The sequence below is a fragment of the Pelecanus crispus genome, chromosome 16 (genome assembly GCF_030463565.1).
Source record: "Pelecanus crispus isolate bPelCri1 chromosome 16, bPelCri1.pri, whole genome shotgun sequence".
Lineage (NCBI taxonomy): Eukaryota > Metazoa > Chordata > Aves > Pelecaniformes > Pelecanidae > Pelecanus > Pelecanus crispus.
In genome coordinates this window covers 1529739-1600061 of record NC_134658.1, presented here as the reverse complement: position 1 = coordinate 1600061, position 70323 = coordinate 1529739, and the positions used below count along the sequence as shown (strand labels likewise).

At 41.9% G+C, this 70323-nt stretch overlaps 3 protein-coding genes and 1 long non-coding RNA gene across 6 annotated transcripts in view; 3 read left to right on the top strand and 1 right to left on the bottom strand.

Annotated features, from left to right (window-relative positions):
- Positions 1 to 6818, bottom strand: part of DNAJC8 (DnaJ heat shock protein family (Hsp40) member C8) — a 13058-nt gene extending 6240 nt beyond the window's left edge. Inside the window, exons 1-6 of one of the 2 annotated variants that reach the window (XR_012831680.1) lie at positions 6744 to 6812; positions 5463 to 5564; positions 3972 to 4028; positions 2142 to 2208; positions 1390 to 1484; positions 450 to 521 (exon numbers count right to left, since the gene is read on the bottom strand). Coding sequence is in view for 1 of the 2 variants with exons in the window: in XM_075722092.1 (XP_075578207.1) it covers positions 450 to 521; positions 1390 to 1484; positions 2142 to 2208; positions 3972 to 4028; positions 5463 to 5564; positions 6744 to 6812 (462 nt within the window). In the remaining variant the exon portion in view is untranslated. Of the gene's footprint in view, positions 1 to 449; positions 522 to 1389; positions 1485 to 2141; positions 2209 to 3971; positions 4029 to 5462; positions 5565 to 6743 lie in introns of both variants that reach the window. The other variant, XM_075722092.1, reaches the window with a different exon arrangement.
- Positions 6819 to 7173: 355 nt separating this feature from the next.
- Positions 7174 to 7963, top strand: ATP5IF1 (ATP synthase inhibitory factor subunit 1). Its single transcript, XM_075722094.1, has 3 exons — positions 7174 to 7269; positions 7358 to 7470; positions 7677 to 7963. Exons 1-3 carry the CDS (start codon positions 7174 to 7176, stop codon positions 7816 to 7818), a joined length of 351 nt encoding a protein of 116 aa, XP_075578209.1. The 3' UTR covers positions 7819 to 7963.
- Positions 7964 to 16143: 8180 nt separating this feature from the next.
- On the top strand, positions 16144 to 56549 carry HNRNPR (heterogeneous nuclear ribonucleoprotein R). 2 transcript variants are annotated; one of them, XM_075722089.1, is made up of 13 exons: positions 16144 to 16231; positions 22703 to 22868; positions 25167 to 25285; positions 25712 to 25819; positions 26494 to 26607; positions 33785 to 33961; positions 35982 to 36117; positions 37238 to 37443; positions 38172 to 38321; positions 40477 to 40598; positions 40786 to 45750; positions 46396 to 46701; positions 56404 to 56549. In XM_075722089.1, exons 1-11 carry the CDS (start codon positions 16157 to 16159, stop codon positions 41396 to 41398), a joined length of 1986 nt encoding a protein of 661 aa, XP_075578204.1. In that variant the 5' UTR covers positions 16144 to 16156; the 3' UTR covers positions 41399 to 45750; positions 46396 to 46701; positions 56404 to 56549. The 2 variants fall into 2 exon arrangements, with proteins under 2 accessions (XP_075578204.1, XP_075578203.1); XM_075722088.1 differs by having other exon boundaries at positions 22700 to 22868.
- Positions 56550 to 61750: 5201 nt separating this feature from the next.
- On the top strand, positions 61751 to 64246 carry LOC142595023 (uncharacterized). The gene is made up of 3 exons (XR_012831679.1): positions 61751 to 62516; positions 62650 to 63655; positions 63851 to 64246. It is a non-coding gene; the product is annotated as an uncharacterized LOC142595023 (long non-coding RNA).
- The last annotated feature ends 6077 nt before the right edge of the window (positions 64247 to 70323 follow it).

Genomic DNA, 70323 nt, shown 5'->3' with positions numbered 1-70323 from the left:
TATCCTCAAGTGCTACAGGAAAGAAACAGCTGAAACAGCTCCTACTACAAAATGACACTAAGAGCACATTTTAGACATGCTGCAGTGGGTTCTATGCATGCTTCTGCTGACAGCAAGAACACCACAGTTCCAGCATTCAGAATACAAGAAATCCAATCAAAAAAGACTGCACGATGCGCAAGCAATGAAGACTTGCTCCAAGAAAAGAACTGGGTATTTTGATCTACATAATCTCATGATATATTTACAGTTAAACTGTTTTCTAAAATACACAGGTATTACCCAACGCATGGTACTCTACAGTGGCTTATCAGAATTTGTTCTTCTGTAAGTGCAAGGATTTATAACAGTCTAGCAAGTCTAATAAATACTTCCCTACTGGTTTTGACTCTTAATTCCTTGCAACACATTTTGTACTCCCCAGTTTCTCTGAACAGTATATAACTTACAACTTCAGGATCATCCTCTTCTACAGTGGGAGGTTTTCCATCCTTCTTCAACTGCTTCTTTTTTTCTTTCACCTAAAGATTAAGAACAAAAATAAGAGCCTAAAAAGTTTTATACGGCTTACATAATTGTATCCAAGTAGTTCTGCATTCCTACTCCAGTGTGGGGGAAGAACTCTGGGTGACAGTAAGTTCTTGATTTGGATCAACGTTTTATCTTAGACCAAAACCTCCTGGTCCTAAGTCCAGATAAACACATACAAGATCACTCTCACATGAACTGTAGTAATTAAAAATACTATGTTAGATCCTATTCATTCAACACAATCCCTTTGTTGGTTTTTTTTTCATTTAAGATACATTCATATCCAATATACACCATCCAACACAGCTGGAAGTTTACTTTGCTTTGTAATATTCAAAAGACTAACAACAACAAGCAGAACATAAAGTGTTCCTTAGTTTAGAGTATCTGAGTTCTCCCATATCATCTGTTTTCTCAAGCTTGTTGTGTTTTAGTCCACCCACATCAGTCAACTAACTTCCTGACCAATGCAATCCAAGCTGATCTTATAGGTCATTTTCCCCCAAACTTCCCAGTCTCCTGCTGTCACCACCTAGTTTCCTCCACCTACACACATTTGACCTGCATCATTCATTAACAGACTTGAAAAAAAAATATTTAGGTCAGATCACATGGCCTGACCTAATTATTTCAAGTACTGAATTTCACTGAATTATCTTGCACTGAGCTCAACAGCAGTCTTGGAGAAAGCATATTTGTTCATGCCTTGAGGGGCTCAGAGCCCACCTGCACTCATTACCAGGTTTGCTCAGCTCACTTTTTAATGACCTAAACATGCAGCAGGTGTACCAAAAGGCAAATTATGAAGGACTGATTAGCACTCACCCCCATCCCTGTATGTTCCTATGGCGTACTTACAGTGTGTTCCACATATTCTTTTCCTGCCTGTATCACATCCAAGGCCCTCTTCTTTTGCTCCTGATCTAGCAGCAATTTGTATGCTTTATCTACAGCTAACAAAAAGCATCAACATTAATAGCACCAGTAGTCACATTCACAAGGCATCACAAGGTTGCTACTTGTTGACCATACAAATGTTGCTTTGTAGAATTTGGGGTGTTTTGTGTGGTTGGTTTTTGTTTGGTTTTTTTTTTAATACATCTAGGTAAGTGATATCATGATTAGTCAAATGAGACTTGGGGTACGGTAATGGCAGAAACTGTCGTACACCTTTTGGAGTTAGCCTGGTGAAAGTGACAGTCCCACCAAGCGATTTAGTTATAGGGCATGAGGTAAGTTTAAGGTGCATAACGCCTCACTGTAATGCAAAGCGTACACCTAAAACCATCACATTACTTCTGTCGTATGGTCTTTGAATAAAATCTAATGCACAGATTAAACAGTTTTTCTTAAACGATCTCGAAACCCCACAGACTTGTTTATTCCCGTTGCAAGCTGGCAATGTGAACACTGCCACCTAGTGAAATTCCCTGCTGAAATGCCACCCCACACCTCTCCCTCAGCTAAAGCACCTCCTTTCATCTACAGAGAGGCAATTCTTCTGCCTCTCAGTGGGGCCTCCACCCCTAATAAACATTTAAACCAGTTACAGAAAAATAGCAGCCCAAGTACTGTCATACACCAGCCCAAGGAAAGGGCGAGAGCATTACCTTCAAATGCCTTCTGGGCTCTATCTGCATCATCTTGATTTTTGTCTGGATGCACCAATATTGACAACTGCAAGAGAAAGGATCTTGCTATCAAGATAATTGTAAAAGACAAAGAATATTTCAGAGATTTTTGTGAGAGGAGGGAAATGGCTCAGAGAGAAGGAATCACATTCCTTTCTATATGGACAAATCAGCTGACAACATGCAGAAGTATGCATCAGTAAATGTTTGTAAATCAAATACAATTCCTGTAATAAACAGGCTGTCTGAGAAAAGCTGCAGCTTGGGATGTACAGAACAATATAAACACCCTTCACCCACAGTGCCTGGGGCTGATATGAAGCTTGGTCATCCAAGTTCTGTATCCTCGGTCTTAAGAGGAAACAAACCTACAAAGATCATCCTCAACCAAAGTTTACCTTCTACTGAACAGTGTGTCCCAAGTTCTCCAGTATCCCTAAGGCTGTTCATATATTAAACTATTTAAGAGAGTGGGGAAGTTTTTCCTTGGGCTCCTTTACTGAAAGTTAAGAAAACTCCCTCATGTACTCTTTACCCAGCAGAGACAGGACATTGATTGCTACCGTCTGTAGGGCAACCTTAAATGGGCTGGAAAGCACATGTTCTCCAACCTGCCTATTCCAGAGAAAGAGAAAGTTCTTTCAAGCTCTCCCCAAAAGGCATTCTTTTTTTCAGAACTCTTATTTTTGCTGTTGCTGTATGGGCTCTCTAGCTTATCTGCATCTTTCCTAGGATAATGTTCAAAACCAGCCACAGTGCGGCAACTGAAATTGCTTCAGTGACGAAGAATGCAAAGTAATTACTTCCTGAACTCTACACATGGCACTGGCTAGTTCACAGGAAAAAGGTTTGCCTCCGGTCCTAAAACAGCAGCATGCTGCTGTTTTACTCTGTGATTTGCTACAGCCAATGTCTTTTTTCCTTGTGTTGGCCATTCCACATTCTGTATTTAGGTGTTCAAGTTCTTCAATACACAATTCCATGCACTTTTTTTCATTTCATCACCTTGACTTCAAAACTTTTCCCTGTGATATTCTATCAGCCTAAAGCTAAGACAGACCCAGTTTATCGATTCGCAGAACTGAGAAGTCAGCAACAGACTAAAAGGTTATCCTCCCACTTCCCACATATAGAAGCAGCCCATACCCCATCACCAACTTGGCAGGCATGTTCCTCTATCAGCCAGCACAGTTTCCTGTCTAAAGACATCTCTTGATGCTAATTCAGGTGGGAGGCTACAGCCCTCCAAATACTGTGTTTCTTTGCTGCATGCACTGATTTAAATTCAAATTTCTCCTGCAGATCTGTCAGCAGAGTAAGTCTGGGGTAATGTTTCCTGTGTTGCATGGGGCAATGCAGATGGGTCAGTGAGCAGGGATGCTGCTGCTGCTGTTCCAGGTAACCCAGTTACCAAAAATGACCACTGAAATTCCTACAGAAACCTCACAGAAAATACACTTCTAGAGCCAAGTCCATATATTTGAGAAAAATACCTTTTCTCAGTTCTTAATTTCTGACCTTCTCTCTGAACTAAAGTTCAGTAAGCTGATTATACACAGGCATATCAGTTTACAATAGCCTCATCACACACTTTACAGGGAAAGAAGCATACCATGCATGGACCAGGGACACTTCTGCAGCTCTCCTCTTGTTGATACAAAGATTGTTCTATGCATTTCTTCCCAAAATGGCTACTCCTCTACCCAGATACAGCTTTACCACCATTTTTCTTGTTCCCAAGCACAGCTGCACAATCTCTACAGAGCTTCTAGTTTCCTTCCAGAGGCTTCAAGTGCAAAAGCCAAATACCTGCCGGAATCTTTTCTTTATCTCTTCATCTGTGGCTTCAGGATCCATCTGCAGTACCTAAAAGAGAGCATGAGAGCAGAGCAAGTTCAATGATACTTCCAATGTTTCAGGCTCCTGGCAGCAAGCTCTAAACACTTGGTTCACTGGCATACAGGGACACAACCAGAAAGCTCCACCCATCAGAGAGCTGCTTCAGGACCCGAATTTTCACCTAGTGAAACAGAAACGTTTTAAGAGACACCATGTTTGGGACATTCTGCTTTTAGCAATGCTAGACTCCTCTGAGTACGCCAGTGTCCCTTCCACACTCAAGTCTCATGTAGACAGCTGCCATCCTCAAATAGTCACAACTGGTCTAAACCTTCAACCAGTCCTGTAGCAATGCTTAACTTTGGCAGAAACGGAAGCACACAGTGGCTTTGGGACACTGTTGGATCACTCATAACTGGGAACTTTGGGCAGGAAACACAGTACTTCGTAAGAATTTATTCATTTTATCATTCTGAAAGATGACAGAAGAGTTTTACTGTTTGATTTCCATGAACTAGCCCACTTGCCTACGTAATGATCTTTAGGAACGTGGCAGAGCTTAGGAGCTCTTTTGTGAGTTAATTTACTGAAGTCCTAAGGCAACAAATGAGCCTACTCAATGCAGATGCATGCTGGTCTGACACTAAGAATCCGTAAATAAAACCCACTCTCTCACAGGAAAGCCGCCGTCTACTTCTAAATGGCTTTCTTAATTCACTCTCCAAGTCAAGTACTAAGATCTACACAGAACTGAACGCTGTCAAGGTGAATCTGCTGACTGATCTGGCTGACCGGCCCTAAATGGAGACTACAAAAAGCACCCAAGGCTTTAAAAAGGCAGATGAAGATGATCTCGGGAAGGAATACACACAGGAAACACCAGCTCCAGAGGGACACCAGACTGTTTCATGTACTGTCTTCCTCAGGCTTTCATACTCATTAAGACTTTATAACTGACTGTAACTGGAATCAAACTATATAATGTGCAAGGGAATGATCCATTTTCCAGTGACTCCTCAAAGACTGCTCACTCGTGTAAGCAGTGAGAGTCCTTCTCTCATTCTATGCACTACGCAAGTTCGGTGGGATGAACATCCGAAATAAAAGACACAACAAGAAATGCCGAGTCAAGAGTGCTCAGAACAGAATCTGACAAGCATGCCACTGGTAGCTGTTACATTCTTATTCAGAAAGTACCTAGCATTAATACACCAAATCTAATGCTGTTGCACAAGGGAAACATGTCAAAATAATACAGTTTGCGCTTGCCATAAAACAGTGAAAAAGAGAGCGAGCACATATACACCATGCTTCTGTCTTCTGTAAACCTTCTGCACAGTAATCTATACCTACAGAATTTTTTTCTTCCTTGATGTTTGGTCTTTTTACTGAAATGAATACCCAGTAAATCTGGAAGCTGGTATACCAAATCAGAAGGCAGGATAAAACATTCAAACTAACCTCAAAAGGGTTCAAGTTGAAATAGGAAGATCCAGGTCGGGTCAGCCTGTCAATTTGGTTTTTTGATGTTAAAACAGAGTCTCGTTTTTCAATTTGCTTTACCTGAAGAACAAGAGACACCTATATTAGCTGACCATCACAATTTGCTTACCTGTTTTCCCATGTGATTACTACACCAGTCATCATCATCCCGTACTACAATTCACAATATCTCTTGCTCATCCCAGTCCTGTAGTGATTTTATTCAAGCGCTAGCAGAGCACCTTTTTTAGCCTTTTCTACAGCATGACAATATTTTAAACATTACATTTTAACTATAAAAAGCCCTAGAAAGCACTTCTGCCTCTCTCTTGTATAGCCTGCTCAACAGCTGTGGCTTTTCCCCTCACTTTGCTCCTACACCAGCACCGTCATCACGATTCCTTGGAAACCTACCACGCTATTGCTTTTAACCCACTGCTGGCAGGATAGCCCATTAAACACATGAGGTGACGCCAGTGCAAGTATACAAGTCCACTCCATCCTGACCACAGGTTATTCAGTTCAGTTTACTCGTTGTTCTTTACAGTATTAACCCAAACCAAACCATGCATTTACATTTAACCTTCACCGTTATTTAAAGAAATAAACATCCACCAAAACCGGCAGTACCTTTCTGTGGGCAGGCTCGGGTAATCACACCCGAGCCGTGCACTGAGTAACAGACTAGCACAGGCTGAGGGAAAAGGGCCCCACGCACCTTCCCAAATGGCAGTGTGTCCACAAAAAGGCCAAGCAGCGGAGCACGGCGGAGGGTTACGCTCAGAGACTGGGGAGCGCACGACTCCCAGCGGGTTTATCCGAGGGAGCGAGGCGGGGGCTGAACGCTTGGCTCCTTCCCCCCGCCACAACCGGGGCTCTGCAGAGAGCGGCAGACACCGCGGGGCCGGCGGCAGCGAGCCCGGGGAAGGCCCGGTCTCCCCGGGCCGCGCACGGACCCGCCGGCACCTGCCGCTCGCCCACCCCGGCCATTCGCTCGCCCACCTGGCCCAGCACCGCCATCGACTTCGCCCGCCCCGCCCTCCCGCCCCACAGCGGCCCGGGTCAGCCCCGGGGCCTGCCACGGCCGGCCTCGGGGCCCGGCGGGTTCCCCTCAGGGCGGCAGGGCCGGGGCAGGCGCCGCGCGGCCCGCCAGGCCCCGGCGCCGGGAGAGGAGGCCGCCGGCCGCCGGCCGCGGGCGGGCAGGGCCCGGGGCGCGGGGCGGAGCCGCCCGCCCCCTCGGCGGCGCCGGGGCGCCGGTACCTCGTTGTAGAAGGTGAGGAACGCCTCCTCGGCGGCGCCGCCCGCCCCGGGCTCCCCCGCCGCCGCCATCGCCAGCACCACGTGACGCCGCGCGCGCACACGTGAGCACAGCGCCGAAGCCGGCGGGGCGGGCGGCGCCCTCGCCACGTGACCGCCGCGCGCGCCATAGCAACAGGCCCCGCCCCCCCGTCCAGCCCTGCCCGCGGCCCGGCCCCGGGGGCTCCTCCGCGGCGGACGGCGCGGCCCCGCCCGGCCCGGCCCGGCCCGGCCCTCCCGGGGCAGCCCCCGCGGGGCGGAGGGGCGCAGCGGCCCCAGCTCCCACCGCCGGCCGGGCGGGAGGAGGCGGGGGGAGGGGGCTGGGCATGCGCGGGCCGTGACGCGCCGGGGGCGGGGCTCCTCCGCCCGCGCTCCAAGGACGGGCGGGCGGGCGATGGCGGCCGTGGCAGCGGCGGCGGCGCGGGGCGGCCTGCGCGGGGCCCTCCTGGCGCAGCAGCAGCGCTGGAGCTCGGGCTCGGGCGCCGACCAGGTGGGCGCGGGGGGCCGGGCCGCGCGTCCCCGTCCGTGAGTCCCCCCGCGCGTCCCCCCTCCCCGCTCACCGCCGTCTCTCCCCACAGCTGGGCGAGCTGGGCAAAGGCGCCGGGAAGGGCGGCGGCGGCGGCGGCGCCATCCGCGAGGCCGGGGGCGCCTTCGGGAAGAAGCAGGCGGCCGAGGAGGAGCGCTACTTCAGGTGAGCGGCCGCGGCGCGGCCCGCGGTCCTCGCTGCGGCCTCCCCCGCCGCCGGGCCCGGCCGGGCGGCCTGGAGCTGGGCCCCTGCCAGCCTCGCCGGCCGCCGCCCCCTCCCGTGGCCGAGCCCTGGGCTCCGCGGCGGCTCCCGGGCCCCGCGGCCGCCGCCGGGCGTGCGGGGGCTGCAGCCCGTGCCGTGCTCTCTTGCAGGGAGAAGGAGAGGGAGCAGCTCTCCGCCTTACGGAAACACCATGAGGAGGAGATTGACCACCACAAGAAAGAGATAGAGCGTCTGCAGAAAGAAATTGAGCGTCACAAGTATAAGATCAAGAAGCTTAAAGACGATGACTAAGCAGATGCCGTTGTTGAATGTACGTGGCCAATACCGATTGTGGTGTAAAAGAGCACTGAAGACCCTGTGCTTTGGCCGGCATAATCCAAACTTGTGCAATTACGCTGTGGTCTGCAACAATGTCAAATAAACTACTCGGTCTCTCTTTTCTGCTCAGTAACTGTTTAATGAAAAAAAGAAAATCCACTGCTTGGTTTTAAACTTCACTGTTCCTCCGAAATAAGGATATACTCTCGAGTAGGCAGTCCTGTACAGAACTTCACTATTTTCTTTAGATTTATTTGAAAGAAATGACCATTTGTACTTAGTGTGCTAACTTTACAGTTAAAGCTGCAAGAAAAGTTGGGGACAAAATGATACCTGTGTAGAGACCCATCCATGCAGAAATAACTTTGACTGTCACTGTGGTGTAGCGGGGAGATGGCTCTCCACTGAAGTAGCAAGTATCCATAAAAAAAATAAGGTTCTTTTGTTGCACTTGGTGTTTAGTGCCATAAACTCAGAGACAAATTCTAAGTCATGGTGATTTCACCTGTGGTGGTGCAAGCTCCTGGAGCAAGACAGCTGAGATCCTGGCTTCCACATCAATGCCCTTTTCCACAAAGACTTTAATTGCCCAGCGGTGGGTTTTTTTTCTGTCTCTAGTTCTCGATGTTCCTTGTCTACATCCCTTTCCAAGGAAGGATAGACTAAGATTTATTTTACGCAGGCTCAGTCACTTCAGTGATTTAATACAACAAATCCATCGTAAAACATACAGTAAGTGACCTACTGAAATAGCATGCCTTAATGCACTAAGCCCTGACAAGATTTTATGTAATAAGAATGGGCAGGTAAGAAAACCACCTTTCTTTCCACACCTGTGCTGTCGTGTCCGTAAATCTGCCTGAACGGGCTCCATTTCTACCACTGGTGAAAGCCACCCTACATTACAGTATGTGACATTACACTGCAAAGTTGTGCAGTGAAGCTGGACTGGGGGGAGAAGTGCCTGGAACTGCCCGGTTCCAGCAGCAGGAGGCAAATCGGAGCCTTTGATGTAGAAAGCGCTTTGACGAGGGTGTGTCTGCCTGGCTGAAGGTGTCCCAGTTTCTCCTGCGTTAACCTGAACATCCCCAAACTGCTGCTTCCCTTGGGCCACTCTTCCACCTGAGGAACACTGCAGCTCGTGGTACGTCTTGTCTGCAGCGCAGACGACAGTGCTATCGCTCTAATGAAGAGTCCATGCCCTTAAAAACTTGTTTAATGAAAATGGCATCTGTGTGATCAGCCGTGGAAGAGGGAGGTTGCGCTGGGAAGCATGTCGTTGCCTGGCTTTGCTCAGTCTGTGGGAGATGGTGCTGCAGCGAGTTGTGCAGGGGCTGTACGTAGAGCTGTCTGTGGGGTTCGTTCTTTTCAGTCGGGGTGATTAACCTGACCCAAAAATATTAGTATCTCCCCCTCGCCACCTCCCTGGGAATGTGAAACCCAGTGGGAAGAACTGCATCGTGAAAAGCAAGATACTATTGACCTGTTTAGTTTTTACCCATTTAAAAATGTTTTTCCTATTGTATCTGTCAGCTGGTTGGCTTCCCCCAAAAGCCGTGGAGTTACTAGTGAGATGTCCCCACTGAAGACCAATTTCTTGGCATCGCAGCTACAGCGGACTATGGAATAGCTGAAATAAATATTAGGACAACTTTTTATTCTGAAGGGAACAGCTGAGAGCTTAGATTCATGGCTTTGTGATTTACTCTGCATTTTTGTGCACCACTGAAATCTTAACTATGCCGGGTAAGCTCAGCCACAGAGCCTCTGCCCAAGAGCCTGTAAGGGAGAGGGGATTTGCTGTGAGTCTCTGAGAGTGTTGTGATTTGGACTGCTATCACCTACCGTGCCGCCGGGAGAGGTGTTGCAAACTCTCTGAAGTCCCCTGGAGTTCAGGTGTGCCGTACAGTATCCTGCTACACAGCTGAGAGCTTTCTTGCCTGCCAGCGCTCTCTGAAACACGTCTCTCTTTCCTCATGTTTCAACTTTGCACAAGTTTCAGGGGGGCTCCTACACTAGTAGGTGTGCTGGGTCCCTTACTACGTGTTCATAAACCCATCCCATTTTCTGGGAAGTCTAGTTAATTCACTACTTTGCCGTCACTCTGAACTTCTATCAGGTTATGGCAATGGAACAGGGAGGGGCAGGCAGCTGTAGATCTTGACCAAGCAAGCGGGCTGGGGAGAGAAGTCCCTTCCAGCAGCGGTTTGACTGGATGATGACAAAGCCATGCCCACAGACTATGGCTGCTGGAGAAGCTGAACGGATTAATGGTGCTGCTGCGTAAAGCAGACGGTCTCCCTCCTGCTTCCACCACTTCTCCCTTTCACTGTCTCGGGTGTGTTGGACCCGTGGGGGAGTCATTCAGCCTGTTATCTCACCAGCCTGTATTTTTGTTCTGAGCCCAACGAATCTTCTGCTAGGTTAGCAAGTTGAATGGCTTGTGGAGTCCCAAAGTGCCAAAATCACCACCAAGCAAATGTGAGAAGTACTGAGGAAGGAGGGGTGTGTGTGGTGGGAGCAGTCTTCTCTCATCTCTTGAAATTACCTTTGCTAAATTAGAAAGGTCTCTATTTTTATCCAACTGGCATGATAATTGATTTTGCAGCCATCCTCCTACGAGGGATTCCACTTGGCTGTGAATCTTAATGCCTTGGGTAGCATCTGTTCAATTTGTCCTCGTGATGAGGTTTCCCTACTGTATTATACCCACTGACCTCTTCTTCCAGGGAGTCCCAATAACCTAAATCTCCCTGAAACCAGTTTGCTTTAGTTTAATGCCGGTGACACTCTGGCCATTCCTAGTTAACAGGCACTGTTTTATTCCCTTGGCGGTGCAAATACCTCTGCCTAGCAAAAGACCCCTCTCCTGAACTTGTCTCTAGAAATCACAAGCACCTCACCCACCCCACCTCCTGTACCAACTCTTTACCAGGGGCAATTCTGTGAGCAACTGAGCTCCTACAAGAGCTCCCAGCACCCCGGTCCTGGCAACAGCACCCCGTCCCTTTTCTTGCGCTGGTTCTGGTGCTCATTAAAACCTTTTATACACACATTCAATTGCAGAAATGTCTTTCCCTCTTCCCTGGGGTTAGGAAGAAGAATGAGTTTGTGTAGTGTCTGATCAGTAGCAAAGGTGGTTCAAGGTAAACGTTCAAGGGGGACCTCTGCCTTTTAGCAAGGGAGATGTTAAATCATCTTGTTTTGTGTAGTTTCATCATCTGTGCATCTCTTCAGAAGTGGTTTTTTCTTCTATTGAAGTTTGAACTGTCAGTCGCTACAGTAAGTTACAAAATGACATAGATGGATGTTGCTTGTTACTGATTCTTATGATACAGCAGTAACCCATCACAGGTGAGTGTACTGGATCTAGGGTGCTTCAAAAAGGTTTTTCTTCCAGATGAAGTGCAATATGGCAATAGCAGCAGTTTGAAGGCTTGTAACGTGTTTTTTCCTGCAGCTCCTTTGACAGTGCTTGCAATGAAAAACATGAGACAGGTAAATGTGAAAGATGTCCTAGTTTGAGTTACAGACAGACCTCTTACCAGAAACTGCAAACTGCCAGCTGGTTTTGGTGCAGAGCAACGAAACCCCGAAGCTGATGTCTGAGGCTGGTAAGGCTGCAAGGATGGCGCTTAACTGGGATAACAGGCCACAGAGGGGCTTACTGTTCTGTGTTCCCTCAGTTGCTCTGGAATGGCTGATGGCATGCACAGATCCCCCCTGCCCTGTGGGCACGGGTACACAAAGGAAGGGATTCTTCTCTCTTCCCTGCCAGCACTGGTGCATCCTGGTCACTCAATTGTTTCTCGGGGTTGGACTGACCCCGTTCACAACACCCTAACCCTCAACAGCCACCTACAGCACAGATTCATGAAGAAAAACCTTAACTTTTTGGAGTGGTCTTTACGTTTCAATGAGATATGGACAGATCCTCTGTCTCTATCTTGCCCCTAAAGATAATGACCCAACACCGCTTGGCCACTGCAGAAGTGGGAAAAGTGCACTTTTTTCAGCTAAAACCAAGCTGGTGATTATTGCTGCAGCAAACAGAAGCTTCTTCCCAAGGCGCTTAGTTTATGCTGCATCCTACACAAATATGATGGAAATTGCCACGAATCTTTGGCTGAGGGGTGGGGACAGAAGTGACAAGAGGAGAAAGTGATATAGCTAAGATCTTTAGCAAGCTGGTTTTAGTGCAAGATACCCAGGTTGCCCAGTCTGGTTTCTTTGGGCCTTTTTGTCACGCTAGTCCTCCCCCCTCCAGAGCAGACAAGGGGGATGAGGTAGGGCAAAGACAAAGCATATATTTATGTTTTCCCCAAAATCAAACAAACCGGCTCTGTGCAAGGCAAAATAAATGAATGTGCAAAAAATAACATGGTAATAACAGCAGCATGACCTCTGTAGGCAGAAATTTTCCTGAGCATTTCCTTGCTTTAGGGGGGTGAAACACTGCAGGCTGTCAGAAAGTTCCTCACTGATAAATAAAGCCTGTAGATTTTTTTTTAAGACAAAACTTCTCTCACTGGAAGCCTGGACTTTGGCGAACGCATGAGAAGAGCTGCATGCAGAGCACCAGAGAACGAGATGTTTGCTGGAGGCAGGCACATCTACGACACATTATTCATAATAGCTACACTGATAACTGGTCAGAATAAAAAGTCTAAAGCACCAGAAAATGTCACATTCCATATATATGCTAACAGCTCACACACAAGCTACAGCAGAATCAACTCTGTCGTCTTGCCACTGATGTGGAAACAAAGGAATTTCAGTGCAAGCTTGGCAGAGCAGTGGCAGGCTGATGAGAACAGGCCGAGCCGCAGCAAAACTCAACCTCTGGCCATTAAGACAGTAGGAAAATGTCAACAGGTTGCAGGGTAAATACATACAGCTGCTGAAAAGCCTGATCCCTTCACCTCCTTTGCTCTGTCTGCTAATGGATGTGCTCACCTTTCCCCCTGGCAGCATCCAGGGCCTCCGGTGTGCTGAAGGAATCAGAAAAGCAAAGGCAGCCTCACTGCCAGGAGCCGCTGTCTCACCTCCCCACTTCGTCACCAGCTGGCAACTGCAGGGACACCACAACCTTCTGCATGTCCAGGAGGCAGCAAGACTTGTTGCCTGCCCTCCCAGGCTGATGCAAGCCGGCTCTCTGCAGCAGAGATTAACCTTGTCCTTGGTTTTGTTCTGCCTTGCCCCAGGACTAAATCAGGTCTTGTATGCATCTGTTTAGTTCCAGCCAGAGAGAGATGTAACTAGTATCATTCCAGGATTTTCTAGCAAAAATTAAAATTGAAAAATCTAGCAAAAATTTAAAATTACTCTTTGTCCCAGAGCATCTAGGACCCACTTTCAGGCTCAGCTTGCTCTCTGGCACTGGACTAACCCTCCTACCTGCAGGCCATAGCTTGTTCTTGGCTAGAGGTGTTCAATGTTCAGATCATTTTGGGCTGAGGCTATTGTACGGAGCACAAGACCAAAGGGCAGAGTGGCTGCCGAAGCACACACAGAAGCTAGGGTGGCAGTAGCTGCAGATATTCTGGAATGATATAACAGAATGTGGTCTGTCAGCCAGCCTGGAGCTCTGGCACCTTTACACTAAATGGCAATACAATAGAAGATACCTTCTTCTGATGTCCTGCTGCCTTTAACAGTCAAGCACCCAGAGAGTAACAGCAGGGCAGAGCTTACTAATAGAAAGAAAGGGTGGTAAACCCCCCAAACATGGACAGCAAGAACATCCAAAAGTAAAAATGGAAGGAAAGGACCACCTTCAACGGGGTACAAAGAGCAGCATGATTCACTCAAAACTAACAACCTGTGCCCAGGTGGCATAGGCAGACAGCTGCAAATGTGCTGAAGGATGCAGATGTGCCTTCATGTCAGAATTCGGTCAGGCCTGTTACAGACCACGTATGTGCAGCCTGCAGCACACAGCAGAGGATTTTCAAACTATTTTTCTCAGTGTAACAAGGGTTCTATTGTCATGAGAATCAAAGCTTATGGACCTCACCACAGAAAAAAAAAAAAAAAAAAAAACTAGACTGCTCAACGGAACCAGTATTATAAGGGAAATAATTTCAGTCTAGGTATAATATTCCAGTGAAAAAGTAATAGCGCTAGATCCTCTTAAAGAACGTGGGGTGGAAGAGTGGCAGCTTAGAGTTAATCCATGTTTAATTACAAATTCTATCTTACGAACACCAATTGCTTGAATTATTAATCTCTTAGCAGAAAAATAACATGCTAAAGTCTTGTACTGACAAAAACATGTCAGGTGTAACACAAAATCAATATTGATTTTGGGTAGAAAATGAGAACTACCAGAAAAAGCCCCACCCCCAAACTCCACAGCCTGCTAATGCTCACAACTATCTGCATATAATTAATTACCTGCAAGGGGCTTGGGAAATGCTGGTGCAGAACAGATAAGAAAGTGTCAGCAATGCCATCAAGGCTTTTATTTTGGTAATTAGTACATCACGAATCTTCCTGCTGTAAGATCTGGTAGTGCTCCACAGCTGAAATTATTACACTGCCAGAAGCATACATACCTCAATATACATTTCGCTATAGTCTCATCCTGTTCAGTTGTCAGCCGACAGGAGATATCTCAGTATACTCCACATTTCACTCCTGGATACTAGATTATAAAATATTTAAGATACGTCCTTTGTAGGACATTTGTTAAGCACCATCTGACAGATGTTCAGATCCCTCAATTTCTCTCGTGTGCTGCGAGAACTCCTTAAACCTATCATTCTTAACTCCCAGTAAAATAAACCACTGCAGTGAACTCGAATGGATAAGGCCATGAACAATTCTGTCACCTTCCATCTTTATGCCACAGTAGACCCTACATTCAGCAAAGAGGAGCCGTCACTACTGACAGATCTGGAGAGGGAAGTCACAGAGGCAGCACAAATTTCACAAGAGAAGCAGCGCGTCTGCCACCAGACAGGTTCAGCGAGATGGACTGAACACCTCCAATACCTGCACGAGTTTGTCTCCGATTTCTGGATCAAAAAGCTTCTTTTATTTACATCAGGTAACACATACAAGTTTTACCCATGCTCCACATTAACAGTGAGGGACATACACATACTTAATACACTGTGTAGATGCACGCAGGTCTTCAGGAGAGTCATTTTGCGGTGAGACTCCTGGAAGGACCTTCTCTGAGAGTATGAGAGCTACTGCTTTTATTTCTTTACCAGACCCGAGGCACAGTTCCATGACCATATACATACATATGCGTACACACATAGATTCTCTGGATTCACTGACACACTGCTCTGGGACTCGGCTTGACCCAGCCAAGCGCACGCTTACTTTCATGTTACGCAATGGCAGGATAAGGAGACGAACGCAGTGCAACACCATCGGTGCCAACAAACTGATTCCCCCCAGACTTATGTCTTTATTGCATCAAGTCTGCACTCATCAAGAGCCTGATCAAGCAAATCAGGTAAGCAGGCCAGTTACATTTATTCACAGATTAATTACAGAACATCAGGCCCAGACATCAGAGTCCCTCACGCCGACCTCCCGGGAAGGGCCTGAACCGCAGGGGTCCGGCTGCCTCGACACCCCCCCCCCCCCCCCGCTCCAGGCCCGGAGGCCAGCCGTGACCGGCCCCGGCCAGCTAAGGCAGGACACGGCTCCGACGGAGCCCGCGGGGCCCAGACGGCTTCGCCCGGCAGCAGGGCCGGCCCCGCGGGCGGAGCGCGGCGCGCCAGGGCCCAGGCCCGGGCCCCCGCCCGCAGCTGCCGCGGCGCCGCCGCAGGACGGGAGCGTTCGCGCGGGTGGCAGCGCCCGGGGAGGCCGGGCCGGGCCGGGCCCGCACAGCGGCTGCTCCACCCGCCCCAGGGTCAACCCCGCCGGGCAATGCCCCGCACCAGCGGCCCCGCCGGGAGCCGCAGCCGGGCCCCCTCCGGCCGCGCTCCCCTCAGGCGCAGGCTCCGCCCGGCCGCAGAGGCGGTGCCCGGCTCGCGCCGCACGGGAGGGGCGGAGCAGGGCGGCCTCGCGCGCTACCCGCGCTCCCTTTGTTCGGAGGCCACGGGCGGCGCTGCCTCTTTAAATCCCCCCAGCGCCGGCCCTACCGGCGCGCCGGGTTGAAGGCGCTGCGCGATTGGTTACAGCGCCTCCCGCTCATTGGTCTCCGGGAGGAACGGCGCGTCCCGCCTCCCGCGTCTCATAGGCGCCGCCGGCCGCTCGTCCGGAGCGTGAGATTCTGAGTGGGTGAAGCAGTGGTCCCTGGAAACAGTTCCGGGAAACCCCGCGTGTTGCCGGGGTCGCGCCGCCGTCCATGAGGAGAAGGAGGAGCGCGCGCCATTTGCCGTCGCTGCTTGGGCCCGAGCTGCGCCGCGCAGGCCCCGCTCCGGTGAGTCCCCGGGGGGCGCCGGGGGCGCGGGGGGGCCGCCTCGCGCGGGGGGGGCGCGCGCCGCGGGCGCGGGCGGGGGCTCCCGTGTTAGGCCCCCGCGGCGGGGCGGGCGGCCGTGGGCTGCGGGTAGGCCCGGCGCTGGCGGAGGCGGGCTCGGAGCGCTCGGGCCGCGCAGAGGAGCGGGGCGGGGGCGTCGCCGGGTGCCGGCCGCGCCGTGTCCGCCCCGCGGGCCGTGGCGGGGCGGGCCGGCCGCGCGCGGGAGCTGGCGCCGGGGAGCGGCCCGGGGGCGGGCCCTGCGGCCCGGCGGGGGCGGGGGGCGGGGGGGGGGGGGGGGCTCGGCCCGGCGCGGACGCTGCGTGGGGAGGGCGGCGCGGCCGCGGCTGCCCCCGCTCCGCCCGGCCGGGCGGATTAGGCCTGCATGCGGCGCCGAGCCGGGGCGCGCTCCTCTCGCGGGGCCGCTGCCAGCGCTGGTGGCGCTGCGGCCGGGAGCCGGGTCCCTCCCCGCTGCCCTCCCGGCGCTGCGGAGCGGTGACAACCGCCCCGGTTCAGGCGCCCCGGCAGGCAGCGTCCGCGGCGGCTGCCCGCCCCGCGCCGCCTGCGCCCGCGGGGGCCGGAGAAGGCTTTCGGCAGAAAACGCACCGCTGTTGCAGAGCTCGCTGAGATCTTGCGTAGCGTATATCGCGATAGAGCCGGCTGTAGGGAGGGAAAACTGCCCTGCACCTACTCGCAGCTCTCGGGTTCGCGCTTAATACTTTGGTTGAGAGAGTACCACTTGTCAAATGCTCCGAAGGAGAAGTTCTCCAGAATTTTGTCGCGAAGGCATTGATTTTCTTAAACGATTTTTTACCACAGGCCTTTACTAGATCTCCAAAAGTTTTGCTTAAATACATCATTACTGCTGTCGTTTTTAAGATGAGGCTCTGGCTACTGGGTCTTAGCGGCCTTGTTACCTGTCAGTTTTTGAACGTGGCTAATTACATACTCAAGCTGTGCTGGACTACTCTTTTGGAAAAAGTTGGATTCCCTTTCCTTTTCCTTTACTGCTCTGATGGATCCCGCCAGCAGCGATGCGTTTGTGCTGCAAAGGATGTTAATGATCATGAAACTGTTTTGTTTTTTTCTTTTTTTTTTTTCTTTTCCTTTGACATCACACTTTGTATCACTGAATTTTTTTATATGCCTTCTAAAAGTAAGGGGAATCCAAGCAGAATTCTGCATCTTGCAATGTAATTTTTCTTTTATCTATGCAAACTGGTGTTTGCAAACTAGCAGGGTCTACTTGATAATTTTCTATCCCAGAAACTGTATTTCCCATGAGTCCTTAATATTCTTATCTCTCAGTTTTTCTGTCTAGATGTGAACACTGTTGGAATAATATTTGAGCCTCCTGCTAAGACTCAACTTACTAGTTTTGTCAAAAAAAAGCAATATTTCCTGCTTTCTTAGGCAAAGATCTGAAAAATTCTTTGAGGATAAATTCGTCAGAACAAAGCTCATTTTTGTTGAAGTGTTGCTTTGAACTGGAGTGCCACAAATGTTGTTCTGTACAACCCAAACAACCAGATGAGCTATGAATGGCCAATTCCAGTTAGAAACGAGTATGTACAGACTTTATAGTTCAGGGTAGCAAAATGTAGTAGCTGCTGAAGCAGTCAGTGCTATATTTTAATGGCACTGATGTGCACCGTGCTAAGCTGTTGTGGTGAAGTCATCTCCGGATGATACTTGTGTAGACACCGAAGCATAGTTTCTGTACGGGCTGTGCTAGTCTCTTGCTTAGCATCACGATGGAGATTCTCAGATTTTTTCATTCCATGGTGTTTTGGAGTGGGAAAGGCTGCGAACTCTATGCTGAAGGGGTGAGGGTGCTGACTACGCTCTGCCGTAAAGATAGTCTGCCACTGAAATGCTGGCATGGAAGCCTGGCTAATGTATAAAGGTCTTCAGGGTATGATAACTTCAGAACAAGTCTTCTTGTAATTCATGCCAATAAACACCTAGTATATCATAATTAAGCTATTAAAATGTACTTTCTGTGATTGAATAAGCTATGGTACAAAAGAAATGGTTAGAGTGCCTTCATGTAAGAAATAGAGAGAAGTGCCGGTACTGTTTGTGAACAAGTGAGGCTTTCATAAACCCCCAGTTCAGCCTTTTAATGTGAGTTCTTATCTTCCCCTCACTCATGTGTTTCTTACCTTCCTGTTTTGACAAGACCCTTCTTGAAGTGTAAGGCATAACTATAGGGACTACACTTTTTTCCTTGTGGTTCACTAACAAAACAAAACAAAACCAAACAAAAATCCCATTAAACTTCCCCTCAATGCTGTTTTTAATGTGCTATAACCTAAATGCTTGACACAGATAATACATATATTGGATAGAAGGAATAGTAACATAAGCAAGATGAATGACTTTGGTGCAGAGTTTTTAATGTATGAATTAGTTGTGCTTCCTGTGCACCTGAGCTAAGTAAGTTATAGTTCCTCCATGAAATCAAAAGTTACATAGCAGAAGGCTGAAAACAGTATTGATGATGTATAATGACTGTGAAGTTGGTTATGGTAGTTTGAGATATTGTCCCTTTGCCAGAAATTGCCATTCCTGCTCACTTGAGCTGTTACTAAGCATATTTTGAGTTAACTAGACTGTGATTTTATAATTATTCGGATGGAGTTATACTTAGATAGTCTGTGGGTGGCAACCTCTGTTACAGGCATGGTATAAAATACAGGGAATAGTAACATCATGGCTGTTTAACCAGAGATTGTCGGATTGAGGCTGAGGTCCAGTTTCTGTTTTCAAAATGCCATACACTTTCAGGCTCAGGTGTGTGTTAACTTTTTTTTTTTCCTAGGAAAATTACTATTTCAGCCATTTGAGTTATTAAACGTGAAAAAGAAGGTTGTTTCTGGGTAATTTAGAAGCATCTAGTTTTAATGTCCTATTTGTCATATGATTAGGGCTTAAAAAAAGGGACTAGTCTTTGCAAATTACTCTTTTTGAGATGCAGGAATTCTAGGTGAAAGATAGTGGATGGCTAAAAACATGCTTTATATCATGAAGTATTCATTGTCTTCAGAAAAACATTGTTGGCAACAACAGTGTGAAGTTTGAAAGAAGACAATCCTCCCCTTCCCTGTACACACAGTTCGGAGGTGGTGAAGCTAGGTAACCTCTCGGGCACCAGTGGAAATTCTCCTTGCCTGTGTAAAGTTGCCCCTAATGTGTATTTATTACTTCTGCTCATTTGGTAAGCACATTTTTGTGTACACTGTTTTAAATTCATCCATTTCTGCATGTTTTAAAAACAAATACGTATCCCACACATACTAATATACATAATACTTGTAATCCACACTTAAAATCTTTCCAATTCAACTAGTCTCCCTCTTTTCATGAGTTAACGCAGATGAAAAACTCTTGCGTGTGTGCGGGTGCTCTTCTGGGTGGCCTGGCCTGTCATAGGCTGAGTCACATGGATACACGGCGCATGCAAACACAGATATCACTCCTCTTTTTCTTTAATATGCTTTTAATATTTTTTATATGAGAACAAAAATGTTAATAAAATCATAGGGTGTTTTCCTTACTGGTAAAATTCAGTTAAAAATATTTTTCTTGATAGCTACATCTGGCTGATGTTATCTAGAGGGAGAGCTAAAAGATCTTTTTCAGCTGTGACTTTCACCCACGTATCTCTGCTGAATTTGGAGTGCAGATTCTGTATTGTAAGAGATGTAATTTTGCTTGTTGGTGATCGTTCAGAAGGAAAAGTCAGTCTAATCTCAGATCTCAGGCCAAGTTTGCAAAGCCAGCAGGCAATCTATTACTATAGCTGTGAAAAGACATGCTTTTCTTCCGGATGCTGTTGGGACCGGAATATTTTGACAGCTATGTCACTTCAAATTTTTCCAGAGTAAATGTATTTAAGAAAGTCTTTTAAAGTAAGGTTATGTGACAGGAAATAGCTAAAATTTGAACACCCAAACTGAATTTTTCTGGCTGGTGAACGTGCACTGCATTTGTCTTAAGTTCTTTATGAGGATGCTAATTCTTAAGCAAAAATAAACCATGCAGCTAGTGAATTAAAATGCTGAGACTTGATTTACATTGTCTAAAAGTCTACTTAAAAAGCATGTGATCAGCTGTGGTGCCGTGTGGTAATCTGATACTTAGGGGTTAGATATTGCTCCACACACTGGTGTGTGTTTGTGAGGAAGGCAGGTATCTTTTCATGATGGTAGGCTGCAAATCTTGCCTGTCAGAAGTTTGAGTTACTGAATTGCAGATGAGGTGTTTTTACCTGGACACAGAATAGCTGTCAACCTTTTGTTCAGTTATAGGCAACACTGAGAACAGTGCTAAACTTTTGGGTATGTGACACTTGAAAGTTAACCTGGGTTCACAAAAAACAATGTCTGGGAGCATCACCATAAGCCACTGAAGTTTAGAAGATGCTTGTAGTTGTTTCAAATAACTTTTCTGTGTATACGTATTGGCTTAGCCTCACAGTTCTTGGTGGTGGTTTTTTGTGTACAGAGAAGACAATATATGTATGTGTAAGTAACTCATTTTATAAGGCAGTAAAAAGGTGAAAACAAACAAACAAACCCCTCTGTAGATCTTTTTTGTGTATATCATCCTATGCATTTTTGAGAAGAGGGATTTAGAGTGATACTGTACACAAAGCATTTTCAGCTTAACTAAACCCCCTCCGCCCTGCACTGTTTCAAATTTGAGATCTCGCAGAGGCTATCTAGCAAGCAGACATCTAGCTGATTTTTGTTTTCCATGATTTTTATAACCTATAGAAACTTCATGTTCAGTTAGTGTTTTGAGAATTCAGTTAATACTTGTAATGATAGGTAAGCATTATTGTAGTCTTCAGGTAGCATTTTTTTCTTCTGTAATTAGGCTATAGTTATGGTTGCTTTTAAGTAAACTGAATTGGTTAGAAAGCAATTTCTTTTTGTCAAGTAGCAGAATGTGTGTGTATATATATGTGCTATGTAGCTATGAAAACCTTCCTTTCTTTTCCTCGCTAACTGCATAAAGAAGTGGCATCTGACAGAAACAATGTGAGGCTGTATTACATCGCTCTAAAACTGCCCTTCAGGTCAAGACAGCTTAGTAAAATCACTACTTTTCCGTCTGAAGAATTTTTTTTTTTTTTTCCCTTGCTCAAGCTTGCAAAATCTTCATAGGATATCTTCCAGAAAGTTCATGAGCTGTAGGCTAGAAGGGGTGGGTACACAAGTGACTGTTAGAGGTGTGGTTATGTTTGGAGACTTGTTTTGCAGCATAGTAAATAGCTTGAGGCTTCAGCGTTTTTAAAAAAAAAAAAAACAAAAACCAAACTGTTCTTGAATCATCTTCATACCTGTATTCCAGTACTTAATTGCATTGCTCTGACCATGCTGCATATGTCTATCTGGTTATCATTTCACTGCTGATCATCAACTTCTTCCCTATCTTTTAAAGCCCAAGGCTCATTTAATTTCTGAACTTAACAGCTGATCATCCTGATGTTCTCTGCTGGGTAGTTGAATTGTCTTTTGTCAGCCTTTTTATTTGAGAGTACTAAATATCAGCTGGCTGGCTAATTGAGAAATTGAAACTATTTTTAATGAATTGGGCAAAGCCCACTGGAATTGTCTGAGAAGATAGTTGTGCATTTTTCAGTGCACATACTTGGAATCAGTTTGTTAATTCTGAAAGCAAGTATTTTTATTGAGAACTGAAGATGCTGCAGTCATGGCTTCCTTTTAAACCAATAAGTTACATATTATAAAAAAAGTAGCTGTCATTTGTAGAGCTCCTACTTGAGTAAAACTGAAAGCATGGAAACAGTTCAGTTGCAGCTTCAAATTATAATGTGCATTAGAGTGCGATTTTTCTATCCTTACTGAGTTCTGACAGTGTTGTGAGAAAGCGTTTGGCTAGTCTTGTGCAGCACGTTGGGTTTGAAGGAAGACATGGCAACAAGCCAAGAAAGTGAAAATTAGCAAACGAGTATTGACATTTTTATACATTAAGCTACCCTGCAGGGTTATGTGTTCACTAAATTTTAAACGATTGTTTTAAAAGTAGAAGAATGGGAAATGAAAATAGCACTAGCTCTTCTGATTCTTCGTTGAAGGATGTTGTTATCGTATCCCAGTACATTCTAGCTGCTATGGTAACCAGTTAACTTACTGACAATCAGCAGATAAAGTTTAGACATCGTTATGTACATGAAGTACCTTTTTTAAAAAATTATGTAAATTCTTCCATGTACATTTTCCACAGTATTAAGGGTTGTACTTTCTTTTGAAACTTAGATCAGCTGCATCCAAAAAGTATTAAATAAAACTTTGATACAGGTCATTTGCAGCATGTATACAAATTAGTTTAGATAAATCATGCATTGTCCTACAAACTAGTTATTTCTGGCTTATTGTAATATAGCTCCTGAATTTTTTCCAGCAGCATAATAAAATGGCTAATCAGGTGAATGGTAATGCGGTACAGTTAAAAGAAGAGGAAGAACCAATGGATACTTCCAGTGTAACTCACACAGAACACTACAAGACACTGATAGAGGCAGGCCTCCCACAGAAGGTGGCAGAGAGACTTGATGAAATATTTCAGACAGGTATAATATGCATTTCTTGTTTCTGACTGGTTATGAAAGTGAGGGCATACCATTTTCAAATTTTTATAGATTAAGGTTTAAAAATTCATTGTTTTTGATCTGTGTAGCTCTGAATGTTTTGCTACTTTGACTTCCCTAAAGGCAAATTGGGTTTGACATTGACTAATTACTTGACACATCCTTAGTGTTGTATGTGATCTCGTAGTTGCTTTAGGGCACAGAGCACTAGTTTCTTAGACGTTGTCAAATAAAGATGTATGTTTGAGCATACTAAACTGTACATTTTTTTTTTTCTTCAATCCGAATCATCATTTTGCTTTTACTTTTCTACTGTCAACTCCTCACAGTGGTTCTTAAACACTCAAAGGCTGGATAGGTGACTTAGTGAGGGAAGCAACTAGCTTGTCTTGCCTGGGACTACATTTGAATTGAGTCTGCCTGTGGATTTTTTGTTCTCTCTAGTTCTGAGTGGACAGTTTAATCCATGTTGGTTATTACACTGAAATGTTCAGTTTGACACTAACTGCTTTTCAACAAAGTTGAGGACTAAGCTATCTAGCAAACCGAGTAATACCTTGCTGGTAGCAAGTGCTCTCTGCAACTTCTAGAGAGGTTTCTTTATATACACAGGTTTTTCTATTTTGTTTTTGTAACCCCCTTATTATTTTGTCCTATAGACAGAGGCTTCCTTTTCCTCTTTAGAGTGTGTTCTGTGAACAGATTTACAAGAAGCAGTAGAAATGCTCTATGCGCAGATCTTGAATGCCTTGGTGGCAAGATGACAGTTTTTGTTGAAAAGAGTCAAAATTCCACTGATCAAGTGAAGGCAGTTCAAAACCAATACCTTACCAATCTTCAGTATGATACTCTAGCTCACATGGATGATGTCTTTTGGAAGTCATTCACAGTGAGCTTTCATCAAGCCTTTACCAGCTCTTATTGGCTTTAGACATGCACTTTCTAACTGTGGGTCACGATGATGTGCACTTGATGGTTTGAGAGAAGGTGTAAATGCCTGGGCAGAGGAACTTGTGGGGCTCTATCACGTGTTGCAGTTAGGTTGTGTTGTGAGGAGTTCTCAAGGGATCTAAAAGCTTTTCAGCCCAGAACCTGACTACCTAGTGTAATTCCACTGCATGAGTAATCTGAAAACATTTATTCACACTTCCTTAATGCCACTGAAGATGTTCACATTGTGCAGGGGTTTGTCAGTGAAGCAAACTACTTTTGACACCTGAGCTAAATTTGGGGTTGAACTTTGGGATTTTTAATCTGCTGAGGTCTTCTATAAAAGATACAGGTGCCTTCCAATATGCAGGATCACTTCTGAAATGTAGTCCTTGGGCTTGGCACTACTGTGCATTTTTGAAATCAAGTAGCAGTTAAATAATCTGTGTATTTTGGAGATCAAGCTGTTGCAAAGCGTGTGGAGTTCTTGGTATCTGTCCTAAATTTCGCTGTGTAGTTTTAAAAAGTGCAAATCTTAATTTGTACTTCTCATGCTCCACAGCTTATGCAAGTGCATTACAAAAGGAAAGAAATAACCTATAAAGATCCTTAAACAGAAAAAGTGCTTCAGAACTGGTCCAATGTTTCTTGGGGGAGTCTGTACCTGTAAAATTAACATTAGGCTTTTCGGGTACATAGCAGGGCTTGAAATGATACCTTTTTGAATTCTGGCTCTTGAACTGCATAGAGCAACAAAATGAGTAAAAAAGAAAAAAAATATTTTAGACATACAGGAAGTCCACCGATTTTTGCTTTTTGAAGTTGGAGGAAAGAGTGAACAAACCATTCTACTTCCTAATATTTTGTGGGTAGAACTTCATAAGTATTTGATCATCAGTTAGGTAGCTCCTTTTTCATGTACAATAGGATACCTGTAATGTTCACATGTCAGCTTACTCTAGAACAGCTCCATTCAAGAGAAGAAAGTGTGAAACTTAAAATGAAAGGCAAACAAACAAAATCCAAATTATTAGAAGTGAGCCAGAGTTCACAGTTTCAAATCCTGGTGTGTAATACTGCTTTTATGCAGCAGATTGGATTCCTCAGTGTTAGAAAACTGTTACACATGGGGTATAATCTCGCACGTCAGTTAGTGCTTAGGTATATACATTTTAATTTAACTTTTTTCATTGTTGTACTCATGTTCTTTCATATACTTGTGTAATTATATTAAATGTATAACTCTGTTGCTATGGAACATAACTTTTTGACTTTAAAAGCAAACTGCATAGTTCTTAGTTTGTATGAAATTCAATAGAAATCTGTAACTTCTTTATCTTTAACTTTTAGGGTTGGTAGCTTATGTCGATCTTGATGAAAGAGCAATTGATGCTCTTAGGGAATTTAATGAAGAAGGAGCCCTCTCTGTATTACAGCAGTTTAAAGAAAGTGACCTGTCGCATGTACAGGTAAGGTGAGAGCTCCAGGAGTGTGAGCACATAAGTATAAATAGTGTTCTGGCACTATTGGCAGGAGAGTTGTAACTTAGAAATTCATTGATGTTGCTGTATTCTAACATTTCAAACCCAAATCACAAGCCTGTTGAAAACTGCCTTAAATGTGTAGGTATTCAAGTGCAAAGCAAAAGCTCCCAGATAATAAAAATGAGCGTGCTATTGAGAAAATAAGGTAAAAATACTCCCTGGAATCTGATGATTTTTTCAGTCCAACAAGTTTGTGCAATTAACTGTAACATTTTTCTAAAGGATTCTCTTGACATTTTGTTTATTGCATTGGCTTGATATACTGACATCACGATATGGAGTGTAAGATTCGGTGGATTCCCAGGACTTTTCATACGCACAATTCAATTATTTTGTAAATTGTATCTACAGAACAAAAGTGCATTTTTATGTGGAGTTATGAAGACCTACAGGCAAAGAGAGAAACAAGGCAGCAAAGTACAGGAATCAACGAAGGGACCAGATGAAGCAAAGATTAAGGTAACATTTAGAAAATACTGATTATCCTGTACTACCTGATATATTACCTGTATGCAGACTGAAGTAATTTTGGATGTACTTAAAAAGCATCAATACTACTTGGATAAGTATATTAACACTTGTCTTTAAAGAAATGTATGCGTGATAGAGATTCGAAAGAGAGAGTGCTTGTTTGAAATGCAGATCTTCCTGATTACACAATTCCCAAAACGCATGAACTTCATGTATTTAAGAATTGTCTTGCTTGTCCTTTGATATTAAAGCTTTTATGCACTCATAAAATTACTTTGAGACTGATTGGACACTTCAAAAAGGTATTAGTATATTAAGAAACTCTTTCTGTTCTGCAAAAACCTAAGTACAGAGTGAGTGAAAAGAATTGCCTGGTCTTCTGGAGTTCTTGGGGTACTACATATAAAATGGAAAATAAGGGAAAAGTTCTTTCCAGTGACCTTGTAGTATAGAACAAATGTTGCTGTTTGTGGTGGTGATTTTTTTTAAACCCCCAAAATAACAGGGGTTTTTTTGTATGTTCTGTGTGTCCATGTATATACCCTGTTATCAGATGTGGCAAGGAGCAGATAAGGAAATGCTTATCTTGGGACACTTTTTTATTCTTTATATATTAACCCACTGTCCTCCCCCCCATAACTAATGTGACAATTTTTTCTCAGGCTTTGCTAGAGAGGACTGGTTACACTTTGGATGTAACTACAGGACAGAGGAAATATGGGGGCCCTCCTCCAGATACTGTATATTCTGGTGTTCAGCCTGGTATTGGAACAGAGGTTAGTATATACAGACTAATCTGTTATTTTGTATGTTTGTGCAAACTGATAAATAAGAAATTCTTGAAAATAAACTATATTACAAGTGAAAGTTGAAAGTATTGTAGAGGAAAGCATTCTTCTATGTTTGTGTGTCTTAATCAGCCTTTCTTACTCCTCAGTATTCTGCAAATGACAGGATAATAGGTTGAGGGGAGAAAAGCAGGTGGAAAATACTAGGAAAGGCTATGTAAAATTTCTTAAAATGTAAAATAGATCATTACATTGTCAGACTTCGTGGTCCACCCTAAAGCTTACGGTCCATTGCTTAGAGTGATCAATGTAGGTATTAGCTGTATAGATATGTAAAAGCATGACTCAAGGGTATTTGATTACAACATAAATGGAATTTAAGCAACAGTAGCAAGGTTTATTTTGTGCAATGTGCTGAAAGTGAAAAAGACTTGGGTATTGTATAAAGATACTCACGAAGTTTTGAAGAGGACAACTGAGATTAGTAATTGTTAAGGAATTGTTTATTTGCTTTTGTTTCAATCTATATGAAAACATCCTTGATGCTTGCATGGACTGATAGCGAAACTACCACACTGAAAGAGTCCATGTAGCTTGTTTCCTTTTGTAAATTCTTGCATTTCTGCATTCAGAAGGGTGGCTTAGAAGTTGTTTACCAACCTGGTGGTGTTGCCAGGGTGATTATGTGATGGTATAAAGTGTTATTTAATTGCACCATGCCTCATTGACATTAGGAACCATTTCTTTACAGAGAGGGTGGTTGAACACTGGAACAGGCTTGCTAGAGAGGTGGTTGATGCCCCAAGCCTGTCAGTGTTTAAGAAACATTTGGACAATGCCTTTAATAATACAGTTTAACTTTTGGTTAGCCCTCTAGTGGGCAGTTGGGCTAGATGATCATTGTATGTCCCTTCCAACCGAACTAGTCTGTTCTATTCATGACTGAAAATACTCGACTGATCTTAAGTATTTTGTCCTGTCGGTGATGGTTAGCCTCTTTAGGAAGTCACAGGAAAGCCATAAAGTTGGCTGTGCTTCAATACTATTAAGAGTATGTTTTTATACTTACAAGTTTCCTGCAGCTTGGTAGAACAGGTAACTTGTGGAAACTCCCTTAAGATAACATAAATGCTTCTCCCGTGAATCAGCCTTAAAGGCGGTAGCAAAACCCACCCAAGTAGTTATAGAAACCATAGCTTTACCAAATTAACATATTGCTGGCATTTTGTAGGATTTAAAGACTGATTACTGCTTTAGACATGCTACTTGGTGTGACTGGCTGAGATGCTGAACACCTTCCTGAAACTGGTGTATGATTTATTAAATTTAGTCTTTACCTCTTGCTGTTGAGCTCTGAGGCACAGTAATAACAACTTAAACATTATCTTATGGTTTGGTAGACTAGGCAGAGCATGTTTGAACACAAGTGGCTGGAGATTATTGTGGAACTTTTTTTTCCCAGAATGAGGTGGGTGTTCTTTGGTTTTGGTTTTTTTAGAATAAAATTTTCTTAAGCTTTTGAGAACCACTTCTCTGTTGTCCTCAACAGTTCTGGTTACATGGAGTGTAAATGCCTCTCTTCTAATACTGTGGGTAAAAATATGAAAAAACACAAGATGTATCCCTTTAGATTGCGGCAGTGAATCTTTTGTGTTTGAAACTTACTTAAATAATACTGAAACTCTTGTAGCTTGTGCCAGCTCAGATACTTTGATGCCAGAGCTGTCACTGGTGTAATGCAAACTTCTGTTTTTTAAGGATACCTAAGAACTGTTACTGATTTCAAGAAGGTACACACTAGGTAGACTTCTCCCCCAAGACGTATCAGATCTTTCTACTGTAAATATTTGTACACCAGCTAATTTGTGTTTTTAAAACATAAAGTGGAATTCATTACGTGTTAACTGTAGCTTGAACTCTCTTTCAGTATGTACTTGAACATTGTGCTGTAAAGCTAAAGTATTGATAAATAATCTTACGGATGCTCAGTGTGTTGAACATTCACAGATTGTCACAGTGAACGTTTTGCTGAAAGGGTTATGTGGGTGAAGCTGTCCAGTGTATTTCTTCAAGTGGTCTTCTCTAAGAGCACCTGGACCTTTTTGGAATGTGATTCTGTAATAAAGACAAAGTACTTATAGCTGTGTGGAAGCTTGGAGGAGAAAATAATTGCAATTGGATTTGATAGTAAACTTGAGTATTCGTTTTTTTTAATGACTTGCTGCTCCAATGTAAAGCAGTTTTCTTATAGTGAGGTCACACAATGTTGATACTTGGAGACATTTATGGGTGTGTTTACTGGATGAGAATGGGAGCAATTATTTGGGTGTTTCTTTGTCTCCCTACACTAGCTTTGTCATTTGCATCTGCAAATATTGGTAACTGCTCATCCTGAAGGGGCTTGTACAGTGCTCCTTTCTTTTGCTTAAAATTTCTAAGATCTTTTTTTCTTTTGCTTTTTCTTAACTCCTGTTACACCAGCTGTTTTTCTTAAAGATGACCTGAAGGGTTTTAAAGATTGACACACCACCCCCCACCCCCCAAAGGACAAAATCTGGTCAGTAAGCACATCGGGAAGTTCAAGGCCACGATTGAACCTGTGCATCTTGCTAGCAAGCTATGAGCAAACTTCGGTTTGGTTACGAAAATGCTTGAGCTGTGTATTTCCTTGCTCACCTATTCTGCAAGGTTTTGGTTCCTAGCAGGTTTTTTTGTAGTTTATTCTAAACACTTTGAATACTTTCAATCACACTGTTGTGACTAGTCTTTGCTACAGGAGTTCTTTTGGAGATTCTTCTATAAACCACCAGATCAGTTTTAAGAAAATGGTCAGCTTCTTGAACGTCTTTCAGTTTATAGATTATTTTTTCATCCTTTGAGATGCTGAAGCTTTTGTGTATGCCATCAAGAAGATGCTTAGAAGCGTCACAGTAAGGATGATTTCTGAAGGGTATATTCATATTCTGTGAAGAAAAATAAATTCCTTGGTGGAAGGAAATAATTAGAATGGGTCCTTCAACTGAAAGATAGTAACTGACAATTTGCATAGCGTATCAAGCTCTGCTTAGGTATGCTTGCTCTATGCTAATTGTAGCTTATCATTTTACTAAAGTGTATATGCAAGCAATGCTGAAAAGAATTTTTTTGGTATTCTTAAATTCCATTTTTCTACACAAAACTACTTTAAGTTGTCTTATTGTGGTTTAAAATAAACCAGTTATTTCGCAACACTGCAGGACACAGAGACTAGTAACTTCTACATAGCAATTTCAGTAACTTTTGAAGTTAAGTGCAGATAAGGAAAGGAAAGGAAATGTTACAAATATTTCATTAAATTCAGTCACAGCAAGAAGGAGTTTAAGTGTATAAGGAACAAAAGGAATTTTAGCCGTAAGTCCACTACTAGTCAGGGATGATGAAGCTTTCATGCAAACAAGACAAGTATTCAGTGTTTCAGTTGGATAATGCTGGATGATAAATCCAACATCAGATCTGTAGTGTCTGCCTTTGTGGGCAATACCTCATGCGGTTGAGCTGTATTTGGTAATCAGGTTAAAATATATATTTTTCACTCCTGATCTTCAGTCTATTGACTGAGGAGCTTTTTAGCGGTTAAATTCAGGAAGACTGAAGGATCATTATATATAATTTTTTTTTCTTCTTTAGAGGAGGGTAAAAATACCTGACATTCATATGGCCTGTCCAGACTAATGTTACACCAGAAATTAAGTAGGTGACTGATGTGGTACTTGATTTCCATCCTTCACCTTTTGGTGTAAATAATACCATTTAAGACATGATTTGAAGAATGGGGGGCTTTGCTGGTAACTGTAAAATACCAGCCCTTTATCCCACTATAATAGGGAGAGGGGGAAAGTGTTTTTCAAAATTAGTACAGTGCAGCTAGCATGAAGAGAGTAATTGACTTAAGTCTGTACTGATTGCTGGATTGGTTTCAGTTTTATTGAGGGGTCTCCAGATAAAGTAAGTCCTACTTTTAATAGGAGTAAGTAAGTTCTGAGACACTTCTGTTTCAGTGTTTTTCAGTGATGTGAAATAAAAACTTGAAAATTCTGTAAATAGATTATTTGCCCATAATGTGCTAAGGTGATGTGCAAGGTCAGATATCTATATAACAGCTTAGACTGTATAAAATGGAGGAATTGCTACATGTCCTTTTTAGAGCTGACATTTATTGGCTAAGTATATGATAAACGTCTTTGAATGTCGTTATCAAAAATCCAAAATTACTTTTAGCTGTGTGAATGGTAAGTTGGTATTGCATCTGCTCCTCTGTGGGTGCATGGTCAGAATTTGTCACAAAAAGTCAGAGAAGGGTTGTGAGGCTAACTTGCAATCTGGAGAATGTTATGTTGTTGGAGATGTTGGGGCAATTTAAACTGCTTTTGTCCATAATAAATTGAATGGGAAGAATCAGATGCTGTAACCACTCTAACTTAAGAAGCGATGGTATAATAAACTCAGCAGGAGTTGAACTACACAAAGCTTGTGCTGGGTTTAGTACACAAATGGAATGTTGCTTTTGTACTGGAAGAGCTGTGGGGTTTCAAAGGTTTTTGCACTGTGCCAGAATATTTTTCCACTTCCATATTTTATTTTTTTTAATGAAGATTGTAGATTTGGATGAGACGAAGCAGTCATGCGGCCTACATTAATTAACACTTAAATCTGGCATTTAGGAAAGATTGACTGCAAAGCACATGAAGAGCACTATTAAAACGAGAGGGGTTTTGAAGAAGCTCTTGCAATGCTGCAGTACACTTCTGTTAGCTTGTGATGACAACAGAAGAGGCTCAGTTGTTGAAATAACTGAAGGACGCATCATCTGGAGTGCAGAAGTGGATTGCAGCCCTCAATAATGCTCTGTAAAGTTGTTCAGGAAACTGAATTTTTTCCTAGTTAAGATTTTCATAATTAATAGTCTAGAACAGTAATAAGGATGACTTAAAATGGAGTTCTTTGTACAGGTCATTTAGGAAGCAAAACTGGAAAAAGTAAGCCTAATGGTCAGTGATCCCAGCAAAGGCCCAGAATTGATGCAGTTGCATCGTACTTATACAAGATCTCTTATGTTGCTTCACTGATAATACCAATTTCCACAGTTTTTCCACAGTACCCTTGTGGAACTGTAAAATGAAACGAGACATCTGATATTTACATTCTTTGGTATTTCAGGAGCTTTATTCAAGCTTATTGACAAAAAAAAAAAAAACGTTATTGCAGATGTTTCTTCTGACCCTTGCAAGTTGTTCACCTGGTGGTTGTCATGCCTAGTATTGATCTTGTAGTTCATTAATATATTGTTTACAGGCTCAAAGCAAACTCACTTAGATGTGAATTAATCCCACAGAGTTATCTAGTGCTTCCATTATAAATGGAAGTTACTCTAGAATATAGGTCAGATATGAATGTATTTAAATGAAATCCTTAATTCTGTTTCTCATACTAGCTCCTAGAGTGTATTACCTGAACTGAACTGTGGTAGCAGTCTTGTGGAATTGTTGGTGTTCTAAAGTTTGTAGAGAGTGAGCCAAAGAGACTGGAAAGAAAGGAGGAAACAGAAGCTTTCAGGATGGTAAATCCAGTAAATAGCTGGAAAAGTAGACTTTGTTTGCATTTGGATTAGGATTTTTTCTTAAGTCTTCTATTCTGGTATGTCACCTTCAGTTTCTGCTGGTGGCATCTGAAACAAAGAATTTAATGTGGACTTCTTATCTTTGACTTAAAACCAGTTACAGTTTGTGTAGAGTTCAGCTGACATTTTCACTGTCTTAGTAGCAAGTTGGGGTTCCTATCTTGTGCATTTCCATGATGGTATCAGTTTTTTGTCTTTAAAAACTGCACATGGGTTTTAGAATGAATGTTCTAGGTAATGACAACAGAAATAGCTATCTGTAGGGATTTCTAAGCTTTTCAGGGAGATGGTGGGGAAAGCCTGTTGGCTCTGCCATTAGATTTTTCACTCCATATGATAAACTTCTTCCCTTTTTTCCCCCAATAGCAAATAAATCATGGTCAGTTGGCATTCACACTGAACTGAGAGAGGCTAAGCTAAGTGAAAGAAATGTTCTGCAACCTGAATTTCAGGAATAGCTGTATAACATAAAGAAACATCTAGGTTCTAGCTTTCCTTTGGAGGAAAATAAATTGTGTTCCATGTTTTTTAAATCAGAATCATCACACTCTCCTTGCGGGTTTGTTCATACCAATGCTTACATGGGCGTTCTGAGTCTCTTTAGTTTTGGAATTATCTGCTAAGTCTTCAGTACCAGATATCAATATGGCAAGGCCTCGCCTAGATGGAAAAGGTTGACTCCTAGCTTTTTTTACTACAAAAAATATTTGAAGTTAAAATAAATGGAATTTGATCGTAATGGGTGTTTGGAATGTTTTGCTTGTATTAGCAATTCAGAGATTTTGAGAATTCAGAGGAGAGCTGCAGTGATTAAACAATTTGAGGGTGGGGGAAGCTTTCTAGGGAGACATCAGCTGAAGAGATTAAACTGCTTAACAAAACTTTGCCGAAGTTTATTGTCATTGCTCTAAGGAACAAAAACATGAGGACTCCAGATTTTCTCAGACAAATACTAAAACATTCAGTTGGTGGAAGCTGAAACAAATATAGACTAGAAATAAGATTACAGTATATATTAGAAGTGGAAAATGTGCATCGGGCAATTTAAGGATTTTTGTAGATTTTTTTTTTTTTCTCCGTCTCTCTACCTTTCCAATGAAGATTGGGCTACAGAATGATTTGAAAATACTGCAAAAGCAAGGAAGTACTTGGCCTGCTTTAATATAGGATACCCAACTACATAGTCCGTAAGGTCTTTGTTTTTAATTGCCAAAATTATAAGCAGGTAAGAACCATTTACCTTTTCAGTGGTGGATATGTGCAACCTCTTCAATGTAAATAACAAAGCCAGGTTTTCATATGTAAAACCTGGTACTAACAGCAGAAGATTTAGAAGACTTAGAGGTCATACAGTAATGTTGGCCACAGTGAAGGCTGCAGTGATGGCTACAGTGTTTCTGCTGTGTTGGTTTATGCTGCAATGTACTTCCTTTTCCAGGAACTTTCAAGTATTAAAAGTAAGTTTGGATTTCTGAACAAGCTTTGTTTAAGTGTCCCCTTCCTTTTTAGGTTTTTGTTGGTAAGATTCCCCGAGACTTGTATGAAGATGAATTGGTACCACTGTTTGAGAAAGCTGGTCCAATTTGGGATCTGCGCCTCATGATGGACCCTCTTTCCGGTCAAAACAGAGGTTATGCTTTCATTACCTTTTGTAGTAAAGATGCAGCACAGGAGGCAGTCAAACTGGTGAGTAACTTATTTTCAGACTGGACAAGATAATGTAAACAGCAAGCATGTTGGTAATCTTCTAGATAATGAAGTCTTTGAAGTGTTTCATTAAAGCATCCATTGACAGACTCAATTTTACTTTCTTAAAAATTGCCTCCTGATTTGATTTAGTATATACAAGTAACGTTCTACTTCTAGGACCGTAGTCTGCTATAGCCTACTGCAGTCTGCTGGAGTACTTGGGTGATTATAGTAAGAGCTTACTTGATTACAACTGGAAAATATGTTCTTTAAGCTTCACCGTGTTTCAAGTTTTATCACCCTTCCTATTATAGAAAGGTAATTAGAGATGCTTTGTTTTGCTGTTACTGCTGCTGTGGAGGAGGTCTCCGACTTGGTGCTCTTCATGGTTAACAGTGGCCTTTAGTTCTTTCCAATGGTAGTTATGCAGTCAGCTCACTACATGCAAACCCAGCTTGGCCTGCATCTGGGTGGTTTGGCAAAGGACACAGAGCGATCCCTAGAGAGTTAAAATGAGAGACAGCAGTCTGATTGGTTCATTTGGCCTTGCCTCTGCCTGAGAGGAGGAAGTAGAATTAGGCAGATCAATGCGGATCTCCCAAGGTTTTGGATATGGCTGTGAAATACTGCTTGTACTTTGAACCAAAACAGGTGAAATGCTTTATTTCATTTGCCTTAGCAGAATTCATCTGATCCTGTATGAAGAAGCAGGGGAAACCTAAACATCTGGTTAAGCTGCAGGGGGAAAAAAAACCCCGCCAAAACCTAGAGAAACTTAAGTGAATCTATTGCATTGCAAAGGCTTCAGGAGATATTGCCTCTAAATGTTCCAGTGTTTGTTCCCTCAAATATTTGCATGTATTTAGAAATAGTTGGAGTTGTTATGTTAGGCTCTTCCAGGATGGGGAATTGCATAGAATCATAGAATCGCTTAGGTCGGAGAAGACCATCAAGTCCAACTGTTAACCTAGCACTGCCAAGTTCATGTCCGAAGCATGGCCTAAGCATGTCCCTGCTTAGGCTGTGTTTCCTTTCTAGAACCTACTTGGATGTTTCCTGAAGGATAGGCACAAAGTATGTTTTTGCAATAGACTGCTTCTGGGTTTGAGTGTTTGAAGATGGTGGATATAAGTTACTGTCACTTATGAAGGAAAAACTATTTTGAAACTTTTTTTTTTTTTAAACGAAGTTGAAGGCGCTCAGAGTTGTTACTTTAAATTTTTACTGATTGAGGGAGATGAAAGGGAAGATGCTGAAGTGACAGGAAATTTTTTCTTTTTTTTTTTTTAAAAAGGGTTGAACTCCTGTACCTTTAAAGACCTGTTGGGAGTGTTGGTGTTCAGAGTAACCCAACTGTGGGCACAAGGGCACAAGCATGAAGCAGTGCGCTAAATGTTTTTTTTTACTGGGAAGTTTTAAAACTTAACAGTGAAATTTACAGAGTCCTAGCATTTACAGTGTCCAAAAAATCCTGGCGGTGGGCGACGGGGGGGACAAGGTCACACACTGATTTGTACTTTTGAGTATCTCACAGCAAATCTGCTCAGTGTTTAAAAGCTATCAGAGTAAAGTGGGAGAGCTCATAGTGTCTATAATGCTATGTGTTTGCTTATTAATAACAGCAGCAGTGACTGACATTGAGTCCCAGCACAGGAAGCAGTCACCAATTGTCTAGAAAGATCTTTGCAGTCTGAGATAAACAGTAGGTGAATGAATTCACCCCACGCAATTTGTATGTCTTACATGTTGTTCCTTGTACATCAGTTTCTTTGTTGCTTTCCATTCAGCAGAACTTCCAAAGTTTCTATGGAAAAACCTAAGCTCGGCAATGTTCTTCCAAGTGAATGCTGACTCAAATACTGCTGTTCTAGTAATTCTATTGCAATGCGAACTCAATATGCTATGTATAAAAATAGTAGATCACGAAGAAAATCAGAATCTGATTTTATGATTTTTGGGGATCTTTTTATCCATATGGTTGTGTATAAAGCAAATGAATGGCTTTTTGTTTTCTCAGTGTGACAACTATGAAATCCGTCCTGGGAAGCACCTTGGAGTATGCATCTCCGTGGCAAACAACAGGTTATTTGTTGGGTCAATTCCAAAGAATAAGACTAAGGAAAACATATTGGAAGAGTTCAGCAAAGTCACAGGTAAGACCTTCTTAATGAGTTTGTCACGCTGATCCCAAAGTACCATTCAGTCTCTCGGTTTTGTAGGTCTAGTTATTTGACAGATGCGTTCAGCTATCATTTAAACTATTTCCAAGTTGGATTCCAAGTTTGTTTCTGGTAGAAATGTTATATATCAGATATATTTTATGGTGGAGTGTAAAGGGACTAGTGTCTGTTTTACTGATTGTTAAATGAGTGATGTTGTAGGTTTACAATTTGAGGTGGAAGCGGCACAAATTAACTCGGGGAAAAAAAAGTGAAGGTCCTTATTCTGTTACCTGTTCTAGCTTACTGTTGAAGGCTCTGTATTTGTAACTGGATCTACAGTAGATTCTGCTTTCACAACTGAGAAGTTTTTGGGGACCCTCAAACAAATGTATTGTTGAGGAATGATGGGGAGGAGGGAATACTAAATCAGATTGGAGGGAATGTTATTGTAGAAATAGTTAATGACAGATTGATTTCTGACCCAGTTCGTCAGTGGTGTTCCTCAGTATATGCAGGAAGTAGGAAGAAAAGAAGTCAGCTCATCACTGGAAGGATGCTTCTGCTTTAAATAAGAGATTGAAGTCTTGATCGCCTGCTCTTGTTCCTGTAGGAGAGTACTAACCTACTGCTTCTTTTTTAGGATTGCTATTTATAAGTACTTCAGGGAAATGGTGAAAACAGAAGGTGAATATTCATTTAGTTATCTCTCCTCTTTCTGGAGAGATGTGGAAGAAATTCTTTCCAGCTTCCCCTGGAGGCGGGGAGATGCCACATATTAATGTTGGCTGCTTTTCAAAAATGTAAAAATGGTAAAACAAAATACAATAAAATTACACTGTGTGAACTGTTCAGGATGATGTTATGCAGGGCCTAATTGTGAGGTAAGTTTGTTCTGGAGAATTTCACCCACTAGGTGACCTGTTTCTGGGTAAATTGGATGGATATCTGTTACTTGTTTTGCTTTTCTTGTGCTCCCTCCCCCTTTCAGGTCTGAAATTCAAAGGCTGTGTATTACAAAAAAACAAGTGAAGGCATTTTAGAGTAGACTCTAGATTCTTCCCCCCTCTCCCCCCTTCCTCTTGAGGCTTAATACTAAAGACCTGTTTTTCAGAGGGTTTGGTGGATGTAATCTTGTATCATCAACCTGATGATAAAAAGAAGAATCGAGGATTCTGCTTCTTGGAATATGAGGATCACAAGTCAGCAGCACAAGCTCGCCGCCGCCTAATGAGTGGGAAAGTAAAAGTCTGGGGAAATGTTGTGACAGTGGAATGGGCTGATCCAGTAGAGGAACCTGATCCAGAAGTCATGGCAAAGGTAAAGAAACACTTGACTGGATGCTCTTGTCCTTTGGGAGGAATTTCTTTATGCCATAGTGACAAAGGTTTGTTCCAGCTGAGCAATGCTAGTTCTGGGGCACAAAAAGGAGTTACAGGGCATGCAAACTGCCATGGTCTGAGCACTGCAAATTAGTTGCCTGTGTTAGAAACGTGCTGTTGTAACCGACTGTTCACATTTAAACTAATAGTGTACAGGGTTATCCTACTGGATTGGCACATCAGTCTGTTCATTACCCGCTTCTGCTGATAATGAATACTAGGTGGGTATTTTGTAAAACTATTTTCCAGAGTGAGATGAAGATGAAGTTCAGCATAGGGAATGATGTGCTCTTTATCCCCATGTTTTGGGATAATTCTTTGCTGCTCTTGAGGTCTATTACTAAAATTTTACTGGGATTTGTAGCATCCCAGAAGCAGAAAATCAAAGTTGGATATTCTTCTGGTCATGGAAGGGAACTGTGGAAGGAGAGAAGTTGTAGAAACTTCATACAGGTAACTACAAGGCTATCTTTTTTGTTGTTGTTGTTGGGTGGGGTTTTTTTGTTCGTTTTGGTTTGGTTTTTTTGAAACGGGTACAAAATTTATAAGGTTACCCAAAATTTCTTAATGCAGAGAGGAAGGGAATAACACCTTATTACTTTATGTTCGTTTCCTTTGAGGTTTGACTTTTAAAGATTACAGGTTTCATTCTCATTTTTTCACCAGGTGAAAGTTTTATTTGTAAGAAACTTGGCCACTACTGTGACAGAAGAAATTCTTGAGAAATCCTTTTCTGAATTTGGAAAGCTGGAAAGAGTAAAGAAGTTGAAGGATTATGCTTTTGTTCATTTTGAGGACAGAGGTGCAGCAGTGAAGGTAGGTTGATTATTCTTTCCTAGCTAAATTGATGTGAGCAGTTTATTTTGTACAAATGGTTTTAAGAAATTTCTTTACAGTAAATATCTAGATAAGATAATTTGTAGAGCCCTTTTAATAAGGTTCCCATTGTGAGAATTTTAACAGTAATAATTTTGTTCCTATGATTTCAGTAGCTAGGAGGATGTGAAACTTGGAAAGGACAAAACTATAGCAAGTTAACAAGTAGACTGGAAAAGAGGTGTAGACCAATGCAGGAGAATCTAGAGAAGAGGAAAAAAAAAAAAAAAAAAGATCAACCTAGACAATTTTTCTGAGGAAACACTGACAGAAGGTATCAGTTGTCTCTCAAAGACCCCCATTTAAAGGCTGTGTGTAGTTTTGGAGTGACAAAAGTATTGAACAGAAATTGCAAGGTAATTCAAAAAATGCCTTGTGAAGGGGAGATGAATGGCACTAGCAACTCCCTTAATGCATTCCCTATATTTAACTCCACATGCTCCCTAGAAGGTTTCTTCTAAATGACTTTTTAAACACTGGAGGTCATTATTGTAAGCTTCAAAGGTGTCTTCCTTTGTATCTAAGAGCAGTTGAGAAGGTCATTAATCTCTGCTGTTTGTATTTCAGTGGATTGAATTCTAAAGAAATTACTCCATCTGTTTTTTTAAAACCATAGTTTGTGGAGAAGGAGGGGGAGGAAGTGTTTTGCACCTGGGAGTCTTGAGCAAGTATATTGTATGTGGCTACACAGACAGTTCCAAGGCTCTTTACTCAACCTTATTAAATCGTTTTATAACCATTTCATCGCTTACAATTTTCCTCACCAAAACAGGGTTTAGAATACTTGAGTTTGGCTTTAGGATGAATGTCACTCATGTTTAATGAAACTGAAGTCAGTTTGGATAGGTTTAGACTATGTCCAGGAGAGAGGGTAAGAGGTGGTTGGCAGAAAGGGTAAGTCAGCAACACCTCCTGACAGGTTTTATTGGAGAGCGTTTAAAGCTATACTACAGTCCCTTCCCAGTCGACCTTACTTCTTAAATGCTCTGTTAGATTTGAGCAACTGAAAACTTGTAGCAGGTGAAAAAAGATAGAGCAAATGCAGTACAGCAGAGCATCTCTAATGCTCGACTTCTCTGAAACAAGCTGGAGTACTACCACATCTGCCCCATGTGACTGATTTATGGGCACTAAATAGGTTTATGAATTTTGTGAGATATTTTTGTGTATGGGTGTGGTGTTTGTTTTTTAATGAAAGCATTATTATGATATTAATGCATGGAATGCATGGAATTGGTTCATTGATTCCAGTGTCTACTTATTCTCATACCTTCCTTGAAATAAATCACCATTATCACTAATGGTTTTGAGGCATGTAGCTGTACAGACATGTAAAGTCTTTGTTAATGCAAATATTAATACCCAGAAAAGTTAAATGCAAAGCAGATAATTCCAGGTAAAGAATTGGGGGGTGTAGTCCTAATTGTACTTTGTATATCTATATTAAGTTTTCTTTGTGTGTGCATCTGATAATTACAAATTACACATTACTTTTCTGGAGGATTCTTGCCTCACTTGCTGAGATCACCAAGTTTCAGTAATTCCCCCCCCCCCCCCCCCCCTTTAAGTATGTGTCCTCAGAAATATTTGATTTTGTCAGAGGCACTCATGTAGCACATTTCAGCTAGCTAGGAAGCCCAAATATAAAAATGCTCTTTTTCTCTTCTCTCTGCATGTGCTTTACCTGGCTTACAAGTACATTGAGTGTTCATGTCAGTGTGAGTAGTGAGAACGTCTGTCAATGTATTTCTGAAACATTTCTAGGGGATATAGGAACATAAAAAAAGTGATGGTATCACATCTGATTTTTTTTTTTTTTTTTTTTTTTAGAAATTATGCTCAATATGTTTTAATCCCATTCCTTTACCTTATGATATAAAGAGAGTATTTTTTTGAATGCTGCTTCACTGTAACTGGTGAATAAAGTGGGATTTGAAAGAATAATATGTAGCATTCTGTTTAAGTAGCAGAGAAACAAAGCACGTGGCATAGTTCAGGCTGGAGCAGCCCAACCATCTGGTTTCTTTCCATAAGTTTTAGTTTCCTTTTGAATGGAAACAAATTCTTAGATGTTTCTCTTCTAATTTTTGTACAGGCTATGAATGAAATGAATGGGAAAGAGATAGAAGGGGAAGAAATTGAAATAGTGTTAGCAAAGCCACCGGATAAGAAAAGGAAAGAACGTCAGGCTGCCAGACAGGCCTCCAGAAGTACTGCGTGAGTGTTCATTCTTACACTACTGTAACGCTGCAGAACGAAGTTCTGCGGTAAAATACGAGCTAGTTCAGAAGAACCTAAATGACTTTTCTCCACCTTGTGTATTGTTAATCAACAAGGGGAAATTTATACTTTATTTTGGGAGGTTTTTGAAGATAAATAATTGCATGTTTCTTTTTCTTAATAGGTATGAAGACTATTATTACTACCCTCCACCTCGCATGCCACCTCCTATTAGAGGCAGAGGCCGTGGAGGCAGAGGTGGATATGGCTATCCCCCAGATTACTATGGCTATGAAGATTATTACGATGATTATTATGGTTATGACTATCATGACTACCGTGGTGGCTATGAAGATCCCTATTACGGCTATGATGATGGCTATGCTATAAGAGGAAGAGGAGGAGGAGGAAGGGGTGGGAGAGGTGCCCCTCCACCACCTAGGGGGCGGGGAGCACCACCACCAAGAGGTAGAGCTGGCTATTCACAGAGGGGGGCACCCATGGGACCGCCAAGAGGAGCCAGGGGTGGGAGAGGGGGTCCTGCACAGCAGCAGAGAGGACGCGGTGCTCGTGGAGCCAGGGGCAACCGTGGGGGCAACGTAGGAGGCAAGAGAAAGGCAGATGGGTACAACCAACCTGATTCCAAGCGCCGTCAGACCAACAACCAGCAGAACTGGGGCTCCCAACCCATCGCTCAACAGCCGCTCCAGCAAGGTGGTGACTATGCCGGTAACTATGGTTACAATAATGACAACCAGGAATTTTATCAGGATACTTATGGGCAACAGTGGAAGTAGACAAGTGAGGAGGGATTGAGAATATTGGAAACATAGAATTGGCTATAGCTCTACATCCTTCAAAACAAAATTGGCTTAATGTTTCATCCTTCAGTAGCGATTGGCTGCCATTTGTATTGGGCTGAAGAATCACTCTATTGTGTATATACTCGAGTCTCTTAGTTTTCTTTTTTCATAAACGCACTTGGACATTACTGGGCTTGCAGAATTCCTGAACTCCATATGGGGTTTCAATGCTTTTTATCATTTTAGGCTTCATTTTAGCAGTTTAAAAGCAGGAATGGCACACTGTTCAATCATGATTTTGCAGAACCTCTGGTTTCGGACAGTTTCCTTTTTTTTTTTTTTTTTTTTTTTTTTTGATTTGGGATAGACTACATAGGAGTATGCTGTACATAAAAGTAAAAGCTAGTGCTTTGTCTTAGTAGTTTTAAGAAATTACAACAAATTAAGTTTTCTTGTATTGAAAATAACATGATTGTATGTTTTGCATTCCTAGAAGTAGGTTAACTGTGTTTTTAAATTGTTATAACTTCACACCTTTTTGAAAATCTGCCCTACAAAATTTGTTTGGCTTAAAACGTCAAAGCCGTGGCAATTTGTTCCTTGATGTGATTGTATTTCCAATTTCTTGTTCATGTAAGATTTCAATAAAACTCAAAAATCTATTCAAAACATTACCTATTTCAAATTCAATTGTGTCCTAAAACATTATTTCATTGGTAATTCTTGGAAAAACAGTGTTTTCAAAGTATAACTGCCTATGTGAGTGATCAAATTCATGCAAAATTTCTTGTGCTTTCCAACATGTAGCACTGTGGACATCAGACTGAAAACTAGGAGAAATTACAGATAGCCCAAAGGGCACTCTTCGTTTAACTGCTGTTCAGTAACTTACCAGCATCTAATTTTGAAACTTTTTTTTTTCTTTTAAAAAGTGTTGAAATGTATCCAAACATTTACGGAGATCTAATTTAAACATAATCTTCTAATGTAATGTGGAGAAGGAAGCAGAGCCTACAATGGTGTTAATTTTGTTCCTTTTTATTATGTACTGTGGAGTCCCTCTAGAGGCTATTCTGTTAGGATCCAGCCGTATTGTATTATTCAGCGTACAAACACATAGGGAAATGGTTTTGATCTCAAGCATCTTAGTCTAATTTAAGATAGTATTTGACTAGGAATGAGAATTATAAGCCAGGTGCTGTGGCACAGTAAACTAACTTCTTGCTACAGATAACATACTCTCCATATTCTGGTTATTTCTGTCTTAACATTTTAATTTGATGTTCTGCCATGATGAACAATTTGCCTTAGAATTCTCATGCCTTGTAATAAAGGCTGTTTAAAAAAACCCAAAAACCGTAATATCTTTTGGGGGCATTACTAGCTACATTATTGGGGTATTATGTGTTGCTTTGACCCTTGTCTTGGACATTCCCAGATGTCAATTTTAACTGGCAGGTCATGACATTACTCTTCTGTTGCATCTGAGCCATTCTGTACCCCAATGAAGAACATTTGCTTCTCAAGAAAAGAGAGAAACAAACGGATTTAAACGTTCTCTAAAGAAAACTATTGCTGGACCTCTAAATATCCAAATCAAATACGTTACTCATACTTGATTTGCAGCATTCTAAACACAGACTATTGAGGAAGTTAAACTTCAGTGGTCATACTCCTCCCTTTGTCTTCTATTCCTGTCTGGTGTCTCTCAAGTGTATTATGTCAGAATGTAAACAGAAAGATGAGCTTTCCCACGCTTTACTGTTGTGGGTCTGGTATATAATTGCATGGTTTGAGTTTTGACCTGAATTGAAGTGAGGATGTATCTCTGGTTCTCAAAAATGGGTTGCCCCTGTGTCAGGCTCTTCCTTTCAAATTAATAGAATTGGTCATAAATAATTTAAAGTACTTTTCAAAATTAGTATCTAGTATGTTAAAGCCCTTTTTCTTTTTGTTCTTTTTTTTTTTTAACTTCATAAAGTTGACGGGGCCAAATCCTGTTCTCTCTGTTCCTTACTTGAGCAGTGAAGTCAGAGGGGTATTGCCTGAGTATGCGTTTCAGGCTTTTGCTTGTGGTAAGGATCTGGCTTGTAATTTCATTTTAATGCAAGGGTTTGCTGTCCTGTCAGTATGACTTTTAAAGCAATTATGTAGCTTTTTGTGGCATTGAGCAGAACCCTGCAGTCACAAGACGTATTTGCTTTTCAGTAATCATTGTAAAGAGGTTCTGGTACAAGGGAGCTTAATTGGAATACAATTTAAAGTATTTTCCATCCTGGAAGAAAGATAGTGTTCACGTACGGCACGTTTGTTAGCCCAGGAGAGGTGAAGTGCCAGTGCATGCTTATGGGGGGTGTGGGGTGGAAGTGAAACATTTCAATTATATTGTTTACAAAACAACTAAGGAACAAAAATGTTAAAATTGTCTTCCTCAAGAATTGTAAAGCTGCCTCTTGTATTTATTTCTCCCCAAACCACTATTTATCCAAATATTTTTATTGAGTGAGAAATGAGCTATACATTTTTATAATTGAAAATTAAAATCAGTAAAAGTTTGTATTTACAAGATATACAGAGTTCTTCGATTTACATGATTTATGGATACTCAAATTCACCATTTAAATTTGCAGCAGTGCTTTACTGAATCCTTAAAGATAATGCGTACTACAACTTACTCAAGTAGTGGTGTATACGGAACTTGAAGAACTTGACAAAATTATTGGAAAAAAAATTATTGAACAAAGATACCGTAGAACAGTGGAAAAATCTACCATGCCTGATGACAGATACTCAAGGGAAGAATTTTACACTATCTCCTCAGCACAATTTTGATATATAGTCAAAAAATAAATTTAAATTTACCCTCATGCATCTGTTTTGATCGTTTCTTCAGTATAATTTAGTAAAAATCCTCTTATAGAGTATGTTGAAAACGGATTTCAACTTGCAAACCAGTATTAAACTTTTTATGAGTGTCCTGCTGGCGTTGGAGGAGGAGCCATGAAATGGGATTTTAATAATCATTTGATCACTCATTTATAGCAGTTGCTTAAATGTCTGTATTGATAAGGTGTTGACTCAAAAATAAGTAGGTTGCCAGATTCCTAGCAATTCCAAAAAGATTTTTACAGCTGTTATGTTATTATAGACCGACTTTCACATTAATAACAAAATCAGTTTACTAAACTCAGCTCTTAATTTTACTAATTCATTAAACGTAGTCTGCATTTTTTCAAAGTGTTAAAGGTTTAATTTTGTAGCAACTGTTTATTTTCAGGACTCAGCTTCTGTAGTCTAGTTATTAGAAAGAACGACAACTGCATTGCTTAAACCTTTTCAAAATAAACTAAGTAGAAGATCACCGCATGATTTTGGTGACTCTGTATAAAAACCTGACTACTTTTTTGTCCCCTCTGCATTTGGATGTGAAGCCCATTTCTGTATTTTGAACTATACAGAAAAAAAATACAGAAGGCACTCTTATTATAAGGCTAGCAGAAAAATAAATGTGAAGTATTAAGCAAAAAGTCTAAAAACCTCTTAGTAAAACATGTTTGGCACCTAGACCTGTAGACCCTAATGCAGATGTATGTATTTTCAGCAAGACTTAACTGTTATCCAAAAATGATGGTGGCCCATACGTAGAACAGCAAGGACCCTACCCTACAAATCTGTCATGAATACTCTTTGATCGTGCATGGCTTGAGTTGGAGTACTTGTGTGATTAAGGATTGCTTGTACAATGAAGGTTTGCCAGATTGAATTCTGTCATTCACATGAACTGCTTAAGTAGATCAGAGCCTTATAGAAAGAGTGTACCAAGCTGTGTTTCCTGTTTTTTCTAGAGGGGAAAAAAAAAAAAGTTAGAGCTTCTGTTAACTTAGAATTTGAATGAAGCTGTTGTAGTCTATTGGCTTAAAATGTCTTTTGAAACCCAGAGTGTCTAAGCTGAGCGTTATATTAGTTGATAAAATGTGTAGAGTAGGGGGGAAAAAAAATCATTCGTGTTGAAGGGAAATCTTAAGCTTTTGTTCTCATTCAAACAAAATGGTCAAGATGGATCTGCAGTATTTGGTTATTGATCAGGAATTTTAGAAATTTTAGAACAGGAGAATCCCTCTGAAGAATGTTTTGACAACTTGGAGGTTACCAGAAGCTCTGAAAGACAGTTCAAAATATATTGCATCACATTTTCTGATGTCCAGAAATCTGCAAGTGTCAATTTTGTATTTTAACTCCTTCCTTTTACCTGACTATCAGGGAAGCGTGGTTGAGGCTGACCTGACATGTCATGATGTCGACTTGCTAGGTGGGGTTCGCAAGGGACATTAACCTTGGAGTTATCGGTAAGACAACTTTCTTTCTAATTTTGTTCAGTAAGATTGAAGGGCTGGGGTGGGAGGAGGGAGGAGATGAGCTCCACAGACATGATCACTGGAATATTGTTGAAAATCTGCCATTACCGTGGAGAGATTCCAAGCACTGAAGGTAAAGGTCAAATTTAAATTCATCCATGTGCAAGAGGAGCATGGCATAGGTTCTTACAACTGAAATCAATTTGAAAATAAAGATGACTTGCGTTTCAAAAGAAAACTGGATGCTATTTTAGGGATGCTGGAAGCATAAATGATTTTTAATACTTAAATTTTTCCTCTGTGATTAAATCCAGGTATGGGTGGGGTTTTCTGGTGGGTTGGGTTGGTTTTTTTTTTTTTCCCCCCCCACATGAAAAAGCAAAGAACTTACAGCACACTTCTTCAAAGTCTAAGAATGCTGTTAAGAAATGTGTCCAAGTAGATCTCTGTAAAACAATAAAATTTTATCTTGAAAATAACAACAAAACTGGCATATCATGAGTTTGGATCATTTATCTATTGAACACGGTCATGCTTAGAAGGCATTAATTAGAGAGAATTGCCGTTAAACCAAGGGACAGTTGCAGTTGATCCCATTATAAAACCACTGGGTTTTAGTAATCATCTTTTTTGTAGAGGGCATGATACATTGGTTCCAGACAGACAAATAGCAAAAGCTGAAGAACAGATTTGCAAATCAAACTTGAAATACTTGGACATGTTGAATCCTTCATGGCACCTGCTCATCTTGCACGTTTCCTCAGCCAGAAGTGTCAAGACCTTTCTTTTCCCAACTGTACGTTTTACGCAGTACTTTGAAAGGAGCAGAGAAGTTGGAAGGAGCTTACTAGGCTATAGGAGCATTCCAGGTTCAGTCTGTCTTTATTGTGGAACTGAATAGCACACCAGTGCTGACACCCAACTACAGAAGAAATGTAACTGGTGAGTAGAGGTATTTTGTAAGGATTTTTCAGATATGAAGTATTTGTTTAATTCCAGATAAACTTTGCTTGGTATACCTTGATTTGAAAACAGTTTCAATCACACAAAGTCATCAGTGCTGTTTCACTTGAAAGATCTTAAATAGAAATAAGAGGATCTCTTTTTAACTCTGGATTCTCCAGTCTGCATGGTCACACAGAGTTACTGATAGTAAGAAGCATCGTAGGACTTGTTGAGTATGCGCAGGTGGCTCATCTCTTGGAAATGAAGCAGATGACAAAGTTGTTATAGGAAAAAATAAAAACCTGAGTGGATTGGCTTTTGCATATGTGGAATTTAAAGATAACTGTAGGAATGCACAATGGGCTCTTTTCCTTTCATAAAACAGAAACATCAGTCTCTTATCAGTGAGGTTTATGAATTTGAAATACAACTTCAAAATATTTCTGTGATTATAATCTGCAAAATTGCATTAAATGCAAAAAAAAGAATGAAGAGCAGACCAAACTTTAGTTCTGCCCTCCTTGCTTAAAGTACAGCTTCACTTTTTTCCTTCCTTAGCACCAGTGAGCATGCAGTCTTGCTCATTAATTTTCCTGTTGAACTTTCTGCAGAGCTTGTGTAAGTGTAAGATACACAATTCCTTCTCTCTCTTTTTTTAAAATCTTCACAGCAGCCTCTGTGAGAGGTGGTTGTATTTCCATTTTAATTTCAAGGAATGAGTACCCGTTGCATCAGTACCTGTTTATGTGACATTATTCTGACATACCATCAGACATTTCAAATTCAGTGTGCAGAAAATGCATACCCAACTTGAATTTAAGAGGGGATGTGGTGTAAGCATTAATTTTGTGATAGGAAAGGAAATCTAATTCTGGAGAGCGTTCAGCTGTCTTAGCAATGGATGGTCTTTTTCTCTTTTTAAATTCCCTGCTGTGCTGCTTTAACTTCTACAGAAAAAGGGGAAGTGAAATGCTGCACAGGCTAAAAGTCCTGTGATTAAAAATAGTTCAAGTGCATAATTGAAGATAGTATCGTAATGCATGTACTCAGGAGAACTGAATAAATGTTGCACAGGCAGTAATTTGACGTTTCTTCTGCTCACTTTTTAACCAGTTCCTGGATGCACACTAGTTTCTGAAAGAATTCTTTGAAGCGTGTTCTAAGGTGCTGTGCTGAACCCTACTTTAAGAAATCAGGTTTTGAAACTCAATATATTGAACCAGTGAGGTAGAGAATGAGTCTAACTTTTTGCTGGTAGTACCTATAGAACAAACACCAAAAAGAATAAGAACACCTTGTTTTAAGTTTCATGTCTGTTTTATCAAGACCAGAGATCTTGAACTCGTCCTTGCGCATTTTCAGTAAAAATCAATTGCAATTGCAGATTTTTCTCCCCATTGTTCTAGGCGAGCTTTTTCCTCCTTTTTTTTCCTGCTCAGTGCTGGCAGTAGCAGCACTGAGATCACAGGACAGGAATTCTTTCTACTCTCAGTATCGTGCATCCATGAGATGGTAGCAGCTTGGAGGAACCATTGCAATGAGCTTTATTTTCATGCAAATCCTTACTGAGTGACTTCTGCTCTGTAACATGCAAATACTGGAGCCAGTATGCAGCTTATCTGCAAGAATTTAATATGCACTTATGTTGAAATGCTACTGATCTCAACATCCAAACCATCTCAGTTAATATGATTTTCCCAGAGATTCTGCTCTGAGGTCTGATACTCAGCGTGGAGCATTCTGCTTTGAACAGCAGGAATAGGTTACAAGCAGCTGAAGACAACCTCCTGAGGTGCTAATGAGCAGCTTGGCAAAGTATATTGGTGTTGCTGTTAATTCAGTTATTGGTCACTGACACCTCCACTTACCCAGTAAAACCTAGAACTGAACACACATGATTCTTCCTGTAAGGCAGCAGGTCAAGCCTGTAAGTGTTTTTTTTTTGTTGTTGTTGTTTTTTGTCTTTTGGGGTTTTCTAAAATGTATATTATTATATAATTACATATTATATGTTTTATTTAGTTAGTTAGTTTAAATTTTATTTATCACTTTAATTCTCCATTGAACAACCAGCAGTAGCAGCTGTTCTTAGGGTATGAAATATGCATTACAATCTTCCGCATGTTTCCTATTTTCTTTGTTTCTGTTGGTTTGCTGGCTGTTCCTATGCACTCAGGTTGTTAGGTTGTTTCTAGTTGGAGGAGTAGGAGCAAATGTGTTCTGCTTATTTTTCTCTTGAAGGTATTGGAAAGAGGAGAGGTAGAAAAAACATATAGCTGAGGAAGTCTAAGGCTGCAGCCCATTATCAGCAGCTATGAGGGGTCCTACTTTGAGTTAGAAGAAAAATTTCCTTGTCTGCCTTCTCTTCTCTTCTGTTAAAGTTCGTATTGAAGAACTTGCGCTGATCTGGTACCTCTTAGCAGATCTTTGTTGCAGAGCTCTCCTGTGAGCTTGCTCCGAGTGGGAAGTGTACTGGAAACTCCTGCTCTGAAGGCTGGGATGCGCTTAAGGTAGCTTTATTCTTTTTCAGTGCAAAGGAATAAATTACTTTGTTAAATAAAAATAAATAAATAAATAAATAAAATTACCGTGGATGTCTTGGGCTGGTTCCTGGTACTGTGCATCAAATAAGAACAATCTTGTTAGATGTCTGTGAACCAGCTGCTAAGCCTTCTAGGCAGTTGCACACACATTTCCTTCCAAAGCTCAACTAAATTGTCTGATCGAAGTACTCCATGTTAGTAGATCATTTGTAGAGGAGAGGCTTTAACATCTTTGTAATACACTAATCCATAGATAAATGTATGGATTAACTTTTGCATGTGATGCCTCAACAAGATTAGTTTTTCCTTTGGAAATGTAAGGAGTCTCTTGTGGGTTTTTTCGACAAAATAGCTGTTGGTCAGGTGTTAGTGCATAGACACTTCAGTTAGCCTGTTCTCTGTCTGCTAGTTATGTTCTACCTGCATGATAGAAGAGATAGGATTAGTTCTTGTCCACCAACTTCTGAAAAGCTTCTGAGCTTCAATCAGGAATACTTTTGAAAGTGTTGGAGCAAAAGAGAGCAGTGGCTTGATATGCTGGGGTGTATAGACATTTTTGATACCAAGGAGCTACGTAGAAAAGTTAGATTAAACATGGTGTCTTTAAAAATATTTTGTTATAAAAAATTTATATGGGTGGGGCAAAAGGCTTTTTCTCCTCCAAATAAACTTTAAGTGCTTGCATTAAAAACTAAAGGAATATAACCCAGTTTAAGTGATTTGTACAGTTTCTATGCACAAATCTATTTTTCCGGTCATATGATCAGTACCCAAAACTGTCTACTGGGAATTTAGTGCCTTCAGGAGGAGGATTGCATGAACCGAAATTCTTGCAACTTATAAAAAAGGGATCTCGGAGGATTTACTTGGGGTGAGAGAGAGAAGAGAGTAGACTGTTGGGGAGAATCAGGCCCTCAGTTTTACCAGTGCTGGATAGTACATAAAAGGCGGCTTCTAGTCTAACCCTTTCTCAGGCCTTTTCCAGTTTCAAAATGTAGCAGTTTACAAATAGTTAGAACTACCTTGTCTCAGTTGAAACAGCTTGTGAAGTTGGGTCAGATTTCCTAAATGACACTTGATGGCCTCAGACCTGCAACAGTCAGTGGATTATTTTCCCAGTTAAATTAACATTTAGTGCTTGCAGGTCTTCTTAAGAAAAACAAAAACAACCAACCAAAAAACCCAAAACACCAAACAAGGAAAGCCGACGTGGCCATGCCCACAGCACACTTCATACTGGGAGTCTTTACCTTCTGTATCTGTGAAGGGCAGAGTGATTTGCAGTGGTGGTCCTGCAGGTAGGTGTTAGTTGGTCAGATTTATGGAACACTCCACTAATGCAGCAGTTCAAGAACGTACATACAGCTGATCATTTTTCAGGAAAAGTTAGTTATTGGCAAGGATGGCTATAGTTGCATGTCAAGTTTGTGGACTCTTGTATGGAATGCTTGCTGTATTGCCTCTCCAGGAAGAGTAAGAGAACTATGAATTCCTTCTGCTTTCTATTTTTGCAAGCATGGTCATTTTTCAGGTAGTTGATAAATCTGTTTGTGCTGTGGTGGGGGTTCTGTTACCACATCTGTACTTGAGGCTGTTTCAGGAAAATCAGAGTTGGAAGGTGTTTGGCAAGGTGTTTGTGGAACTCTAATGCTGAGATTCCAAAGATCTAATACAGTGCTAAAAATGAAACCAGGACGATGATAGCTAACTGGCATTCCTTAGGATTACAATTCATGTTCAAGAGGGTCAAAAACTGGAGTGGTATACATCATAAAAGGGTCCTTAGATAATGTGGGCACTATTCTACTTACTCCAGATAGTTGAGCAGTAGGCTCGTAAGTAAGCACAGTCATGCTTACTCCAGAAAGTTGAGCAGCCACCTTTATTTGCCTTCTGTTTTCCAACAGTTCTGGATTCCATGCAAAATTTTTGGTGGACACAACTTTAAAGATGACTCTTATCATAAGCATTTCTGACAAATACTTGTTTTTCTGCCCCACCCATATTCTTTCAGATACTATTTAGGGGTTTACTACAAAAGTCCTACTAACTAATAGCTAGTTGGTCTCTGTGCCGTACATTTTGTGTCAGATTTCCGTAGCTTTGATTTTCTGCATTGCTGTACCTTTGCAGGATGGTAATATATTACATGTTAGAAAGCAGTCTGTAGGCTTTTTGGTAGACTGTTGCAGAGCTGAACACATAGGTCAGAGGAAAAAATAAACTTCATGTTGAAGAGGGAGTCCTTAGCAGTGTTTCACAGTGAACTTGCTGCTAGCAGAATTTCTCAGCGACTTCTCATTCAGATTCTAAGCGGTATTTGACCATCAGTGCTGTTGCCCCTTGTTGAAGTGAAGTGTACTCGCTGCTTGCAGTTCTTGCTACTCTGATACTGTGCAAACCAATTGATGCTAGTAGAGATGTTGAATTTAAAGTTCCTGAGAAGTGAGAACACTTAAAGCCTTAATTGTAGTATTCATAGCTTCTTTCTTCTACTCTTTCTTTACTGTCCCTTCTTGGATTGGATGTACACTTCTCCTTGTCTGTCTGAGAGAGAGGAAAAGTGTTACCTGCAGTATCTTGGATCTGTATAGCCAGCAAGCTACAGATCCAAAGTTCAGTTGCAAGGTTTAAGAGTTTTTTGAATGGGCCTTGCTATTTTTCAGACTAGTTTTTGATGTGGTATGTAAAGGTCAAAATACTGCAGGATTCTTTTCTGTGAATTTCTTTGATATTATTACCTTATCTACATGAAGTGTGAGATCTTGAGTTACTAATTTTGTCAGAATTTCTAGATGATGCATGTTGAACAGGAATGTGGACATGTGCTTATTAGCTAATTTTGCATTTAATTTGCCCATTTTATGCAAATAAAAATTCATTATTCCTCATGTCTGCAAAGCATTAAAACATGCATTTCCTTTAATGTTCTTTGTAAACATTAAATATGCCACATGTTTCCTCGTGTGTAATTTCTCTAATGGTGGTCCATAGAAAATAAATGTACTTTTTTTTTTCTCCGCTTTTATTTGTTGCTTGACAGACTCTTGGTTGTACCGTTTTTAGCCTTTTCTCTCATGTCAAATAGATGTCTTCCACCATGTGCCTTACGAGTGTGTTTAAAAAGGTGTGCAGCGTAGCGTGTGAAATCTAAAGGTCATAAATTAAATCTATTTCCCTGGGCCAAAGTGGGATATGTGCTATGAAGACTGCATCTTCCACATTGCAAGAGGCTGTTCGGATGCGAGAGGCAGTTCCACAAATGTAGGTCATCTTTTCTTTTTCATTGGAAATAACTTCAAAAATCCTTTTAGCAACTGAGCTGAGATTTAAAATAGAAGCAGCTAGAGAACATCAGATGTCTGACTGTATCAGTGGAAGTTGCTGAAATGAGATATAAATGTGCAAGTACTTGAGTAGCTCAAAATGATTTTTCTAGTATATTATAAGATCTGTGTAGTATGGGAATGGCAGTGTGTTCATACACATGGAAGAAAAACAATGTGGTTGTCCAGCTCTTAGTTGCTGTGATTAGCTCCACCAGTCCCTCAAACAAGAAACAGTAATAATGGATTTTTAAATTAAATTTGAATTTAAGAACTAAACTAAAAATCAGTGTTCTTCTGTTATAGCACAAAGTTCAGAGTCTAGCATGGAGGGTTTAGAGTCCAATTCTGTGGTGGGAATTGCCATCCTTCTCAGAGGCAACACTTACTTCTTTAACTTTACTAATTTTAACTTACTTGAACTCTTTCCATTAATTCAGTGTTTTCTGTTCTTAATTATATAAAAGCCATAAATTTGAGTGCTTTGGGATTGAGGTATGGTAACCTAGCTTTCCTTTTTTTTTTTTTTTTTTTTTTTGGTAGGCTTGTCTTGTTTTAACTGGCGACTATGATTGAAAGCATGTGTCTGCAAATGTGATGTTTTGAGCGTAAAGATTTTCTACTGAGTTAGGCTTCTTCCGGTGCTGTTTGTATGAGAGAAGAGTTGAGGTGAATTAGTTAGGAAAGTTTTCGACTCAGTACTTCTACAGAAAGACTAACCTTTATTTAGAAAAACAGGAGGAAAAGGAAAGTTGTACATCAGACCAGTATATCCAGTCATCTCCTTCATTAATGGAGTTTATTCTCCCTTTGGAAGATCTCTTAGCAGTGAAGGGTGTAGTTTGTCTCAGAGGTATGTAACTTGTTCAAGCTGGCTGGAACAAGTATTTTGTGTTCGAGTGCACACAGGTCCCTCTCATGAACAAAACCGAGTTCACTCATTTCTCACCAGCAGTAGGAGACTCTTCCCATTAGGAAGTGGCAGTAATCCTTAAATATACAAAATAATGAGACTAGTGTCCAGCCCTTCCGGCTTATTGTCTGTAGACTCTGGCTCCATACTATGGGAGCTGCAAGGTGCGTACAGCGTGCTCCAGAGAGCCACAGGTGGGGAGCTGCACTCCAGACCTCCCAGAGGAGGACAGTGGCAGTTACTTTGGGGATCCTACCACTCTTGTTGTGACACTTTCTTCTTCCTCCTGCACTTCTGTCTGGCATGAAGTGGACTTTGAGTAACTCTCGAGAAACTTCTGGTTTCTGAATAAACCCTTCCCTAATCAGCCAAGGTATGAATATGGTTAATTCGAGTGTATCCCACGTCTGTTTGCATTGCATTTTGATGTTGTCAGTGGAAGGGACCGCTACGAAAGCAGAATGTATTGAACCATGCAACGTGTCGAGTCTTTAAGAATCCCTGTCTATTAAAATACAGACACAACGGTAGTTTCACAAGTGAGTAAAACTGTATTTGACATGAATATTTCTGGAACACCGCATGGTTCATCTCTTCAACCACCTATTTCCTTTCCAAGAAATTGCAGTGAGCAGCATTGTTTACTAATCTCATATACCCAGCCGTTAATCTTACATGAATAGACTTGTTTCTCCCAGCTTTTGCATTTTAGTTTTAAGGTGCGCATCATAGATGTATACATTAACCACTGGAATAAAACCTGTAGAGTTGATTATATGTTCTGCCCTTCCTAACACCATACGTATGTGTTGTTTAACCAGTATTAAGTGATACAGCTCAGAGAACTGCACATGTGGTGTATCCAGTGTACCAGGAAAAGAAATTGAAGATAGTATGCCTAAAAAGGTGTAAAGTACAAGAACAGTCTTAATAAAGATTATAAAAGAACCATGTTCTCCTAATATCCTTTGTTTAGTACAATATATCAAGTCTGGATCATTCCATGTAGTCCATCCTTCCTGCTGGTCAGATTGGGGATGTTCATCCAGACTTGATGTAGTCAGACACCTGTTTATCTGAAGAAATTTCAACAGCCAAGTATTGGAGTTTTTACTAAGTTTAGGAAGTGGTCGTCTTTTTTTTTTTCACTTTGTCCTCTATTTTCTCATCCAGAACTCTTTATTTGACCAGCTATCAGAAGGAAGTTCTTCCAAACAGTGATTCCTATCATCTCGTATAGATCAGTATCTAATGATGCAGTTTCACAGATGTTTGAGTTTGTCAGTGCACTGTCAATGCAAGAAGCCGTCCTTTCTAATGCAGGTATTTCTTCTGCTAGTGCTGTAGTCTGCATTGGGGGACTCATCTAAGATAACACTAAGACTTTTCTGGTTTGGCTTTAGTGCAAGTTTTGTGTAGGGTTGAGAACAATAGCTGTGGAAGGGCTGGAATACTGCTTTTGTATGTCCCTAGAACTGTGGTCCCAAGTAGATGCTGTAGGAGAATGACTCGTACAACCTATTTCTTCTCACTAACTGTACAGGGTTAAGCGTGGTAGACCCCATCAATTACCATGTGACTTTCTGAATGGGAAATGCTTCTGTTAGTGTGATTTTTACAAACTGGGAGCATGTCAGTTACATCTCCTTGATGTTGCATGTAGCTGTGTTTTCGTGTTATGCAGGCAGGCATTCCTTACCAGAATGAGTCAAGGGTGCCATAAAGAAGTTGCCAGGAATTCAGCAGGAAGGCCAAGACAGTGAAATAGGTGAAATGATTTCAGGCGTCCAGCTTAAAAGTGCAGGAAGTTAATGATGGACAGTTCCCCAGCTGGGGACCACAGCTGACAAGTTCTTTCTTTGTAGATTTTCCTTTGAGTTAAAAACCAAAATAATCCGGTGCCAATGCCCATGCACAAGGCTAGAAAAAATGAGTGATAGAGTGGGATGCATATCCAGCAGATAGTGCCTGCTGTTTCTGCCAGCTGAAGATAGGGAGTAAAGCAACTGATAGAGATCTGTGTGGGTCAGTGGGGGAATTCCACCCAAAGACTGGAAAGATGTCAAGATGTGGCATCTCTTGTGCATTGCAGGACCTTTTTGAAGGACTCTATTCTGTCTAACTCTGTGCTATGAAATCAGGTGGTAGTCATCACACTGGAGGATCTTGCCATTTGACTTGAATATCCCTATAACGTATCTGAAGAACATGCTTGGACTGCGTGCTCCTGCAGCGAGTCATCTTGCTTTCCCAACAGTGTGCCCATCACAAAACCAGTAGACCTTATTAGAGCACTTCCACTTTTGAGATGTGTAAATCAGGCAAGTAAAAGTCATCTCAGATTTTTGAAACGAAAATGCATGTGAAGTCTCTGAAAATCCTGAATCACAGTAAAGATTTTCTTTACAAAAGAACTTTGCATAGGCAGTTGAAGGACCACATGGAGTAACATCAAAGTTGCATTAAAAGAAATCTGATGTAGTGAGATCATGTAGTCTTGGTCTTCTGTGTTCTTAGGTGTTAGATTTTTCTAAATATGATAACTGGGGACAAAGTAGCAGCAGTATTTGGGTAGGGAGAGGAAAGCCTGACAAAGTTGCTTGTTGTTTTTTAAGAAATTAACATCTGTGGGTTTGGTTTTTTTTTTTTGGTAAGGGAATGCTTGCAGTGCACTGTATCTTTCCATTTTAGTATCTTCCTCTGCAGTTGGATTAGTCCCACTAGGAGGAGGGTACCCTTTCTGAGTAAGGATACAGGGTAAACTACAAGTGTTTGGTAAAAATCATGACAGCAATGGAACAGCTTTTTCTGGTGTGAAATCTGAACTTTCAAAAGTAACAAGTTGCTTGTAGGCTTGGTAACCAGCAGAGGAGTAGCAAGTAATAACACTAAACTATATCTATCCTGTCTTCTACAGCTGTGTATGTTTCAGGTTGAGGTCCTAGGGATTGCGAGCAGCCCTACGGAGAAGGACTTGAGGGTACTGGTGGATGAAAAGCCAGACATGAGCCGGCAATGTGCGCCTGCAGCCCAGGATATGGTTGGCTTTCTGGGCTGCATCAAAAGAAGCATGGCCAGCAGGTCGAGGGAGGTGACTCTGTCCCTCTACCCCTCCTGGAGCACTGCATCCAGCTCTGGGGTCCCCAGGACGGGAGAGACATGGACCTGTTGGAGCGGGTCCAGAGGAGGCCACAAAAATGATCCGAGGGCTGGAGCCCCTCTGCTATGAGGCCAGGCTGGGGGAGTTGGGGTTGTTCAGCCTGGAGAGGAGAAGGCTGCGGGGAGACCTGAGTGCGGCCTGGCAGTGCTGAAAGGGGGCCTGTAGGAAAGATAGGGACAGACTTTTTAGCAGGACCTGTTGCGATAAGACAAGGAGTAATGGTTTTAAACTAAAAGAGGGTAGATTTAGAGTGGATATAAGGAAGAACTGTTTTACACTGAGGGTGGTGAAGCACTGGCACAGGTTGCCCAGAGAGGCGGTGGAGGCCCCATCCCTGGCAACATCCCAGGCCAGGCTGGACGGGGCTCTGAGCACCCTGGGCTGGTTAAAGCTGTCCCTGTCGCTGCAGGGGCTGGGCTGGGTGGGCTCTAAAGGGCCCTTCCAACCCAAACTATTCTGTGTTTCTGTGAAGCTTGAAATGCAAAGAAGTTGTGTGTTTCACATCTCTCTAACCATCATCTATTTCTTACAAAGCTTCCAAAAAAATTAATGCGGGACAGACCACAAGGGTGTTTCGTGTAACTTCTTTTCTATATAAAAATGCGTATCTTTTAGATACTGAGCTGGATCTGGCAATAGAGACTGTGAGCTTTGCTCTTGATGTAACAGGAATATGGGGGCTACATAATTCACATTGCTTCTCTATTGGCAGTTACTGTGTTGGTAGGTGAAAATTAGATGACGATGCCTGAATTTATGAATCCCCTGTGTACTGAGGGACTGCAGTATATAAATATGTAAGAGGACCTTCAGGAGGAAATGTGGGACTGGTAAAGATGGACTTTTTGATGCACAGAACCTTTGCTTGTGTTAGCAGTGAACTCTTCTCTGTTCCAAATTGAGACCACAAAGTCTTTGGTGAGAAAAAAAACCACAATCAGACTTTAATATCAAAAGACTGGGAATGATTGCGGTTACTTATAGGATTGCTTGATGAAAATTGAGATGCAATATGTGATTAAACATATATTTGCTTGTTATACTTGTGGTTCAATTCTGTCATTATAACAATTCAGCCAGTGCAGGTGTGTTACTACTGTCTGGAAGATGATGTCTGATGGCAGAATGAAAGGAGAAGCAAAAGCCTATGGCTGTGTAAACATTTTTTTTTTTTGTCAATTAGTTGTCTAAATAAAATAAGATATTTTAGAAATGATAGTTGATTGAACAGCAATCAGAAATTAGGCTCCAAAAAAGATGAAACTCCTATTTTTATTTGGTATCTTCAGTATGCACGTGTCTGGTCCATTTTATCTACTAATAATCTTTTAGCTTCCATTCTCATCTCATCATAATCCCTGAAGAATATTCATGATGCAATATGAATTGAGCTGGTGGGTAAGTTACCTGTCTTTATACCTCTGGAGAAGTTTGATTGCCGGCTTTTCTGAAAATATTTCATTCCTAGCACTTCATTTATGCCCAGTCTGTGTTACAGCCTCTGCGGACATACCAGTATACTAAAATTGTGTCACAGTATCAAGTGGATTGGATCCTGGATATGCTTTTAAATTTGTAAACACCTTGCAAAATAAACGTTTACCTGTGGGTGAATGCCAGCCTGTGGCGCTGCTGTGGGCCATGGCCTGCAGGGAAGAGCTGCTCTTCATCTTCTGACTGATGCATCTGTCAGGTGACATTTTGCAGAACAGTAAATGGGTGGGAAGGGATTACTAGAACACAAATATCGATCACATCATTGTCTCTTGTGCTGAGTACCATGTTCTTAAATTTTTTAAAATAGTGCCTGGTATAATCAAGCTAAACTTCACTACTTAAATGAAGCTTCATTTTAGCCCAGTGCTCTTTTTTAATGGAAATGGCTCAGGCAAACCTTTCTTTTGAAATATTTATAATTGCTTCTTAACGGTTTTGCACACAAATTTCAGTTGTATCCCGATGTAAGAAATTTTAGCATTCCAGTAGATGGCTCTTCAGTGTCCCTTTTGCAACCCATGTTGGGAAAAAACCCCACAAACCCCAAAACCTGACAGAGAAATGGGACAGAAGGTTATAGGACTCTAGTTTCTTTTCAATATTTATTGTTGTATTTTTTTTCAATATTTTTCCTTTCCTAGGTGTTTTCTAGGTTTCCTGGACTTAGGCTCTGTCCCTCTCAACCTCTTGTGGTTCATCGTGCGCTCCAGTCAGCATTCTGACAGAAGGCTTGACTCATCTTTACCTTACAGTTTAGAACTGCTTCTCCTTGCGAAAATATAAAAAAAGGGGGGGAACTGAATGATGTTTCACTTTTTCCTGAGTTTCTATGCTTTTAAATTGAAGTGTTTAGGAAGCTGGGTCTTAATTAGCTTTTAGTGGAGGTGAGAGAGAGAAGTAGTTGTATTATATTTGCCTGAAAACACCAAACGCCTTTTTGGGTGTCACCTAGTCATCTCAGTGCCGTCTGAGATACCCACTGCTTTGCAAGGCTCACATGGAATATTTGTGAGACTTAGCAATACCTGATCGCTCTCTACAACTACCTGAAAGGAGGTAGTAGTGAGGTGGGTGTTGGTCTCTTCTCCCAAGTAGCTAGCGATAGGATGAGAGGAAATGGGCTCAAGCTGTGCCAGGGGAGGTTTAGACTGGAAATTAGGAAAAATTTCTTTACGGAAAGGGTGGTCAAGCATTGGAACAGGCTGCCCAGAGAGGTGGTGGAGTCAGCATCCCTGGCAGTGTTCAAAAAACGGGTAGATGTGGCACTTCGGGACATGGTTTAGTCTAGTCTACCCTTGATTGATTTAGTGTGGACTTGGTAGTGTAGGTTAATGGTTGGACTGGATGATCTTAAAGGTCTTTTCCAACCTAGACGATTCTATGATTCTATGTGACAAGAAAGGCAGAACAGGATGAAAATCAATTGTATTCTCAGAAATGGAGTTCGGCCCCTGCTTTTTTACCATGTGATTCGGGTTGAGAGAAGGAGCATTGAAAAGAATAGTTCTGGTATTTTCTTCCTTGATCATCTCATGAAGAACTGCACAGCACTACATCTTCTGGATAGAGGAGGGCAGACCTTTGGGAGCTGCTGATTGGTAAGACGCTGGCGCAACTTTTCTTTGCTGGCCTTAGTGCCCCTTGCAATGTTAAAAGTTTTGCTTTTCTAGCTTGCGTTTGCTTCTGATGTTTTGCCAGTATTACAGATAGGAGGTATTACCACGTTCTTAACAACAACCAAAAAACCCATAGCACCACCCCCAGCCCCCAACACATAGAAGTTTACAAGAAGATGGAATTTCTTCAGTAAAGCTGTTACTGTGGATGTGACAGGGAGCTGGCCCTGAGGGGGCCTGCACGGAGCCAGTGAGGTCCTGAACCAAGCTGGCTGTGCTGGGTGCTTCAGGTCCGAGAGAGCAGTATTAAGTCAGGACGTTCACAAAAGTGTCCAAGCTGTTTGCAGAGTGGGTGTAACTTTGAAAGCAGCATGGTCATACTCATCTTGTGCTTGATTGCAGAAGCCTGGACCTGAGGTGGCTTGACCTCTGCTTGAAGCTTCTCCTGCTTTGTTCCCAAATGTGTCAGGCCCTGTACACGTGTCCTTTCCCATTTCCCTCAAGAGCCTGGTGAGAGGGAATTTCCTGATCTTGCCAAGACTCAAACACAAACAAAAAACTAGTAGCTTTGCTTGCAGCTTTTCAGCTCTTGGTGTGCTTTGCTGCAGAAGTCTGTGCTTGCCTCTTTGTGCTTCCTCTTTGTGTGTGACCCTTTCCCTTTGGACTGTGAACCTTTCTGCTTTTTATGATGACTTCCCAGAAATTGGTCTTCTGGCGTCCTACCCATCTTACATTAACAATAAGTAAAATCTTTTCAGTCGTCTTGTTACCTTTGGTGGGTTTTCGTCCACCGATAGTGGCAGAACCTCCTGACATCACTTAGAGCCTTGGTTAATGCCCAGGATGTGGCAGCAGTAGGTAAAGTTTGAGGTGATGCTGTTTGAGGTGCTGCAGCTTCATTGGCTCTAAATACCTTCCCGTTCTGTTGAGGCCTTTCCACCTCTGCAGTGCTGTTATCCTGGTGTTGCTGAGTGCCAGCTCGGAAGAATTTCCATCTTCCAGGACAGTGCAAGAGTTAGGAGAAAGGATGAAATCAAGCCTTTATTGTCTCTGGGGTTTTGCTGTATTGTCAGAGTCCAAAGTATCGTAATCTGCTTTTTGATGCAAATTACACTTCTTGTGACATGAGAGTTTAGTTAGGTCCAGAGTTCAGCTTGGTTTGTGCGAGCTTTAGAGCTTTATACCTACACGCTGATGGCAGAAACCCATCAACTGTTGTTATGTCTGGAACAATTAATTTGCTGGTCAGATCTATTTGAGGCAAGTGTTTTTCTTCTAGATCCCTTGATCTCTGGTCTCTGGCTTGTGCTGGAGCATCAGCCTGGCTTTACGTATGTCTCTTGATCTCTTTAGGGTTCAAGAAATGAAGATTTCCTTGGTTTCATTCCTTTTTTTTTTTTTTTTTTTTTTGTTGTTGTTGTTAGGGAAATAGCATGTTGTGGTCACAGCTGTCAGGTAACTCTTGAATCTTAAAATTCGTAGTTTCTCCAAAACTGGTGGTCGTTCTGTAGTCACTGCTTTTGGCCATTAGGCTTAGAAGGTGCTCTCAGGGGAGTGTGGTAGTGCACTGCCTCCTGTGATAGCGCCTTGTTGATGATACCTTGACAGGTATCGTTGCTTCGACTCACATAGGCAACAAGAAGTCTTGCAACCTGGTTGTTTGTCATTCATGTGAGTACATCAACTCATTTAGGATTTTAAATCCTTGCCTGTTCCTAGTGGATTTGTCGTAGAGTAAGTAAATGCCAGTTAATGTCACTGCTGCACAACTTTATGAAATGCCTGGGTAGACATTGGTGAAGTGACTGTTGTATTTTATTCCTTCTGTAGGATATTCAGGTTGATCCATGTTTGGCTAAACAGTTTCTCTCTCCTTAATGGGCGGTTTGGAAAAAATAATTATCTGTTCCAGAGTAGTTTGGATTTCTTTTTATTCTGCATGCTTAAAAGAAACTTCCAATACATGGTAGGAGAAACAGAGTTAAAAAGAAGAAAGCCTTACCACTAAAGTCAAGGAACATGGATGTTTATTACTTATCCTGGACCAAGCCTCAGACACACTGGTATTCAAAGGCTCAAGTGTAAAAAATAGCTTAAATCAGCTCTGGCAGTATGTCATTTCTTTTAGCAAGCTGAAGCAGTAACTCAGGTAACCGTCGCCTGCCTTCTTATTTCCAGATTCAGTCCTAAGTTTTAGTTTATAGACAACTGTACAGATGCAAAGAGTTAGAGCTTATTTTGAAAAACTGATCAGGATCTTCCCAAGTATGCCTCAGTAATTCAGGATGTTTGAAGGCATGTAAAACAGGTCACTTGCTTCATTTCACTTACCTTTGGCTTTATGCTCCTAGAGAGGCAGGAGGATAATGTAACACCTTCTCGGTCTAAGTGCAGTTTCTTTAAACCGCATGTGTATGTGACAGTTGATTAGCTATTTACATATTAATATTACTAACTAGCAATCTGAATGAAATTCTTCACCACATTAAGGAAGAGGGCAGCAGAGCCTTTCCTGAGATTGTGTAGTCTATTTTATTCACATTATTTGTAATAAAGAGAGATCTTCTTTGCTGCTTTTGTATCTGCTAAATGCCAGCTTCCTCTTCCTTAGCGTAGGGATAGAGGACATGTGCTCTGTTATAATAACTTTCTCCTGTTTGAAATGTAATTATTTCTACTCTCGTCTGTTTTTAGATGATGAAGGATAGACACTGTGATGGGCACTAAAGCATGGACTTGCAGTTTGAACTCTGGCAGGTACTCGTATCTAGTCCTGGTAGTCTGACATATCTGGGGAAGGATTAGGTGCCGTGTGTCTCTTGGCCATGGTTTTCTCTGTTCTCAGTTTATTAATTTCACTGTTGATAGAAATGTTTGTCTGTCTTTATAGCATATCCAAGAGCTGCGCTGCAGCAGAGAAGGTAAGTTTGGTGGGGGGGAGGGGAGTGGGTTGACAGCAAGCTGTCAATATTTAATCTATACTGGCTTTTTTCTGGTATCGTTCTTAAAGTTTTATGGACAGATGTTGGATTGATCAGACAGCTGCTGAAACCATAAAAAAAAGTCAAGAAACAGGGCATGTCTTCAGCATTGGGGAAGAAAAGAGACCAATTTGAGAATTAGATTTTTTTAACCCTTCCTGAAGTATTTTTTTTTGTTCTTTGAGATACAGACGCGGATGCAAAGTCAGCAATCTGTTCAGTGACTTGTTTTTTCTGCTTATGTTCCTGATTGACAATTAGTGTCTGTGTAGTGCTTGTTGCTAGAAACTATTGAGTTGCTTGTGCTCATTTATTTCTCTGCTATGAGTTCAGCTGAGTATTGCTCTCTGCTCTATGATGCGGGACTGCTGGTTGCCATTAGCTGCACTTTAAAGACAAGAATTCCTGGGTTTGGTCAAGTTTAGGTTGTGTTTGTTCTGAAACATAATGAAAGCATTAGCTAGTATGTATCTCGATTCTCTGATTTGGGTTATAAAGGACTTGCCTGTGAATCTTGCTTTGACAGATAATTAAGTCTCTGGAATTCCTCCTTAGGTAACCAAGCAAATAGTCTCAGATATGCTTCGCTAGGTAGAACCATGCGTAGACAACAAGGTTTTATTGTTCATGGGGAAAAATACAGTATAAGAACTTGAAATCTAGATCTCCTTGAATTAAAATAAATAAACAGAATTTTAGGAGATGTAGTATCTTAATGCCACAATTTGGAAGAATGATGTAGAAATTCTTGCATGAGAGTCTTGTTTTAACTGTCATTAAAACTATGCATACAATCTGTACTTTTGCAGTAGATGTAAAACATACCGTGGATTAGCTGTCTTTTAGAAGAACCCCAGCATCTGTCTGTCATGGCAAGTGATCTGAGCAGTGACTTACCCGCATTAGCAGTTTCAGGTGGGTCTGTTACATGTACTTGGAGTCTTCTCTCTTGTTCTATGCAGTGTACTAGAAACTGCATGTGCCTTGTATAATTTGTTTCCTGCCGGTCCTCTTGTAATGTCCAGTTTTTCTAATAAACATCTTTTGAAGTCATTGCTTCGTGGCTGTTTTCCAAGGGCCTGAGTGTTCTCATGTGTTGCTTGTCCTCAGTGACGTATTCTCATTGGATCATGCAGGGAAGAGGAGAAGAGAAACTCATAATTGCTTCCTTCGGGTGGGAACTTTCTCTGTTTTGACTATTTTCTTGGAGTGTCCTGATGCTTCCGATCAGACAGAAAATCATTTTAAGCAAACCTGATGAAACTTCTCATGAAGCAAAATTAATTCTGAATATTTGTTTGGAAAATGATGGTGGAACAAATTGGAAGTTGTGATCTTGTGATTTTATTCCTGTGAAGTGCCAAGTCCTGTGGGAAATTTCAGCCATATGAAGTTAAGTTACCTCGCGCTTACACGAATACCAAGGGTTTGGCTTCATCCTGGCTTGTTAGTTTTTGTTTCAAAGGAGAAGAGAAGAGAGCAGAATGCACCCAGTGGTCTTGAATGTGCAGTGTTTGCAATATTCTTCCATTTGATTGTTTCCAGGTAGTAGGGGGAAGGTGGCCTGTGTGCCTGCGTAGATATGCTTTCAAGAGGTGAGAATTTGTGTGTGTGTGTATGTATTAAAAAACTCTTTCTTCTATAAAAGTGTTCTGGCATGTAATATAGTTTGTTTGGCTTTGTTTTTCATTTCAGCTATGCAGACATTACCAGAATCACTCAGAAAGACACTCTTTTTTCCATGCTTAATCCTTTTTACATGCCATGTTGTACTAGTCTTGCTGAGCAGCAGGAATGAACAGTTCCTAAAAACATCTACTGCAGAAGTGCAAGTTCAGGAGCTGGCATGAGATTATTTTGGAGACTTGGCCAAGAAAGCAGGATTCAAGTTAATCCTATAACAAACGTATTTGGCAAACTTAAATAAAACCCAAAATCTAAAAGTTTTGAAGTTTGACTCTGCTCTAACCCTCTTCAAACCAACAAAACTTTCTCGAATACCTCCATTTCGCACGTTGTGGCGTTAGTGCTGTGTGTGCAGTCCTGTGAATGCAGCTTCGTAACTGCTGTGGCATGCTGGCAGGCAGCTCACTCCCTGGGAAGAGGATGGTGTGATACTGCATTCAGTCAAAATTCAGTGAATGTCTCCTATTACAGAAATATTTTAGGTTAAACTTGTAGGTTTACCATCCTGTGAATAACAGAGCATATTGCTTTCATGGAGCGAGAGGGGAGACACTTTTCAACCAGGAATGGCCTGGAGGAATCATCCACTGCTCTTTGAATTCACCAGAACATGGATAAGCATATTTTATGTTTGTGTTTGTACATGTGAATTCCTGCTCTTTGTAAAGGGACCTGTGAACTGGAAATAAATCTCATGTGTAAGTTGTATTCTGGGCCAGGGAGCGGGCTGAGATATGTTCAAATCCTCTGGGTGTTCTCTTGGTTGAACAACAGTGATGCTGCTCTGATGCAGTAAACTATAAACTGTAGCTGGGAACAGTTCTTGCCATTGCAGACCTTGGGTTGATGGTGTTACTTCAATTTCTGCTGCGTTTTGAGGAATGAAATGGTAGAGTGGGTGGTCAAATGAGATGTAACGCAGTAAGAATAAGGATTGCTGAGATAAGGATTGCAAGGAGAACATCGCCCTCTTCAGAGCTGTTGTTCCTTGCACTCTAAATGTGGGATTTATCAGTTAACACTACACCATTAAAACTGAAGATACATATTTAAACATGTCAGGCAGCTTAGTGTGTGCGTCACTGGGTAAATCTAGCTCAGCCCATGTAAGCATATCCAGGCTGTGATCCTCCTTACATGCTCTGGGACACTCTAGTTATACCACTTCAGAGGGACCCAGGTTAAAGCCATACACCAAAAGTACTTTTTTTATCAGGAAAACGACATGGTATATTTAAAGGGCTTTAAGGTAGGAATTAATCTTTTTTTGGAAACTTCTTGCTTTGACAGTGATAACGACCAGTCGTATTGGAGTAAGAATTGGTCAGGCTTCACACAGGGAAGGTACGTGTGGTGCAAACCCCCCACCCCTTTATTTGGTACTGGACAGGCCTTAAGCTATATGGTCTCAGTATTTTATTCCCCCCCCGACAATTCAACTTTATCAGTCGTAGCCAAAATTCTTAATGCTCTGCAGCTCTCACATTTTAAAAATTGACACATTTAGGTCTCCTATTTTTAGGAGACTCTTTACAGGACCTTTTGTTTCCACCGGCTGGCTTTCAAACTCAAATTCATTGGGTTCCCCCCCCAATATATTTTGACTTACACATTTGTCAGCCTGAAATGCATATAGAGGAGGGCAGATGCATTAGAGATGCACTTAAAGAAACACAGGCTAATCAATCCCTTTCCAGAAACACTCATTGACATTGCAAAGGGCTTTATAAATTTTAACTAAGAAAATACAGAAAGGCAAATATTTGAATTTTCTCTTCAGAAAGCAAGCTGAAAACTTTGACAATACACTAAACTGTGAAAAATAGCGTGGAAATCTCACTGCTGTAAGCTGACGGGGTGCGTGTGGCCTGCTGGCTGGGGTTTGGAAGAGGGACTGCCCTGAGAGAGACGGGGTAGCGATGGGGAGCTCTGACCTGCCTCGTGCCACTTCACCTTCAGAAACGGCTGTTCTCAGTCAAACTAGCAGCAGCCTTGATGATAATTTCTGAGATTTTTGTATTACTGGGCCTGCCCTTCATCTAGGAGGGGCTTTGCAATGGAATTGGACAGTCCTTCAGTATAAATTTATTACTAATGCTTTCTCCTGCTCTGTGCTTCTTTTAACTCCACTGATCAGACTCTGCATGAACCGCTGCCGCCAGCAGCCCAGCTCGCTGGGAGTTCTTAATGTTGCTGCCGTTGATTTTTTTGGATGGTTGTGGAAGCTGGGCTTGGAGAGCAATCTTTTATCAGGATCACTAAAAAAGAGCTTGTTGCTGGACCATGGTGGCCTCATGGTGCAAAGTTAAATGCCAGTCACCCCAGGGGAGGGCTTGGAGGAACCTGAACCACCTAGAACTGATGTAAAAAGGTTGAACTAAAGGGAAGTAGGTGATAATGATTGTTTTCCTGTAGATAGTGTAATGAACTATCAGTTGTGACCTGACGATCTAGTTTAAATATGTGCCTTATGATCACTCCCAGTGCTCCAAAAATTCATGCTTGGTTTCTGCTTTGGATTTAACTTTCCACTTCTTAATTTCTGGTTCTTTTTCCAGTACTTTCTCCCTATGCAGCTTCTTTTTGGCTCGTGATGAAATTCTTTTCTGAGCCAAATAAATGGATTTCCTACACAATCTTGGGGGGAAAAAAAAAAGTAATAAAATATCTTTGGTCATGACCTCCTCATAGCTACAAACACTTCAGATTTTAGCTGCAGCTGCCACAATCCCCTCTGCCTGTCTCTGAGGGACTGTGTGTGTCTGAAGATGCTGAATTACAGCTGTGAGAGGGCTGGTGGATGCTCAGAGATCGGCAGGATTGGGCCCCAGGTCCTGGCATGGGGAGGGCAGATACAGCACAGGAGCTGCAGGGCTGCCTTTCCTGGATGAGGAAGGCTTTCTGAGTTTTGGAGTGCACCTTGTGCATTTTTAAAGTAAATGCTTAAAAGGGCAAAGTCAAGCTAACGGCGGCATAGGGCATGCTCATTGATGCAGGGTGGAAACTGGGTCCTTGTCCTCTTTCCAGGCTTTGACCTGACATGCTCTTTGTGAAGCCTGTACCATCTACTGCAGGGTTTCCCCTTATGTTAAAGAGGTCCTGGCGAATTGCTGGGGTCGTGCTGCACTGATGTCCTTGTTATCAGAACCCATGAAGAGCACAGTGTCTCTGGGCACGCGCTCAGGGGTATAGTGCTGAGCTGTATTTCTTTCTGCGCCCAGGAAGGCTTTGCATTAATAAGGAAGAAGCATTGCTGGGGCTGTCATTGAGCAATGCTGTGCTCAAATTAAGCCTTTTAATTTTTGCATCTGGTGTGATCAATCGAAAGAAAAAATAATGGAGAACAGAAATTTTTCTGTGCTGGAGACAGCAGAACTTGGCTGTCTTTTCCAAGGTACATTGTTTTGAGGCATCTGAGGTGGTGTGTTCCAGATCTGGTATCAGCCTCAGCCTGTCCTGTCTCCTGACTTGCAGCATCGCCAGCAGCACAGCAGCGGGAGAGCAGCTTTGACACGGCAGCAGAGGCACACGCCCTGGCCTGATGTGAGCAATAAGCTTTAAGCCCTTTGCAAAACCATGGTGATCTTTAACTGCCGGCTGACTTGCAGAAAAATGTGCTATGAATACTTAAAGATTTAGAGGTGCTGTATGCCTTCTTGATCTCATGGTCTTCTACCAGGACAGAAGTTAGAGACACCTGTTGACCTGAAACATCGGAGCCTGCCTGAAGGGGCTAGGGCATGATCCCGTGGCCACCATACAGCTCCTTGAGGGGCACTTACCAAGATGATGGTGCTGAGCAGGGGAGGTAGCAAGATTCAATGCTTGCAAATAGTGTCCTGGGAGTTTCAGATTGGACATAGGCAACATCTTTGTGAGGAGAGCAGTGCAACAGTGGGACAGGCTGGGGGAGATCTCCCTCCCTGCAGTCCTCAGCTTGGGTTGGGGATTGCCCTACTTGAGGCTTGAAGTTGGGTGAGAGAGCTGCAAAGGTACTTTCCAAACACCAGGAAGACCAGGAAAGGGCTCTGCTGCACAGTGCAATGAAAACCTGCTGCCACCTAAAGAAAAATTATTTATTAAACCTTTGGGGTTTTTTTGTTTTTTTGTTTTTTTTTTTTTACAACAAGCTTTACTTTGGGCTACATGATTGATGCTCTTCAGCCAGCCTTCCTCTATCTGAAACTTGTGGTCTTGTAGGTCATCAGAATGTAAATGTGAGAAATGATGCAGGTGTGATACATCTTTCCCAAAGTGGCAAATAAGGCAGCAAATGGAATATGGGAAGACTTTAAAAAAAAAAAAAATCTCCAAACCATAAAATCCAAACCTTAACCTCTTTTGTTATAAATAAAGGATGTTGTAATGTACCTGCCCATAGTGGTTTTGTTTTCTCTGAGGGGGAAAAAAGAAGATTGAGAAATACCAACTAGCGCTGTCCAGGCAATATTCCCCAGTTCTGGCATGAGCCAGCTCTTCTGCTTGGGGAAAGAAATAACAATCTTCTTCTCTTCCCTTTGGCCCCTGCAGCCCCTCTTGGCCTGGGTCAAGCTCCTGTAACCCAGTTCTCTGCATCTCTGTCCAGGAGGGGTTTGATCATTGATAAACTACTTTGAAGCTGTTCTTTAAAATGCAAATAATGCAATAAAAAAGCTGGTTAAGTCTGTCCTACCCAGTATCATGTCTCTAAGAGTTGACGCTTCAGATAATAGAAGACTTAACATGTGTGATGGATGGAGGAGGCTGTGAACACGAGCTGCTGGCTGATGGTGTCCGGTGATCCACACTAAACACAGGGATGCACATGGATGTGCTGGGCTTGGTGCTGCAGCAGTAGTGGAGTGGAGGCCTCATCTTTTCAGCTTGTCCTGGTAGAGGACAGAAATGCTGCAGATGGATGGAGAAAGGAGAAACTGGAGAAATAACCTCTCTGAGTGCCCTCGTAGGAAGTTTCAAAACTTGCAAATTTGAGTCCACGTATAAATTGGAAGCTGATCTTTTGACCTCAAGTGACAGAAAATAGAAATTTGGGAGCAGGAGGTTCTGTCCTACCCTGGTGTTGCACAAAGTCCTGCTCAGGGTTTTGCAAGTGGGGAAACAGAGGGATAATGCTTGCGTAAGCGTGAAGTTAAAAAAAACACGGTTTATGGTCAAAGGCAATGGAAGAGCTGTCCTGCAGCTTCCTGAAGTGCATCCAGCATCTGTAGGAGGGGGGAGAGGTGTGAACAGGAGAGCTAGGCCACAGGAAGGGGCAATACTTTGGTAATAAAGGCAGCCTGTACAGGAGGAACAGAGTTCTGCTGGTGCTTAACAAGGTCATTAGTGAGATTTTTAAATTGAAGAATGGAGAAAAAAACATGAGGGAAGTTCTGCATGCCCTTTGAAGGACAGGACTAGGTATGGAAACAGTCTTGGCAGAAGGATGGGTGATGTGCAACCCAGTTTTCTGAGTATACTGTGGTGTGAGGATGAGAACCAGGCTGAAGGACTCCAGGATCTGGGCAACAAAATCAGGGATGAAGAAGTGTCAGACATGGGAAACCCAGCTCTCACTTGGTGTACAAGACTGTGGCGTAGGTGCTGGCTCTTGTTGATCAGCAGTGAGATCCCAGAGCTGGGACAGGGGATGCAGTGCAGACAGCAGCTCAGTGCTTGGGAATGGCCGAGAGACAAATTGGGTGTTAGGAACTACTGTAAAGGAATAGAGAGCTCAAATGAAGCTAATTATGGGACTGAACACCACCCTGCATAGTGCTGCCTCTTTCCATCACTTGTTCTTGGTGCTTTGCCCCTCTTTAGCTTTTCAAAGATGTTACTTGAAACACTTTCTTTTCCCCTGTCTACCAACATCTGTGTCTGGAGAAGGGCAGCAAGGCCTGCAGTGTGCAAAGGAAGAG

Bases quoted from the DNA above. Each gene is read 5' to 3' on its own strand.
- HNRNPR (XM_075722088.1), top strand. From the start codon at position 16,157: ATGAGGAGAAGGAGGAGCGCGCGCCATTTGCCGTCGCTGCTTGGGCCC. The intron at 33,962-35,981 runs GTGAGTAACTTA...TTGTTTTCTCAG, and splicing joins CACAGGAGGCAGTCAAACTG to TGTGACAACTATGAAATCCG. The intron at 38,322-40,476 runs GTAGGTTGATTA...ATTTTTGTACAG, and splicing joins ACAGAGGTGCAGCAGTGAAG to GCTATGAATGAAATGAATGG.
- ATP5IF1 (XM_075722094.1), top strand. From the start codon at position 7,174: ATGGCGGCCGTGGCAGCGGCGGCGGCGCGGGGCGGCCTGCGCGGGGCC. The intron at 7,270-7,357 runs GTGGGCGCGGGG...CTCTCCCCACAG, and splicing joins CGGGCTCGGGCGCCGACCAG to CTGGGCGAGCTGGGCAAAGG. The intron at 7,471-7,676 runs GTGAGCGGCCGC...GCTCTCTTGCAG, and splicing joins GAGGAGGAGCGCTACTTCAG to GGAGAAGGAGAGGGAGCAGC.